Source organism: Muscardinus avellanarius (assembly GCF_963383645.1).
Source record: "Muscardinus avellanarius genome assembly, chromosome: 17".
Taxonomy (NCBI): domain Eukaryota; kingdom Metazoa; phylum Chordata; class Mammalia; order Rodentia; family Gliridae; genus Muscardinus; species Muscardinus avellanarius.
The window spans coordinates 8,609,987-8,682,075 of NC_137803.1; the positions used below are offsets into that span (position 1 = coordinate 8,609,987).

Sequence of the window (72,089 nt, forward strand, 5' to 3'; positions counted from 1 at the left end):
AAAAGTTACCGAAGTAACAGATTCCCCCTTTTGTAAGCAGGTTTCAAGAAGACTTCAAAATACATTTTGGAAACACACAAAAAGATGCACAGTTAATTAATCCACACCCTTACATTTTTCCACTCATAGCTATTGCAGCATTTTCCACAAATTTAGGCCACCATCAAGATGCGCAGGTACGCTCACTGTAATAAGTAAAAAGACGTGCCACCAATCAACCCCTAAGCCTATGTGAGGGCCGCTCCCCTTCCTCCCTCGAGGGAAGCCCGCACTCTGTGAGGTTCACCTTCCCGGAAGTGCCCCCGCCTGTGGCCTCACCGGAAGGACACCCCGCGCCGGGTTCCCACGCTCCGGGGAGGCAGCGGCGCGCAGTGGAACCCAGAGAACGCGACTGCGCGTGCGCCGCAGTCTCGCGCATGCGCCGGCTTCTTGCGCATGCTCAGTGCCAGAGGCCGGCGGGCCCAGGGATGGTACCGGAGGCCGGCCCGCCCCGCCCCCTGGCCTCTGCACCCAGCTTCCTTTCCGCTCCGCTTCCCTTTCCCCGCACGCAGGCGGCGGCCGCGGTTCTTCTGGGTCTCTCGCATCGCCTGGAGCGCCGCAGCCCGCCATGGCGAGCGTGGCCCGCCGGAGGAGCCGGGCGGCCCTCGGGCTGTGCGCCGCAGGTAACTCGTGCGCGGAGGCGATGCCGGGCGGGGCCGGGCTGGGGGCCGGGGCGGGGTCCTCGGCGACCCTCTGAACCCAGGCCGCCTCGGGGTGCTTCTGCCCAGCAGATCTGCGGTGATCGGACAGAGCTGAAGCCTCCAGGAGCTTCCCCCGCCCGGCTGTGCTGGAGGCTCGGGCCAGGCGTGCATAAGATGCGGATGCCGGGTCTGATTTTTCTTGAACTGGGGCAGGAAGTTTCAGTAGCGCCAACTCCATGGATAGGCGACCAGGATGTCACTTTTCTAGCTCGTGGCCAGCTTTTGCCTGGCCTTGAGGTGCTGAGTCTTGTCACGTTTGAAGGATTTTTATCACCCGCACTAAAAGGGGTGAGTGGTCAAGGACACACCATGGTCCCGTTGCCTGGATTTTGCGATGTGAAAAGTGGCCTCGATGTCTTGGGTCTGTTTCAGTCTCTGGAAGGGTGCCCAGGTTCTCCTGATGGTTTGCTCTGTAACTCAACCACCATGTCGTAGAATCTAAGGTGTGCCAGGTACTGCAAAAACGAAAAAGAAGAAAAGTGTAGCTTAACTTTGTTTTTTTTTTTTTTCCGTTTTTCCTTTTGAAAATTAAATGATACTGTTTTGTTAGCATTTGGAGTTTTTGTTGAAGATGTAATTGCCAACAGAAAACCCAGAAATTTTTTTTTTTATCTCTACTCAAAAAGTAGAATAGTAAAAAATAAAATGATAAAAGTGACGCTCTGGAGGAAAAGGAACTGTGTTTTAGGTGAGTTAGCTTACAGTAGCACTTGCCAGTTGCAGTGTGTTTACATGAAGAGTAAATGTTTCCTAAGTCAACGGTGGCTACTTAGGCTTCTGCCTGACTCAAACCTTGGGATTGATCAATGGTACTTTTTTGGTAGATTTTAAAGAAAAAGCAAAACATAAACCAAATGACAAATCACCATTTATTTTCTGCATTTTGTCTCTTTTCTTTCCCCCAGTTATTTTGCTCGATATGGCTTTCTGTAAAGGATTTGTAGAAGATTTAGATGAAACGTGAGTATCTGTTTATTTGAAATATGATTTTAACTTTGTCCAACTCAGATCATATGTAAGTATTTGCATGTTTATCTGGTCTCTTAATAACTGGGATGCTAAAGGCCAGTGCTTATATATCGCCACTTTAGTGAGTTATCAATACTGTATGTACACAATATTGAGTATGCCTTGTTTTTACTAATAGCCGTAAAAACAACTGGCAAACTTTTCCATATTTTGTTTTATCTTTTTTTTCCCTTTTTTCTTTACTCATCCGGAGTGGGTGCTGGAATTCAGTATTTCTGTTCATAGTATCACAGCAGTAATCACAAGACCTTGTTTACAGTAGGTGAGGAGTCTTGTTCCAGATCCAAATCCTCGGTGAGATCGTTCAGGCTTGACTGTAAGCAATAACAGTGCTTTTCCTGGCAAGCCACTTGGGGAAAGGTCCCTCCCTAACCCTCCCAGCCTCACCATGTGTATGTGCAAATACGCATAGCTGCACTCCTGGCCTTTGTCTGGAAATCTCTGAATTGGAAACCTCCCCTAAGGCATTTCCCAGGCACTTATGGGGAAACCCTTATCAGTTGCCTCAGCGAGGCCCTTTCCCACTCATAGAGACAGAAGCCTTCTCCTCAGTGCCCCTCCCTGTTTGTGCCTCATCTGCTCCCCACTAGTGCTGTTTGATGGGGAGCAGTGGAACACAGGGCTATTACTCTCTTGTGTCTCTTGGCCTGCACTATCACACAAGTGGATAAAGGCTGGTAGTTACTTCCCATTTCGCTGCTTGTCCTAGACCCAGTCGCCTGATTGCATGACAGAATTGGTGTAGTGTACAAGCGGATCAGTTGAATATAGTGCTATTCTGAAAAAGCAATATGCCTGGAAGCTCCCTGTTCCCGTCACATTAACGGATCTTGGGTAGTTCTCACAGAGTGTGTACAGAAACTTTTTGGTTAAGGGGAAAGTCAGAACACACCTTTTTTTTCAGTGTGTCCTGACAGTGCTGACTCTCGGAGGAGGAGAAAGGACTTTTGCTTTCTGCTCCTACTAATCATTTTGTAACCTATTAGGATCCTCACCAGAAAGGCCCTTAGGCTACGGAATATTACCAAGACTGAACCATGCTTGTCAGCTAAATGTGGAAACTGAATTCTTCTTTGTGGACCAGCAAGCAGATGTTCCATTAGTTTCTCCTGGATCCCAAAGACAATGGCCCTAGAGAAATCAGACACAATTGTGTACTGAACATGTAGTACTGCTGTTGTGAAAAGGTACCAAAACAGCATCAGAACGATGTCCCACTTCTCACATGCCAAGGCCAAGGCCCAGGGACAGATTCTTCAAGCTCATGGGCCAGGATTATCTCACCAGATAGAACACACTGGACCACTCATCCCATACGTGACTACAGTTGATGCTTCTCTGGGTTTGGCTTAGCTGTCCCCATGCGTTCTGCTGGCTCAAGCCACACTTTCTAGGCCCTACATGGCCATAATTGCTTCTGTTTGGGTTCTTTAAAAAATACTGCATATGATGATGTCCCTAAGTTTATTGTGCAACCTACACAGAAGTAAACTGAGTCATGAGCATACAGTGCACTCTCCATGCTCTGTATCATGCTAATCTCCATTGTCACTTGAGCATTTCAGGGGACAAAGGACAAGTCGAACCAACTGATGATAGGGTGCAAATTTACCTCAGCTTCTTCTGTACATCATCTCAGACCAGTGATCTCAGTAATATAATACCCAATTGAGTGCATTTTCGCAAACATGAAAATGGCCATCTTTACCTGGAAGTGATGGGAACCCAAAATCCATGTTCCTGGATACCATCAAAGGACAAGTATTATAAGCAGGCTTTTTGAAGCATAATTACCTTAGGACTGTTACATTAATTTTCTTGCACAGCTGTTAAATGGAATAGAAGGGTAAAGACCTTAGGCATATATAATTATCCCTTGTTATTCATCAGGATTATTTTCAGGGCTCCCTGCAGCAAACAGAATCAAGTACCATACTTAAATGGTATAGAATTTGCATGTATCTTATGCACATCCTCCTATATAGTTTAAATCATCTCTAGATTACTTATAAAACCTAACGTAAGGGCTATATACATAGTAGTTGTGCTATATTGATTAGGGAATAATAACAAGAAAAGAAAACCTTAATTCTCCCTTTTTTTTGGTTGAATTCTTCTAATTACTTCTTCATTGGTTCTCTAATTTTATTGAGCTGTTTAATGAATAAAATATAGAGGTGACTGTATAAAAATTTTACGTAAAAGTATGTTTTTATGTTTCTTTCTTCATCAGTATATTGTCCCTACCTGTACTATACCTTTGTAAAGTTGACATGCAAAATCAGAGACATCTTCTTGTTTTTAGGTTTAAAGATAATCGTAAAGATGACATTTGGCTTGTAGATGTGAGTATGTCAATTTTATATTTTAATTACCCACCCTTCCCTCTTAGAGTACCTTAAACATTCTTTTCTATTCAGAGAAGACAATGTAGTTAGTACTTATGTGTCTATTCAGCTTGTTTTCTCAGTTACTATTATTTGAGATCCTATTTTACAAAAGAACCAGTGCACCTCAGAGCTGTTAGCTTTCTTGCAACATAACCTATTTTTTGTGGCATTCTAAAAGTAGGTGTAGTTAGAAGGGAAGCTGTAACTATCTTTTAATGGGATGAATCTGTGGATTATGTCTTCTGAAGTTATAGTATAATTTTATCATCGATTTTACTTTAGTTTCTTTATATTTGCCATGAGATTGAGTATATTAATATTGATATCACTTAGTGATAGTCATGCTTTCATTTTAATAGTAAACAAAATTACATTTTCAACTTTCTTCACTTTTAAGTGTGGGATATATTTGAACTTCAGAATACTTGAACTTTGTTTGAAAACAAATTTGAGTAGCAAAAGAAATGGAACAGGAGTTGCAGTGTTGGTGAATATTTATAGAACATGGACACATTCACTTGAAACAAAGATTTTTTTTATTGTAAATCAAAAGTGTATTTTAAGTAGCAGTTAGGAATCATGTAAAATGAATTTAATATAACATTTTTATGTATAAAAAACCTCTTTAGATTTAAGCATATTTTTTACTTTTGAGTTGCTATACAATCACTTAAGAAACTATATTTAAACTTTTGTCTAAACGGGATAACTTGCAGATTATTTAATCAGAGAGTTTCTTTAAATGTTAAGATTAATGTTCACAGTAGTACAGCATTTTAGTGATTTTCTTTTTCTTTTGGATAGTTTTATGCACCATGGTGTGGCCATTGTAAAAAACTAGAACCAATTTGGAATGAAGTCGGTGTTGAGATGAAGAGCATAGGTTCTCCAGTTAAAGTTGGGAAGATGGATGCTACTTCCTATTCTAGTAAGCCTTGTTCACTATTTTACTGTTCTCATGAAGAAAGTGCTCTAGTTATATTCAGTAGTATTCAAGGTGGAAAGATGAAATTATTTTTGTGTGTTTAAAATTATCTGAATAAGACTATATTTTATGAATTAAGTGGATTATTAGCCTTTGAATGTTTAATATACATTGTGTGCTTATCGTAGGCCTAACATAGGCATATAACCATCATTTGTTCCTGCTTGAGCCTACCTTAGAAAATCAATCTCCATGAGGCAACTACAGAAAGTATATTATTAAACTTGATGTTAATAGTGATGTGAGTTAAATGAATGGGTCTCTTGTCCGTTTGAATGGATTAAGATGGCATGGTAGAGGAATAAACAGGAATGTAAGGATGAAGTGAGTTTGGATAAGTGTGAGATTCAAGAAGGTATTCACATTGAAAAGAATACTAGAGCAACAATCAGTTGAAAAAGAGGTTAATGAGTTTGTATAGAGAACAGAATCAAGCAAGCTTCGGCCCATAGTCTACACTGTTGTCCTGCCTCCTTTGTGAATGCAAAGATCAGAACATAGTGGCACTCAGTTGTTTACTATTGTTTAGGCTGTTTTTGTGAGCATGTGTGAAGCTTGAACAGTTGTGACTGAAACCACAAATCCCCCAAACCCTACAATATGTTATCTGACCCATTAATGAAAAAGTTTACCAACAGCTCTCCTAAAGGATTTTAAGTTTAGAGAAGTAGAAAATAACATAGAAATTTGGAAAGAGCGTAGGTTCAGAAAGTAGGACCTGTTGTGCCTGCTTCTTTGTATTTCCAACATTGGGAAGGTTTCTGAAGGCCCTTAAGCTTTGGTTTTATATTAGTAAATATTTAATTGCAGTGTTTCTGTTGTTAATTTGGAGTTTGATTGATGGAGAGCATTGTACAATTCTTTGTATCTAATAAAGATAGATTCCTTTTTCTTTCTGTTAATAAAGTAGCAGTTTGTAATATATATTTTTTTCGGGGAAGTCATCTATAGAACCTGAAATATTTTGGATCAAGAGAGACCTACCTGTGTTTTAATCTCAGATTTCATGTCCTACTTTTATGGCTTTTGTAAAATATTTAAATCTCTCTCAATTTTAGTTTTCTTCCCTGTAAGGAAGTGTGATAATCTTCAAGGTTTTGAATATGATATTAACATTTTATATTCAAAACCCACTGCCACGTCAAAATTTTTTGTATTTTATAAGTTGTAAAATAAAAGGGAGATAATATACATTTTTGAGAAGGAAATTACTTGATGAGAATGTTTTTGGCAACAACTTATAGAATGAAAGAGGAGAGCAGGTAGAGACAGGAAAACCCTTCAAGTGAACATCTGTATGTGTCCTGGTGTAGTGTTCTGGGAACTCAGGCTTGGGTGGAAAAACAGAGTGAAGTGAAAAAGTAATCATTACTGTCATTTGTTAGGCTGAAATCATAAGTTCTTGTGTCTAGATACATAATGATTATGTATGCATATACATGTTTATTCCTCGATGCATTCATTTATTCACTAATCATTATTTAGCTATCGCACACTCTTTGTGAATCCTGTACTAGTCTCTTGATTCTTAAGAAAGACTCATACAAGATCTTCCTGACCTGGAAATGCTTGTAACCTAATAGAAATATAAATATGAACCAACCAAGTTCAATAAAGTCTTAAAAATAGCAAATTCTTAAGGTGTCTTGAATCATTCAATGGAATGGTAATGTAGAAAGGAAAGGAAAAGGATTGTATAAAAAGGGTCATTGAAAAAACAGTTCATTTAGATTGGTAAAAATCTTTATGATAACCTGCTCAAGTGATGCCTCATGATAATTAACAATTTACATTGTCAAAATTATTTTAGTATCCAATTCATTAATATCAATATTTATCAAGTGCCCACATATGCTACTATTAACTTGGAATTCTGTTTAGGAGAAAAATAGCCAGTGTAAGGCCTGTGGGGTAGCTGAGTATTTGAGGGCTTTCTTAGCATTCATAAAGTCCAAAAAGGTCAATATATTTTTCTTGTATAGCTTAGATAAGAAGATGTTTTACATACTGTGACTAGAAAGGAATTTTCTCAGTCTTCAGAATTCTTATGTAGGTTTTTTGCGTTTAATTTCATAACTTTTTTTACTTTATGATGGGACTTTCTAACTTCATTTTTCATGAAGTGGTGAGTTTTTTCTCTAATGCCATAATTATTATAGATTTTATCTCTTGTTCACCCAGCATTATATTGCATTATATTTAATTAAAACCAATAACCTCTGTAGAGGCTGCTGACAGAAAGTATTCATGTCTCACAGAAACTGTCTAGATTTGGGGAAAGGGAAAGGGGAACTGATGTGTACCAAGGCCCTCCATCTGCCATGCATTGGGATGGCTACTTTGTATAATGTACTTCTTGGATATAGAATAATAAAAGTCATCCCTCCTCCCCAACTTGAACCTCTACTTGCATACCAATGTGTTCTTGTGAATCGTTTTTGCTACTTGAATAATTAAACCATGGTTTATTAAAAAAAATTCTTTGTAGAAAACTTGTAGAATCAGAATTCATTCATTTAGCAGATATTACCTACTATACTATAGACAAAAATACTACTATATTCATCATATTTAATAAAAGAAATTGATAAGCACTTGAAACCACTATCTAGATTTTATCTAGATTTTAAATTGAGTTTTGGCTTATACTGGTTTCTTTAAATGCTTTGAGGCAAGCCAGGCGTGTTCGCACACGCTTGTAATCCCAGTACTTGGAAGGCTGAGACAGGAGGATCACACAGGTTTGAAGTCAGCCTCAGCTACTTAGTGAGGCTCTTAGCAGCTTAGTGGGACCCTGTTTCCAATCAAAATAGAAAATAGGTCTGGAAGTGTAGCCTGGAGGTAGAAAGCCTCTGGGTTCCATCCTCAGCACCACACACACCAAAAATAATGCTTCAGGGCAGCTCAAATATAGGTATTTTAGTGGAATTTGGACTTAAATAGACAGAAAAATTGAATTATTTTTCAACTTGTCAGTTCTGTCCTTTGTCGTCTTTGTAGAGTACTCAAGATTGGCTGTTTGCATTGGTATCTCTTGCATCCCCATAGGCTACTTCTGTTTCTCACTGTGTAGTCTGTAGATGGACTACCTGCATTAATACACCAACTGGTACTCATTGTCAGTCCAGAGTCCAGTGGTCCACACCAGCCCTACCAACTGAAAAGCTTTCAGATTGGTCAAGAGAGTGCATTTTTAACATGCATTTCAGATGAGTTTGCTGTACATTTAAGTTGGAGAACCATAAAGTAAAGTGTTATTTTGATGGATAAATAGTCACAGGATTTGGGTTTAGAAAGGTGTAGGATTATCCAGTGTCCTCAAGGGCAAAAATAGTCTCTAAGATTCTTTGATGTTAGCTTGATTCTTATTCATGTAATTGTAGTGGTTGAAAGCAAATGCCATTATACTCAATCCAACAAATCTCTGTATAGCACTGTAACACCAAAGAAATTTGAACTATTTAATTTATTCTTCTCTGCATATTTGGAATTGTATGAGAAATTTCCTGATGCACAATTTAACTCTTAATACTTAAATAACATAAATTTGTATACTGTCCACTGTTTTATTCTTGCTCTGTATATATGGCCCTTCAAGAGTAAGTACTAAAAGTGTTTCTCATTCAGCAATTAAGTTTTGCTATAATGCCTCCTGTCCTGGTATGCTGAATTCTGTTAGGGAACCACTGGAATTCTGTTTACTCTCCAACCTAAGCGCAATACTGTTTTATGATAAAGATCATATTTTATTTTGCTTTGGTACATAAACTTGCAGTGGCATTTGACCAATCATACTTTTATTCTCACTTCCCATTTACAGATATTTGCAAATTAATTTTACTTTCTAGAGTATAAGCTTTTAAATGGGTAACTATATTTTAAAGATTCTCTGCCTTAGCACTGTCAACATTTTTGGTCAAGTAATTCTGGAGTCCTTCCAGGGTATGGATGATTGTTTTCTGTGTATACTAGGATTGGTTGCAACATCTCTGGGCTCTACCCACTGGCTGCCAGCAGTGCTACCTCCTCTCTTGTCCTTCCCACACCCACATTGTGCAAGTGAAACATTTCTCCACTTGACTGAGAACCACTATGTTTTCTACCTTTTTCATGTTGCAAACATATTGGCACTCAGTAAATACTAAGAAAAATAGTCATTTTCAGCTGACAGGGACCTCAGAGATGGAGGCTAACTCCTCACTCCTTTCCCCCCTTCCAGTTATAGATCAAGTAACAGCACCTAGCTGAATGTGACACGACTGTAATATCACAAACCAGAGTTTGAGACAGAACTAGATGTACAATCCAAGATCACCATGATTCATACCTTCCCCTATCTCTGCCGTGAAGTCATTACCATTTCATGAAGACCAGAAATGAAATTCATGTTTAACTTCACTCTGTGAACATTTAAAATGACGAGGCTCCAAGGGAAGTTATTCGTGTTAACACACAGGTTCTTTTGTTGTGAAGGAATTATCTCAGGATTTTATATAAGTCATTCTTCTCTAATATGAAAAGTAAATTAGAATCCTTAAAGTCAAGACTGTTTCATTTCCAGCCTTACTACTTCATTGCTGTTTTTCACACAAGTTACCAAGTCTTCCTAAATTTTATTTTGTTCTGAATTTGCACCATTGTTCTAATACAAAATAATTGTTGAGAGGTGCCGTTGATGGATATTAAAAGCAGCTACATAATATTCTATTCTTATGTGTCTATTAGTATTATCTGTACATTGATATATCTATCCAGAGCTAATTCCTTAGCAATGAAATCAAGACCAGAAGTAGGAAGGACCTGGATCTAGCACTTAAGGCTCTTCTGTGTGCTGGACTCTGTTCAGCTTTTTCTACATATTTTTACATTTAAAAATTCTACCTATAGCCCTTCAAGGTGAATGTTATTTTCAGAAGGAGAAGCAGAATCAGAGAAGTTAGACTGCTCCAGAGTTTGATGAAACACCAGAGATCGTAACCTGGGTCACCATGTTTCTGGCGCACAGCCTTTGTGTCCTGCTTTGTATGATGCCATCATTGCTCTCTGGGGAAGCTGAGGCCAATGAGGCTTTAGTTTTTGACAATCGTGATTCTATCAGATGTAAAGTTTCATGGTCAAGGATCCAGGGTGTTATAGGGTGAGGGGTAGTATTTGTATCTTCTAGATATTAAACTGAAGTCAAGGAAACTGACAGCGTTCAGTGTGTAGCTGGGAGTTTTGCCCTGAGGTTTATAAGATCCACCGCATCATGGTGTAAAGTATCACCGCTATATTTGACGTGGATTGCATACTTCATTTCCCTTTTTAAAAAGTTTAAGTTTTGCATATAAATATATTTTAAAATAATTTAAATTGTGCAGAAGAAATAACTAGTGGTATATATAACTTCATCCCCTAATCAGCTCTATCATTCTTGGTTTTTGCAATTTTTAATGAGTTTTAGTTGAAGCTGAGAAGGCTTTGTGATTACTTGTCTTTATGATTTAGAAAGGGGGCATTAAATGCAGGGTTTATTCATATAATTTCCCCCAAGTTAATGACCTTGCTTTGAAGAATGCATTTTAATAATCACAGTCATATTCAGTTAGAATGAACGTGACAATTCAGTTGTAAAGTAGAGATGGATATAAATTAATTTATGTAATTGACTTAAGTTTCCATGAGCATTCACAAACAGGACCTAAATCTTTAGAACTAAAGTTTTTGTTACCACTGCTGTTTGTGGTGCTTCTTATTTAAAAAAAGCATCAATCACTGTCCATACCCTTATAGTCACTCTGTCCATATATCTCCGAGAGAAACTCTGGGCTAAGATGGAGAGATTTAGGGTGTTACTTTGCCCCAGATTTACTTCGTCGGTCTTAAGAATTGGTGAAATGTGATGAGAGACCAGCATTGAATGAAGCGGAAGTGGATGTTAACTAGTCCGGGGGGAGTAGTTTTCTTGTCCTTAACTGCAGCAGAGGGATAGCCTGGAAATTCAGGACATGACAAGGGAGACTTGTTAGCAAACACAGTGTACACTGCTCGGACGCTAGGATAGTCTTGTAACTGTTTTACTTGTAGAATGCCCAGTATCTAAAACCATTTTATTTCTCTTTTCCTGTTCTCATTGTCTGAGTCTCTACAGTAGAATGGTATTAATTTGATAAATGTTTCTGTACTTTAGAAAATTCTAATTCTCTATTGCTTTTTTTTTGTTTCTTATTTGTTTTTATTTTTTTATTCATCTCAAAAGATGCCACTGGAGCAAATACCACTCAGTTACTATGAAGATTTCAGAATAATCTGAGAAAATCTGAATTACTCTAGGTTATTATGAAAGCAGAAAATTATAAAATCAAATTGTTTCTCAATCATGTATTTACTAAAAAAATTAAATAATTTTGCAAATATAGTTTATGCTTCTAATATTAAAATACACTTCAGTTCTCTGACAACTTGGGAAACAATAAAGGAAGAGATGGGCCTTTTGAAGAGAAATGAATAAAATCTAAGAAGAAATACTTTTTCTGGAAATGGAGTCAAATGAAAAGTACTTTATGTAATGGTATTTATTTTTTTGCCAAAATAATTTTTATAGGAGTACTCAACAGATAAATTTTTAACTACCTGGCATTTGTTTTTTTATTTTGTCAAAGTATTTTGTGCAGGCCATAGGTTGGATTATTAAGTAATTATTTTGAAGGAAAATGTCTTGATTTTTAAATTTTTCTATGTTTGTTTTCCTTTTTAAACTTAAGAAGAACATATCTGCAAGGGTTTGTATAAGTATATTTATACTTTTTTTAAGTAAAAGGCTCTCATTTGTTACCTAGTTTCTCATTTTAAAAAATTTAGAATTATTTATTCTTTTTCTTATCAAGGCATTGCTTCAGAGTTTGGAGTTCGAGGTTATCCAACAATTAAGCTGTAAGTTGAGTGTTGTATGTTTATATGTGTATTTTTATTAGTTCACTCTGCTTACATTTAATTACATTTATTTCTAGTAATTTTCCTAGAGGGTTGAAGAATTGGGTTCAGCCATTTTTTTTAGGGAAGGTACGTGCTCACAGGAGAGGGACTGCACCTGTGTCCATCTCCATCTCAGTTAGTTAGGGCTGACTCAGCAGACGAGTTGTGAGTGCGCACTGTGCTGTGCAGGTCGACAGGGTTCACAGTCGCAGATCACAGAGGCTCTTCAGGAGCATGAGCGTGTGTTCTGCTTTGTCACTGTAAACCCTATGCCCTAACGCATTTAACTTCTGCCTAAAAAGAACACATTTTATTAGAGATAAAAGAAATGAAAAGAACTGAAAGTGATGGGTATTAAATCTAATCCAGCTATTGTTCAAGTCTAATAAGAGTGTACAAATTGGAAAAAATGCTGTAATGATTCTAAAGGACTTGTTTTATAATTGTTAAAAATGTAACTTTATTGAATTGTCTCGTATTCATTACCCTTATTTTGGTAATGTGGGGAAATGAAGAGTTCTGTAAATTCTTTTTATAATAAAGTCTTATCTTCAATATTTTAAAATTTCAAATATCAAAATTTAAGTAATTTAAATGTATTATTTTGAGAGTTTTGTTTTGACCTCCTTCCTTCCTCTGCTTTTTTAAAAATAAACATTTTTATGTTAAGTAAAATTTGTTTTCTGTTTAGTTATAGATGTTCTTTTATTCTTCCTAATTTTTCTTTCTTATAATTTCAATTCATTAGGAACAATTCTTTGGCAGGTTTTTAAAAGATTATCTAAGATATTTTTTGTGTTATGATGGATGATGATGTATTGCTTAACATTTGTTTTGCCTTTATAAAATACTCTCAATTTTTCATCCTTTTATTTACCTTTTGGCAGAAAATATTGTGAGAATTATAGTACTTCAAAGCTCTTGACCATGACGGGTAGATTATTCACTTCTCAGAAGGCACAGACACATTGCAACTATCAAATACAGAATAAAATATTTTAATTTAATTTCATGGAATACAGTCGTTTTAAATATATACTGAGTTGCTGGTCCTTAGAAGCCAATTGCTTATAATTTATAGGATACTATTACTTCTAAAACTCTTCTGCATTTACTATTTTGTGTGAAAGAAGTTTATACTACAGTAGAAAGTAATTAATATTAAGTATTAAACCAGTTAATTTAATTCATGTGTTATCCTTTTCTTTTTAAGATTAAAGGGGGACTTGGCATATAATTACAGAGGACCACGAACTAAAGATGATATTATTGAGTTTGCTCACAGAGTGTCTGGGTAAGTTCTTCCTGGAATAAGGCTTTACTATGTGATACTAATATTTGAAAATCAGATCTATTTTAATAGAAAATATTGAACACATATTTTAGGGCTTTAACTACATGAAACATATTTGAATTATCTTGTATTCTTATTTGTTTATGAGAAAAGATAAGGTGGTGAAGCATATATAAAGAGATGATTTAAGGGAACAGTGGAAGTCAGGCGTGGTGGCGCTTGCCTGTAATCCCCTGGAAGACAGAGACAGGAGGATCCCAGATGTGAGGATAGCCTCAGAAACTTAGCAAGACCCTCTATGTCTACACAAGTCTTTTGTCCCATTAAGATGTATGACTACAATGCACCAATAAAATAATTTAAAAAGAAAAAGATAAAATAAGGCTGGCTGCGTAGCTCAGAGGTAGAACACCCCTGGGTTCCATCCCCAGGGCTACAAAAAAGAAAAGAAACAATTTTGACATTGGCTTACATTCTATTCTTGCTAAGCTCACACTTACGGTTTTCTTGTATATAGAAGAAATTGTGTCTATTTTCAAAAATTTGATAATGTCTGCATCAGTCCCCACTTATTCATGGGTGATAGACACCAAGACCGTGGGTGGATGCTTGAACTGTAGATTGTACCAAATCCTCTATATCCTGTTATTTCCTATTCATACATTCCTATAATAAAGCATTTATAAATTAGCCACAATATTAGATTAACAACTAGTAAATAAAATAACTAATAATAATGTAGAGCAGTTATAACAGTATATTTTTTTCCTCAAAATACAACATTGTACTTTCACCGTCTCACTGAAAGGAAACACTTGAAGGCTTCTCTTTGGTATCCACTTATCCTGCATCATTACTCTTATACTTTGGAGCCATTGGCTAGTAAAATTAGGGTTACTTGAGCATGGAAACTAATACCTGAGAGTCCACCTGCTTTGAGAGGCCACTAAGTGACTCCCGGGCAGGTAGGCTGTGTCACGTGCATATGCAGCACCAGGGTATGATTCTCATCTCTGAGCAGGATGGATTGGGACTGTATGAGGAGGACCACTCAGCTTGGTCCACTATTTAAAACTTACAAGTTGTTTATTGGGAATTTCTCACTTAACATTTTTGGACCATGGTGGACACAGCTGAGAAAAACCTATGGATAAGAAGACTCCTCTCTAGCAACTTTGTGAATCTTGGTTTTTATTTTTATAATATTGCTTCTCTTGTGCCTGACTTGTCTTTATTTATTTATTTATTTATTTTTGCTTGTTACCTAATTTTAGAGTTTTAAGAGAGGCTCTAGGATATTATTTTTCTGATAGACTTTGAGTCTCATTTCTAGCTGGGATGCTGGAAAATGCTTTATAGATACAGCCAGAATACTTCCCTTTATTTGCATAAATTTCTTTATGCTACCTATGAGGTTTTCTTGAATTTTTTGCTAAAAAAGCGGGCATAATTAAAATCCAAGAATGTATATGAATACAGATTTTTGAGGTTTTAACTGATGAGGAAGCAAATTCTTTCAAAAAGTTATTTTTGCTTTGAATGTAACTTTTTAAAAAAATATGTCTTGAGGTATAAAGAAAATCATTACTTATTTAATGTGATTATGTGGAACTTCTAGGAGAACATTTATTAAGTTAATCTATATTGACATTAGAATATAGGTGCTGTCTTTGGAGCTTGACAGGATGCTGATATTTTTATTAAAATGGTGAATTTATATGGTATGATATTGTCACAAATTATTTGAGAAAATTTATAGAACTAGAAATAATCTTTAGAGTTTGAGATGCTTACTAATGCAGTTTTACTGTATTTTCTTATTGCCTGCATGTGGTTTTTTCTTTTTTTCTTTGTGATTAAATAAAATTTTGAGAAAACTCTATTCAAGGAGTTCTTGTAGAGCAGACCTTACTCCTTCATGGTTGATATCAGTCTTTGTGGTGTGACAGCTTTGCATGCATTTGGTTTAAGCATACGGTGTTCTCCTGATGTAACTTGGGGTGGCTTTATTGCAAACGCATTTCAAGAGGCAGTCCTGGAGTTGCATCACTTGCTGGGTAATTGCTGAGCCTTGGACCAGAGGCTGTGGAGACTGACGCAAGGCACTTAGCAGCCCTGCACTGTGCAGTGTGTGCCTTTCTCAGCTGCCGTGTTACATCGACAAGTCCTGTGTGGTGAAAATCTGATGACATGCACCACACTTAAAAGAAGACAGCCTCTTTTTTTCGATATTTAATGGTATTTTATTAGTGGTGTTTTATAGTAACCTTTCATGGAATTCATTCCTCTATTTTCTTTTGAAAAATGCTTGTATAATAACATTCTTTATAGATTCTATTTTCTCTTCATGAGGTTCCGTTTGTAGAGTTCTGTTTTCCATTTGTAGAGGTTCGTATTCACTACTGTGACTCATTTTTATATTATTTTTATGAATATTTATAACATATTTTGAAACTTTTGGTTTTGGCCTCCATGGGTTCCTTAGAAACTATGTAAGACTTAAATTTTAAGCATTGTACACTCCAGGGACTGTATTTCACAGTGTGTTTTGTGAATGTTCTTTTGAAAAAGGAAAACAAATTCTCATGTGAATTGTTTTGTTTTTAGCTGAGGGCCTTACTAATGGATGATATTTCTGTACCTGCCAAAATATTGGCAATGAGAATACTCTCTGAAGGGATTTACTTGAAATTTACTTTGGAACTGATAGATTAAATTGTAGATACTACGCAAATTGTTAGTATACAGATATAACAGTATCATAGCTGGAGTTTTATTGGGTTAATGTGGAGCTGGTGATAGAACTTAAAATGCAGTGCACGTATTATTAAGATTTTATAATTCCGTATATGATCAAACAGCATATAAATGGGAGGAAATTATGTTCTATCTTTAGTTCACATTCACTTGTTTTGTTTTCAAACAGGGCTCTGATTCGGCCACTTCCAAGTCAGCAAATGTTTGAACATGTACAGAAGAGACATCGTGTATTTTTTGTTTATATAGGTGGAGAATCGCCTTTGAAAGTATGAAAATATTTTTTAATTCTTAAAATCAGACATGCTATTGTAGTTTAGTTAGCTATATAGTAAAAATTTAGCCAGGACCTCAAAACGTACTCTATTTTTTTTGGGGGGGGAAATATTTTAATTCAAAAAATACTTTATAAAGTATTTTATATACACCTTATATGGTATTGTATAAAGATATAGTATATCAAGTTACATAAACACCTAACTTGGTATCTGCTTTTCTAAAGCAGAAATTAACAAAAATATAGGTAGATGTTGCCTTTGTTAGTGTTTATTACTGACCTAGTTATTTAAATTTTATATTTAATGTTTTAAGTCTTGGAGACTGTAAACCTGCAGTGTGCCTGTCAATATTTTAGAGGCAAAATGACATTTTATGTGTATGTGTGTATATGTCTATTTCCCCTATAATCATCACCATCATTATTCATCATTGTTAATCTTACTTAAATTAATAAAAACGACCAACTTTATTTGGATGTGGATTTAAGCCCTTAGTTATATTGAACTTTTGTCTTAGAGGCACTTGTTTTTTGTTTTTGTTTTTTGTTTTTTGTTTTTTGTTCTTTTTGCTTGTATTTTATTTTTCCCCCATTACTTTTCCACCAAAAGAATGTTTGGAAGCATACCGTGTTGGTACTAATTATTACAAAAAAATAGTTCTGTTTAATAAGGAATGAATTTCAGTCTTTGATTCATATTTTAAAATGGCCTTTTTTGTTTATATCATCATAGGAAAAATACATAGATGCTGCCTCAGAATTGATTGTATATACATACTTCTATTCTGCCTCGGAAGAAGTGGTTCCTGAGGTAATGTATCCCGTTGGAATTCAATGGCACGGTTTTGTTATTTAAATTATTACTTGATTTTCATTTATCACTTTTTATTGTGATGATAGAACAAAGTTGTTAACTTTGTGATTTTCTTTTCTCATTACACTACTAATACTGGTGACAAATGATAGCCTCAGACTCTTTGTTTTTTATAAGTAGTAGGGGTGTGTGTGTGTGTTGTAGATGAGGTCTACTCTTGTGTCCTCTGACTGTGATCATGGTTCTCAGTAAACAAATCCATAAATAGGATCTCTTTAATGCTATAAAAAAATAAAGGTGCAGTGTGACAGTTGACATGCACAGGAGGGGATGGCTGTAACTAGACTTGTTGATTAAGAAATGTCTTTCTGAGCTGGGCATGGTGTTGCACACTTGTAATCCCAGTACTTGGGAGGCTGAGACAGAGGATCGCTGGTTCAAAGATAGCCTTAACAACCTAGCAAGACCTAGCAAACTATGGAGATTTTGTTTTGAAACAAAAGGGGCTGAGAGTATAAGAAAGTAGGTGATCTGGGACTTAAGGTCGGAAAGAGCTCTTCAAAGGTCAGTGGACAGAGTATGTCAGAAACAGGAAATAGATATGCAAATGCTGAGACAACAACACACTGGGCATGTTTGCGGTGCGGAACCAGCAGGCCAGTGTGGCTGCACAGAGAGGGGAAGTAGGTCTCCTGATCAGCACGTGCGGAGACGACCTTGACACCCAGGAAGAACGTTGTCTAATGTTTAGGGCATCGCTGTGTGTGGAGTGGGTAGACCAGAAAGTAGATCCAGGGAGACTGACGTTTTGCAGAAATCTCTGTGGAGTCTGGCCATGGCAGTTAGTAAGAGAACTGGAAGAAGTGAAAGGGTTGTTGTATTGAGGCGACAGAATTGTCAGAGATCGATGATGTGGAAGAAAAGGAGTGAATTGAGGATGACTTCTGAGGCTTCGGTTTGAATACCTGGACAGATAGTGGTGTTATTTATGGGCTTGGGGGATGTTGTGAAGGAACGGGATGGAAGTGGAGGAGACAGCAAGAGCTTTCAGCTCATTTGGTGCAGCTTACGGTGCATCCAAGTGCAGCCTTCACCTAAGCAGTTGCACATAGAGGCCTAGTGTTGACTCATGGCTGCATGAATACACTTTTTAGACATGGGATGCAGTTTTTTAAAGGAAATAAGTAGTCCCAGGATTTGAAGTCAGCAAAGGAAAATGAGAAACAGCCAGTAAAGTAGGAAAACAAAATGAGTGGGGAGCAGAGATAGAACAGTGTTTCAAAGGAGAAACGGCCAGTCATGTCAAGTGATCGTGAAGTAATCAAGGAAAGAAAAGTAACCATGATGTTTGTCCAGGTGGAAGTGGCTGCTGTTGACAGGATACCTCCTGGCACCACCCGAGAAGTCAGCGGTAAATAAAGTGGAGACAAGTGTAGACCAAGCTTCAGGAAAGTTTTACTGAGCAGGGGACCTGAGAAACTTGACAATAACTCAAGAGAGACGTGAAGAAAATTCCTTTTTCAAAAAATATAGTATGAGCCGGGCGTGGTGGCACACTCTTGTAATCCCCGCGCTTGGGAGGCAGAGACAGGAGGATGGCGCAGGTTCGAAGCCAGCCATGTGCGCTGGCTTAGGAGACCCTGTTTCCAAATAAAAATGTAAAAATAGGTCTGGGAGTGTAGCCCGGAGGTAGAAGGGCTTCCAGGAACCCCAGTACCACACACACACACACACACACACACACACACACACACAAAAAAAAAAAATATATATATATATATATATATGAATAGAAGGTATAAAAAAGGTCAAGTATTTTTATTTCACAAAGTTACATTATAGTTCTCATTATTTTAAGTGTTTTCATGTTTAAGTGTTTTGTTTTAGAATAAAAAATAGGGCTGGGGTGTAGGTTAGAGGCAGAATTCCCCTGTTTTCTATCCCCAGTACTGGAAAAAAAAAAAATATATATATATATAAATGTTTTAGTTTAAGATTATAGACTTATCTAGAATATAGGTTTAATTTCTCCTGAGATACATTTGTAGATATTTATCTAACTCACATTGAGAATTCTAAGGAAAAGGGCAAAGTTTATAATTTTTTGGTTCATCTCTTTTTTGAATATTAGTGTTTTGCCATTTAGATTTTCATTACCTTTATAACTAAGATTTGCAAAAACTCCATAAGGCCCAATAAGAAGAGGACACAGGAGTGAACTATGAGATTTGCTGGCTTCAGAGACTACTGGTGGGTCTCGGTGTCCTTGTCTCATGGAGAAGGAAGCCGATTCCCATAGGTATCATCTTTGGCTTGTTTTCACACAGGCTGTGAGTGGTGGGTAGGGATTAGCCCAGCAGGCCGATGGACTCTGTGGCCCCTCCTCTTCTGCTACATACTAGGTATGTTTAGGCCTGTTTTCAGCTCTAAGAATACCGTGGCTTTTACCATAGCCAACAGGACACTGCTGGGATTGTATAAAACATTCAGACCCAATCCTTGGATGAACATGAGATTGACTAGTAATGTTAACTGTTTGGAAGTTTGTTTTTCTTTTTATATACTTTTACTAAAAAATACGTAGGTATGTTGTAGTTTAACATTATAATGTACTTCAAAGTGATATGGACTACATTTACACAGCACTTGGTGAACTTTTGTTCTTGGGGTGTGTGTGTGTGTGTGTGTGTGTGTGTGTGTGTGTGTGTGTGTGTGTGTGTGTTTTCTCCGGTATCTTTCAGTACTTTCAAGTCATAACTACCAATAAAAACATTTTTACTTGATAAAAGTTACATTTCTGATGTTTTACAGTATGTGACACTGAAAGAAATGCCCGCTGTGCTTGTTTTCAAAGATGAAACTTACTTTGTGTATGATGGTGAGTGACAAAGTTTTATCTCATACAGAAGATTTTTAAGTTGAATGCCGTGTCTGATACAGGAGGCCTGATAAAAGAGTGTAAATGCTACTTACGGTTGCTGCATAGAGTTCTCGTAAGTTTAAAGACTCAGGTGGATTTTGTCCTTTATCTTTTTTTTGTCAGTTATTTGCCTTTTTGAGAAGTAAGCTATATACAAATTCTATAAATACTTTAACATGATCAGAGCTAATTTTAAAAAGATATTTAATTTTTATACACGCAAAAAGATAAATAAGACCTCTTCAATAGTGTAAAGTCTTATGTCTCTCTTGCTATATTTTTCCTTATCAAAGAATCACCTCATTTAAACACACACTTTATCTGTTTAAAATTTATTTCGATATCAAATCTACATTACAAAGTGAATGACACCGTTTGGTTAACAGTTACCGGGATTTGGCCCCATTTGCTTCAGCTCTTAGCATTGTGAAGCAAACCCCACTGGTGTTCTGGCACTGTGTGTTTCTTCATGTAACTCTTTATAAATGTGGGCTTTATGTGCTGGATAACCTCATGCTGTTACAGCGTCTAAGATAATTAGTAATTACCTGATAGTATCAAATGCCCACTCTCATGATTTCCAAACTGTTCTGAGGTATTCCAGGGCACTACATTACTCTTTGAGCCTGCCTGAGAATGTGCCCCTTCTCGTGTCTCCATGTTTCAGGTGTGTCACCTGTGCTTGCGACAGGAGTTATATGTAGTCTCTACAGGCAGTAGGAGCACCGAGCTTCCCAGGATGGAATAGACAATGCTGAGAGCCCGCCTGAAGCTTTCAAATAGACCCAGGACTTTGCTTTGAAAGTTTATTTGAGTAATTGTTGCTAATAAGTTTGGAAGCACTGGAATAAGGGCTCAGGAGGACAGTTTATTTTCTAATGAGTTTCAAGTTTATCACTTGAAAACTTTAGTAAGTTTCTTTGATATGGAGTGAAGATTGTGGCCCAGTAATCAACATCTAGTTATAGGTTTACTTATAATTTTTAAGCTCAAATACGTAAAAACATTCAGATTTGCATTATATTACTTATTTTATAGGTTTGGTAACTTGAAAATGTTTTGTTTAGCAATGCAAGTGACAGAAAAAGCACAACTTTCAAGAGATCAGTATAATCCAGTCTTCAGCCAGACATATTGGTAGGCTTCTAAAGACATTTACTTTACATTGGCTTCTTTTTTATGCAACTATATTTCAAAATTACTTCAGAATTATAATCTAATCAGGATATAATATTTTTCTTAGATATTATCTTTTTTCACTTAGAGAAAGTATTCTCTACTTTCTGTACTTTTGTTGAAAAAGCTAACATAGTATGGTTTTATATGTGTGTTTAAGTTGTACATATGAGAAATATTTGTGTAAAAAGAGAAAGTCATAAAATAGAAAAGAGCAAAGAAATTGTTGCAAAAATTTCCCACAGTGTCATCATGCAGATAAAACCATCTGTCCAAGATAGTCCTTAGGAGAATATGCCTTCGTTTTATTGTTCTCTGACTTATCTTTTTATACTTTATTGTTTACATTATTACAGTGATACTATCATGTTGATTTTTATCACACTATTATGATTTTTTTTAATTTAGAAATCATCTTTTTCAACATGTACCAAAATCTATTTTTTATTTAGGACATTTCAGTTATTTTCTTTATTTTTAATTATTCTTTGATATTTTTAATGCTGTTATAGTGAAGAAATGTTTTTTTCCCAAATCAATTTATTTTTGGTGCAAGGCATTTCACTTTCTTCATTTCTAATTTTATTTTTTCTATTTTAATAATGCTATGCTGAAGAATTGCTTTGTGAGTCAATACCTTTGCACAGCTGATTGCTTACCTAGAATAAATTCCTAAAAATAAAATGGATGGCTTGAAGATTATAATTCTATGTCAGGATTTATATATATATATTTCTAGATGCAAACATTATAACCATCTTAAACTTAAGTTTGCCCAATAATTTATTCTCTTTGTTTTGTTTTTAAGAGTATGAAGATGGTGATCTGTCAGCATGGATCAACAGGGAGCGGTTTCAGAATTATCTTACCATGGATGGCTTTCTCCTGTATGAACTTGGAGACACGGGTAACAAGCAAGAATACAACTCCCCGTTACTCTACAGACTTTTCTTTTAATTGATTACTTAAGTCTGCTTCTATAGGAAATGGATCTTAAGTTCTATTTCATATTTAAGGTAGACATGAATGCTAGTTCTGCTTAATGTGACTGGAGACTTATTACCAAAGAACATAACCTTTGTATGTGGGTGAAGGGTTAGCCAAAGAGAGGCTTCCAAAAGAGCTGCTGGTGACAGGGACGAAAAGGAGCCGGCATAATAAGGGATCTGAGGAAGTGCCCTACCGAGAGGCTACACACCCCAGGCTGGTCTTGTAATAGGAGTTGAGGTAATGCTGACCACAAGCCTGTAAGGCCCACTCTCATTTGTGAAGGGGGAAGAATGCATCACATCGATAGTTTTTTTTTTTTTTAAATGATTGAAAATTATAGGCAGCCAGGTGCAGTCATGCATGTTTATAATCCCATACTTGGGAAGCTGAGACAGGAGGATTGCAGGTTCCAAACCAGGCTTAGTAATACAGTGACAACCTCAGCTACTTAGCAAGACCCTGTTTCAGAATAAACAATAAAATATGGCTGGGGGTGTGACTCAGAGGTAGAAAGCCCCACGGTTCAATCCCTAGTAAGAAAGAAAGGAGGAAGAGAAAGAAGAAAGTGACAGATATAAAGATGAATATAAAAGGAAATATAAATATGAATATAAAATATAAGCGGTAAAAATTAAACTACATATTTTTCATATGTACAAGGTACGTAAGTTACAAGAAGCTAAGTTTAGGGAGAAGTGTGTTGTGAATTTACAGTAAGTTATAAAGGAGAAATCGTGGTTATTGTTGTCATTTGTTTCATTTACAACTTTAAGGAGAGTGGAGGTGTAGTTTTAGAGTGAGAGGAGGTGAGAACTCTCCAGGCTGTGGTTTTGGTACGTGCAGTCCTGGACATAGGGTTTCCCCTTCAGATGAATCTGGTAGGGAGTGAACTTAGGAAGGTTCTTTCTGTCTCGGTGGCATTTGTTCACTTCCTGGGCCTGCTTCTTGTCTAGTGACTTGATTGAGCTGCCTGGTGGACGTTGCCAGGGGTGCTGTCAGTGATTGTGGATTTACTTTCTAATTTTTTTCAAAGAGGAAAATGCATGAATATACTAGATTTTTGTTTGTTTGTTTTTAATACAGTCATCATAGGAGATAGCATAACCTCAAGGTAATTGAAGTAGGCAGCTTTGCCAATCACACAGTTAGTTTTCCCAGATTAACGTGAACCCAGAAGTTAGCTGGTGGCGGAGCTCCTTGTGTGTCCAACCTAATTGCCCATTTAGTAGTGGGCTGTGCCTGCCTTGCTCCTCGGCCTCCTGTGTGCCCACGCTGGCCCCTCAGTGGCCTCCATACTCTGCCCTCACACAGAGTAACTTCCCAGCAGATTTGTGGCAGCAGATCCTTGCATGCTCTGCCGCCTGCCTGCATCTCCAGCCCCATTTCTCTCTAGACCCTCCTCACACTCTCTTCTGCAGCTACCCTGCCTTCTAGCTCCTTAATGTGATTCCACTTCCGCCAGCACACCTCTTCACTTTTGTTTTTCTTTGCCTAAAAATGTGTAGTCAGTTCATTTTCATCTTTGGAACTCAGACCAAGTATTTATTGCTTAGGAAACCATACTGAGCCCTTCAGAGAACGTTTCTCTGTATTCTGCTATAGCAGCGATTCCTTTGCTTCAGATTGCTTCTAGTTTGAACGGGAGGCAGGTGCGTCTGACAGGAGCGTCTCTCCCCTCCCAGCCTGTGCTTCCACAGTGCAGAGTTGTCGGCTTCTGCTCATCCCTGTCTTCTGCAGCCCAGGATACTGCATGTTGGTTGGCACTCACTATTAAATTAATATGAGAAAAGTTGCCTGTATTTCTTGGGATTCTCTTCAACCATGAGAAGATGTTCTTATTGTAGGCATTCTAGAAAAATGACAATTTGTGGTGCATTTGAAAATTACAGAAGCACAATATAAAAACCAAACACATAATAAATTAATATTTTAAGAAGGGAAATAATGATTGCAAACAAATATTCTCAGCAGAGTTAAGGTAGCAGGAATTGTGTTGTTTGGAGATGTGTTTAAATAGGAGGAAGGAGAGGAAGAAGCATTACAGGGTGGGTAGGGTCGTACTGAGAGATTACTGACTTAAACGTATTTTTACATACCTGCTCTGAGCCAGATAGTTTACCGGTATTTTTCTGTGTATAATCCTAATTATCCCCCAAACTATGGAATTGGTATTAATTTTTCCAGGTAAAGTTTCTGAGGTTCAGTTACACAGCTCCTAGAGGTGGGGCTTCACTGTCCTCCTAGAGCTTGGCACAGGGCCCGGAGCGCACCTACGGTCTGGCTTTCTGACCCCAGCTCCACTGTCCCGGGTGTGTGTCATGCTGCCTTCCTAGTGTGTTCAGAGATGTATTTGATTTATGTTTTATTCAGGGTTCAGGAAATGTGAGTCAGCTTAATCCTGTATATAATTCCTGGCACATAGGCCACGTAAACATCATCTTCTTATTTTATATATTTTTCTATAGCTACAACAATTCTAAGTAAACTCCTATTAATTTATTTCTTTTGGTTTTGCCTTAGTGAATTTGTGGGTTGTGTGACAAAAACAATTGAGTATATAAATTATCATAGATGATTTATTATTATTTGCATTGTGGGGGAGGAGGTAGACAATAACATATCACTTACAGGTGGCTAATTCACTGATTTACACTCTGATTCAAATGCATATTGTATTATAATGTGTTAATTTAATTAAGCAGAGCATGTAGGATAATTGGAATTAAATCCTAGAAACATTTTTTTTTTTTGCTATAATTCCCTGTTCACAATGAAAGAGATAGCTGAAAAGCTCGTATAATAAGGGTTATTGAATTTAGATATGTCATTCTTAATTTCAGGAAAGCTTGTGGCTATTGCAGTTATTGATGAGAAAAATACATCAATTGAACATACCAGGTATAGTTGAATTGAAATAGTTTTAAGCTTCAAATGTCATCCAACTCAGACTATACATGGCTCTAGATAAACTTGACATACTGGTATCTTGCTTTTTCTGCAGTACTTAGATAAGGCAGCAGATATGATATAACTGAAAAATTATAATGTATTTTCCAAGTGAAGAACTGAAATATTTATGTTTGTTCTTCTACAGATTGAAGTCAATTATCCAGGAAGTTGCTAGAGATTACAGAGACCATTTTCACAGGTACATGCAATGCATTATGGGAGACTGCCTTTTCTTTGTTATGTGTTATAGTATGGTAAAGCAAAAGTAGTCATACAGGTTGAGCATTGCTAATCTGAAAATTAAAAAACCAGAAATATTTCAAAATTTGAACTTCTTGAGTTCTGACATGACACTACAAATGGAACAATCCATACCTACCCCATGTGATATGTAGCAGTCAAAAGCCAGGTGCATTTTAAAGTGCTGCATGGAATTACCTTCAGGTTGTGTGTATAAGGAAAATCTAAAACATCTTTTTAATAAATAAGATTTTAATAAATAAGATTGAAATCTTATTTCAAGTAATTTATTGTGTATATACAAATGTTCCAAATATTTTTAGGAAAAATCTGAAACACCCATCCCAAACATTTCAGATCAGAGATGCTCATTCTGGGTTTTCAGGCTTTCAGAGGTGAATTGAGGTCTGCCGTATGTTAGTATGATAGTATGTTGCATTCAGAATGAATTATCTGGATCTTGAAATTATTTGATGGGATGTTCTACAACTGAGGGGGAAAAAGCTCACTGTTTGATTTATATAATTTGTATTATACCTGCTTCCTGATAAGATTTCAAGATAAATCTCATGGAAATGAAATAATATACATGTATTCCTAAATTTTGGAGCATATTAAATGATCAATCAGAAGTCAGACATGATTGGAATCTCAAATAATAGCTGTGAATATAAGAATGGCATTAAAAATAAATATTTGCTGGGTACTAGATCTTTCTGTATGTTGCAGTTATATAAGACAGTAGTATAAATGTATCATATGATTTTTATCATCTTATTCCAAATCTTTTAATGAAGGTCATTGTAGTTCTCATGATACATTGTAGGCAACATCTTCTGAGTAGCTCTGTTTTAGTGTAATTGTTTTAATTTTTAAATATTTTAAACATATTCCTATTAGACAACCATTTATTTTATGCATTTTAAACATATATATAAATGAAATAGAAATTTCTTAGGAATTAAGGCTACTCATGTATATTTGTACCTTAAAAGCCATTATAATTTGCATACATAAATATGCGATTTTTGTGTTAAATATTTACATTTTATATACTCTTTGAGCCGTGAAGTTCAATTTGTTATATGGTCTGTTTATTTTTTTAAACATTTTGATATGTAACAATTTCATTGTTAGGGATTTTCAGTTTGGCCACATGGATGGAAATGACTATATAAATACCTTGCTGATGGAGTAAGTGTTCTTTGCTTTGCTTTCAGATCTTAACAATTTTTAATTTGTATTTGAGAGGTGAGAAAAGCAAACTGTTGATACTCGGATGCAGACATTCACCTATTTAATCTTTTACTTTAGTTTCTAAATTCTGTATTTGAAACTTTCTGAGTTTTCATATGCTGTTCTAAAAGAAATTATTCCCAATTTGTTGTTATAATTTATTCTGAAAATACATTATTCAGAATCTTGCACATTTTGTAGTTTTAGCTTACTATAACATAAGAAATTCAGTTTTAATATGTGTTATTTCAACAAAATAGAACATTTTTAGCATTTATGAACTAACTGCTATTCTAGAGTAATAGATCTTAACTAATATAACTAATATAGGGAAATATGTAGGTTTAAAATAATTTGGTTTGTTACATTTATGATGTAAAGATTGATCTTACCCCCCTGATTCTAATATGGAGAGCATTTTCCAAAAGATACATAGAGTACTAGATCTAGTGTACAGTAAAGTGAAGACATAGGAAGATCAGAGCAGCTGTATAATTATAGATCTGATCCTTGATTTTTAATACTCAGTTTGGAAAAACAGTCATTTATGCTTTTCCGATTACCCCTGGATAGCTGTTGCTTATAGGAGAGAGAGAGTTTACCGCCTCTAAATCTAGGAGAAATTGGTATTCGACATAATCTCAAAAAGGGTACATTGTAATAAAAGGACATTTTTAATACGTTTTTATAGTGTATATGCAGGGATCTTGACACATTTCTTATGTCCTTCACAGAATAGGGATGTGGTAAAATAGCAGCTACAACATCCAAAGCCGTTGGCCCAGAACCAGAGTGCGTCTCCTTTATCCTGATGGTACTCAGAAGTTCAGAGATAGGCCAGTGTTTTCTTATGAGGGCGGTTATAATCTAACCTCATTTGTGAGAGAGTAGAAAATTTGACCCAAGATTAGAGTAAGAGAACATACTGCATTTAAATTTAAATTTGAGTGGATTTTTATATCCTGGGATATGATCCGTCTCAGACTTCCAAGTATACTAGAAAATATATGTACTCTGCTATTGTCAGATAATGTCCTGCACAGTATGGCAGGGACTCTAGAGAATTTGCAGTAGTGTTTACTGAACATGTATTCTGTATACGGTGCTATGCTGAATGGTTAGCTTAAATTTTCTCATGCAACGTGTAGCAAGATAAGTACCACCCCACTTTGAAAATGAAAACTGTCGTGTGTATGTGTCTACCTTACTTACCTAACGTCCTGCAACTGTAAAAGAAAGTCCCAGATTTAAATGTAAGACATGAAAGTCTAGGTACCATGGTGTTACTTGTCTAATTAGATGAGTACCACGTAGCTGAGGTGGGGTCGTACATGATGAACAGTGATGGTATTTGTGCTAGATTTGCGATGAGGACTAATCTAGCCAGGAAATTGATACTTTATACATTGTAATTTTTGTCCTTAATTTTAATGATGATTACCCAACTATATAGTGTATATTAGAATGTGTTTCTCATAACTTTAACTTAGTTTTCAAATCAATGCAAAATTTGAATTTTTTTTCTTTTTGTAGGCAAAGGAAGGCAAGTTTAGTAATATAGTTCCTTTTTTCTACAATCATAGAGATAAAAATTATTGTCAGAATATTTGTTACTTGTGTTGTCTAATGTATAGTTTGATTTGTTTTTCCATTCTCAGTGAGTTGACAGTTCCAACTGTAGTTGTACTGAATACATCAAACCAACAATACTTTTTGCTAGATAGAGAGATTACAGATGCCGAAGACATGGTCCAGTTCATTAATAACATTTTGGATGGCACTGTAGAAGTAAGTAGTTGAGTTCCTTTTCAGAGGGATAATGGGAAAGAGACAGAGGGGAACCTAGTTGTTTTCTTACCTCTGATTTTGAAAGAAATAGTAGGCTGCCGCCCAGAGGGTAGGAGGGAACGGGCTTCCACACTCTCCTTTTCTCCTATCATAGGCAGAGTCATGTTCTTTCAGACAGTGAAGGTTCCTCTATGGCGAAGCTTGCTCAGAGGTGGAAATGTACCTTTACAGATTTTTTGGAGGGCATTTTTGATTGTCACAGTGATGGGTGAGGTAGTAGTGGTACTTGAGTTTAGCCTGGAGCTAAGAGGCCTCCATCATGAGATGATTGAACTTTTCTGGCTCTTAATACTTTTCTTGATCTAAAAGGACAATTGAATTAAGTTATTAGGATGATGATCCAAGAAAATCTTCTAAGACAACCATGATAAGCAAGTGCATTGAAAATCAGAGTCCCCAGTAAGTAGTTTTAATATACTGTAAAACACTTCTCAGAAATAAGTGACTAGATAGTCTTATTGTTTTTCTATGAATCTTACTGCATTGTTTTGCAAAGTGAGTTGCAACCCATACAAAGAAGTCATGCTGTTCCCCTCAGGAAGGACATGATCAAGGATTGTAAGTAGCACATAATTCAGTAGACTACAAGAAAATAACAGACTTCCTGATACTTTTAGAAGGCTTAGTTACTCTTTTGTGGTACTTTTGCTTCCAGCTTTACCCAAACTTTATTTAAAAAGACTGACAAACATGTCTACTTTGGATCAAAGTCAAGAAGTTAGAAATGTACTCGTAATCATATAGTGAGAGTTTCATATTTGCAAAAACAGTGATTTTATTCAATTAAAGCATCTGTCTGAGTAAGAGCACCTCTCTGTAAGTTAGTGAGAGCTGGCTAAGCTGCTCAATAGCCACAAGATTGGACAAGTCCCCACAGCTGGGCATTCAGAGTGAACCAGACTTCAGGGATGGATGGGGCTGGGTTAATCGCCATCAGGAGTTCTCTCTCTGCCTCCCTCACTTCTTGCTGAGCTTCATCCTCGTTGAGACTCCCAAAACCACAGCAAAGGCCTCCTGCAGCAGCTCTGCTGTAGGAGTCCCAGCTCAGTTCAGAGTCAGGCGGGCCTGGACTCGGGGTGGGTCGGCTGCAACTCAGCCACATGTGTCGTGAATAGGAGAGAACGAATTCCTCGAGGAAGACTCAGGGTGGGTGGACAGAAGGCAGAAGGAATGTGAACAGGGAAAAAATATCTGGGTGTTTAACACATGACTGTTTCATGTAATTAAAATTTTGTAGTCAACTACTATAACATGAAAAAATGAAAGTCATACTTGAAATATTTAAATAACAACATTGTTCTCTTCTTGAACTGAAGGCCCAAGGAGGTGACAGCATTTTTCAGAGATTGAAAAGAATAGTCTTTGATGCCAAGTCTACGATTGTGGTAAGTAAAAGGGAGAGGTTCTGTATGTTTACAAAGGTAAAGTCCAGAATTTCAAAGGAGTAGGTCACCTGAATCTTGATTTTGTGGGGAATGAACTAGTCAGTATTTAAATTAAGAAAACATTTACTAGGCAAAAATTAAATTTCTCTGTTTCTGTATGATTTGTAAATCACTGAAATTGAGTCAAGTAACTTGATAGTATGACTTAAATAGTTTTTAACCTGCCTTATAAAATTTTAGATCTTAAAGTAAAATGTTAGATCATAGTGTTTTAAGCATTCCTATGACTTCTCTACTTTCCCCGTGGGTAAGTAGTTAGGACCATTTATAGACATTCTTACATTTTTTTTCCTCCTTCCCCAGCTGCTTCTTTCGTTTCTTGTGTTCTCTCCTTCTTTCTTTACAAAGCAGACTTTACATGTAGAATTAAAATGTGATGACTTTACATGTAGGATTAAAATGTGATGGTCAGATTTGTTCCAACAGTGTTTTATTTGTTCATTCAAATGTTTATTCATAGTTGTTATATGTATGATAGCAAAAATAATTTGTCGCATATGTCCCATTATACTTTCTCTTTTATATTGTACTTACTAAATGTTTTCTTAGCTGCTGTGATAATTACTTCCCCCCCTTGTCCCCATTTCTCTAGTTCTTCAGTGTTCTCAGTGTCTTCTTTTTCCTCTCTCATTTATTGGATCTGAACTGTCTTGCTCAGAACTATAGTCTAAGAACTCATCCCCCTCCTGCCACCCCGCTCAGCTCTGAATCACCTTGACAGCAGAGGCTGTTTTTACATCTCTTTGAGCACTAAAGATAGTCCTGTTGCCACCAGCATGGATTAGACTGTCATCGCATTATTCCACCTGCTAGTCTCCCCACTCCCTCTTGCCTTTTCTCCAGTCCATTCTATGCACCATGCTAACTGATGTGACCAGAGTAATCCGTTTGATTGCTTTCCTTCTCTTTTCAGTGATGTACATACTCTGCCCATCTAGAATATTCTCCTCATTGGTTTTTGAATAATGCATAAGGTTTTCTGGAGCTGGTGTCTGATGCTCCTGCTATACCTTGTGCAGTCTCTTCCTTACTCAATTCTTAGAATGAATTAAGAACCTATTCTGATTTTGTAAAATCTTCTGTTTCTTCACCAAAAATTATCTTTCTCTGTTCTGACCTTGTCTATATTATTCTAAAGGTTTACAAACATCTAATAAAATACATTGTATAAAACTTATTCAGTAATTTTTTTTATTTTACCATAAAGAGAGTAGTATGTACATATTCTCTTCGCATGGCATTTTTAACATTTCTAACTAATATGTTTAGTAGCAGTAAAGTCTCAGTAACTTATTAATTTCTTGTACTTTATATGGTATCTCATTTCCCAGAAAAGTAAAAGTAATCTGCCAGTAGCTGCAGAAACACACACACACACAAACACACACACACACACACACACACACACACACACACACACACGTGATATAAAATCATATCTCATACAGTATTTTTAAGATGGTATTTAATACTCAAGTATTGACATTTGTTCATTGGAACTAAAAACATTGAATAGCAACAAGAATAAATCTGGGTTTTTTAATGTTTTTCATGGTTTTTATATCAGAATCACATTTGAGGCAACTGATTCTTACTTATCCTCCCACAGTCCATATTCAAGAGCTCACCACTTATGGGCTGCTTTCTCTTTGGGCTGCCACTGGGTGTCATCAGCATCATGTGCTATGGGATCTACACCGCTGACGCTGACGGAGGGTATATAGAAGAGCGATATGAAGTGTCCAAAAGTGAAGTGGAAAGCCAGGAGCAGAGAGAAGACGGCAGAGAGCCGCAGGAGCCGAATGGAGGAGCCTCTCCAGCACCTGCCATGCAAGAGCCCAAGGATGTACTAGAAAAGAAGAAAGACTGAGCCGTCACAAGTATAAAGTATTTGATAGGATTTCAAATTATTAAAAAGTTTATTTATTGAATTTAGAGACTTAATCATGATCTTTACAGAAAAGAACATGTTATCTGTATTTTGCTAATATCAACTGCATGGATTAAAGTAGTCCTTCCATAAATGGGGAGATGTTTGGTGCAAAGAGAGGAAAAGATCGTCCAACACAGAAAATCAAAGCACTCCATCAACGTTTACCTTGTAGATGTTGTTCTGACAGATTAATTCGATTTGCCTGTTTTTCTACCTGAATATTCTTTGACCAAGCTAGGATTCTTGGGCAGAATATTTAAATTGGTTAGTCAGGTAGAAGATACATGTTTGATATGGAAAAATAATACTTCACCTACTACTACCATTCTCCTTATATATTTTCCATAAGATTTATATGGACAAAATTTAAGTCTTTAAAAGTTAGGCACTTTAAGGAAAATAAAATTTTTTCCATGTATCAAATTAAGATTAAGAGGTTAAAAATAATGTGGTTTTATATATAGCATAGTGATTTTATTTTATTAATTATTTTTAAAGGAGAGGAAATGTTACTTTTTAACTTTATACTCAGTTGCATTATTATAAATTTTTCATATGAGCCTATATAGTGGGGGGAGGGAAACATTTTTTGATTGACCTTTGCAAAATAACCAGGATGTACTGGGGGCAGTCGCTTCAGCCCCTTTTCTGGAATGCTCTTGATCTGGCATCCTCTCGGTCATTGCAGGAAGGAAGGGGCCTGTGTTGATCCTACCTGGCTTTAGCCAAAGCAACCTAGTATTTGTGTTTTCTTTCATTTTTATTCTGTATTGATAGTTCTTCTAAATTTTTGAAAAGTAATATGGATCATATTTCTGTTTATGGTATATAAACTTCATAGTAACTTGGAGTCCACAATGTATGTGTGAGTGGATAAACATATGTGCAGGTGAAATGCACTGTCACGCACCTGTGATGTGCGGCCACGGGCTGTCTGTTCCTGATGGGTGGTGATGACGTCAGGAGCACGTGTCACGCAGCCAAGACCCCTCGGTGAGGAGGAGAGTATGTCCTGCTGCGCCTTCTCCTTTCAGCTCCGTCGTCCTCTGCAGTGGTGTCAATCTCCTTTTGTCCAAGATAAATAATACAAGAGTTCTGTCCCAAAATGAGTAATACAAGAATACCAATCTCTGAAGCTTGGGATTTTGTAGGGCCAGTTTCATATGCTGCTTTTGGATTAGCTTGTTACTTTGGAGACCTTTGTTTTAGCTAAATTCAGAGGTTTTGTTAGAGAACTATAATTCCTTAAGTACTTCAGTTACCCATTGTAAAGATTATATTGAGCATTTTAAAATGTTTCATCATTTTTAAAATGTGTAATTTATGGTTCTGACACTGAAGTTACCGAGGGCTTTAGTCATCAAGGGCAGCTTTTGGTTGTTTCTGATGCTGAGCTCATCAGGACTGGACTGAGACTCTTATATCTTGAGTGGTAAGAATTACTAGTAAATCTTTGTATGTTTGTCCATGTGTTCTTTTAGTATTTAGTAATTAAATACCGTACTTAATGTCACTCCCCCATTATTAACTTTTTAAGTAATGAAACAGATACGGTATCAGAAAGTTTCAGGAGAGACTAAAATAACACTAGCATACTGCTAGTCTTGCAAGAGTGAGAAGTTTTGATGATTCCGGTGCCTCACTTAAGACTTGAGTGAGGAAGAGGCTTGAAGAAACAGGCACAGTGTTGATGTTTCCCTTCATGATTATCACCATCAAATGAGTTTCTTTCTGTGCTTTTGTATCATCAGTAAATAAGGCTTCTGTAGGGAAAAAAATAAAAGAGTGAAGCTCAGTGTGTATCAGGAAACGAGAGTCCAGCGATCATCCTGTGTATTCTGTGACACTGTTCTTTACAGAGGCATGCCTTCATGCTCTGTCGTCCTTCCCATGACTATACTGCTTCCACATGCTCCGTTTGTACTTTTAAAGCGTGTAAGTGCAAAATTTATTTTTTAGTTTGTAAAATTTATTATTTAGTTTGTAAGTGCAAAATTTATTTTTTCTCCTTTTTGTATTAAAATTTTGCTTTATACTTAATTCTATTTAGGGATATTTTTATCTATATTGCCAGATTGCTCACAAACAGATTTTAAAATTGGTTCACTAGTATACTTTTCAGAGTGGTATCAGAGCTTTACTCTGAATACTGTTTTTATTTCAGGAAAAATTACTTCACACCAAAGGCACATCTCAATAATTTAGTCTTGTAGAAGAACATTGATATGATTCCAGTTTAGTGATCACTCACTGATTATATATCAGTCTTTCATGAAATTAGAATTTCACCTCTCTCAGAGGTGAAATTACAACTTTGTTGTAACAAAGTTCTGTTTCTGATTTCTGAAATTCAAAATTCGAGATCGTTACTGTTGCTTAATCTGGTGCTCAGACAATATTTAAAGGAGAGGAATGCGTGTTTTTGTCATTACCCTACACACCACAGTAGCTCACAGTCTCTTGTGTGTTTCATTATATGCATCAATATTTTTATTGATACCGTTTAAAACTTGTTTGAAGTGTGACTTTTTTTCTTCCTCAAACAGTGCTTCCTGGTATCTGATTTAGAAATAACGTTAAGATGCCAAATATTTAGCAGTTGAAGGAAGAGTCTATGCGTGTTTAGAAAAATTAGGTGTTTAGTGGATTTTATTAATGATATTTTTGTGTTTTGATTTGGGGGCTTTATTTGGTTTGAGTTTTGCCAAAGGCAGTTTAAATAGTTGCATCATGAGCCGGATGTGGTGGTGCACACCTGTAATTCCAATACTTGGGAAGCTGAGTCAGGAGGATTGCAGGTTCAGTGATAGCCTCAGCAAATGTAGCAAGACTCTCTGCAACCTAGCAAAGACCCTGTTTCCAGAGCAAAGTATAAAAAAAGTCAGTGGGTGGAACTTGGAGGTAGAATGTCCCTTAGTTCAATTTCCAGTCATACACACACACACACACACACACACACACACACACACACACAAAATAAATAAATAAATAAATAAATAAATAAATAAATAAATAGTTTCATCATTGTTTCATATGACCTGGAGGTTGGCCAGGTAAAAAAATCACTCAGCTATTCTTATTAAGCAGAAATTGTTCAAATAAACCAGTATGGGATATTATCAATTAGTTGGTGAGGACATTTTGCCATTTTATTTTTATAAATATATATTTTTTCTGGATGTGTCTGAGTCCAAGTGTGGGCAAAAAATAATTTTCTACTTTGGACTAATCTATGAAGGTATTTGAAAGTCTGTATTACTAACTCATTGAGTTCATGATAGGCCCTGCCTTAAGGCACTAATTGTAAACTTTTTTTTCTAAAATAAAGTATTTGGAAAAAATTGTTACTTTGGCTTTGTATTTTTTGGTGGTTTGACCTATGAATAATTTTTGTAGAAACAAAGAGAGCAGCTCAGCTATATCTGATCTTTCACAAAGTGTTAACTTTTTAAAGTTACAAGATACAATTATAGAAATAGATTTTTAAGTAGATTAGAAAGATCCATTTATAAAATAATTCCCTGATGATTAAGAATCTGAATTTCATAAGTTTGGTATGTTTTGTATTTGGTAACAAGTGCTAATTTTTCCAAAACTATGCCTCAACTTCCTTTTAAAGTCAGGTTTAAAGTTAGAGGAACTGGAGTTGGATCCTTTAATCAGCTACTGAATTATAATCCGGATGCAGCTCAGCCTTAACCCAACACTGTTGTCAAAGTAGGAATGTAAAGCCTAGGGAGCCTTCCTTTCTGTTTTTTTAAAATGACTTCAAGTGAGAAGCGTATAAAGTAACACAGAGCTTTATGTAGGTGTTAATATTTAAGTCTTAATTCTGGAATTCCTGTTTATTATGGTAATATATGCATATCCATATTTATAACAACACAGTTCCAATAGCTTAATTATGGAACCAACCTCGGTGTCCATCAATAGATGATTGGATTATACAACTACGGGATTTACACACAATGGCATTCTCAGCCATAACAAAATCATGTCACTTGCAGGAAAGTGCATGCAGCTGGAGAATATTACATTAAGTGATCTTGGCCAGTCACAGAAAGTGAAGGGTCATATATTTTCTCTCATATGCAGAAGCTAAGGAGTAAATCAGAATACCAGAAAGAAATGAGATCATGGAGGAGAAACTCGTGGAGCAAGAGAGGTAATCTCAGGGAAGGAGAATTAGTGAAGAAAACACTTCCACTGACATTATTGTAAACCGGTGAGAAAACCAATGCCAATCTCAATGTCTTACATGGGGAAGAAGGGAGTGGGGAGGGACCCGGGGGAAAACTCACCAAGTGCAGTGTGAGCTACATTGTGATGTGAGGCTAAAGTACCAATAGAAGTGTACAAATATAAAGGGCTTGTGTTTTAATGGGTAAGAATAACAGCTCCCCAAAACAAACCCACAGACTTAAGAACTTTGACTAGTCGGTTAGTATAAGCCTCTTTGGGTAGAGTGATAGAGCATGGGTTGTTCGAGAATTCTAGGAAAGTAGCATGGAGGCTCCTGCCTGAGGATGGCCTTTCTGTACTGTGTGGAGTCTCTGCTGTCCTACCACCTAGGTCAACTTTTGCTTGGCCACTTACTATGTGAGTCAGCTAATCCACTCAACCTCTCTGCTCCTGAGTTACATAGCATTTGAGGCCAACAACACCTTTCTCAGTGGATTGTGAAAAGTACACGAGGCATACTTTGAACAGTGACTGACTGGCATATAGTCACTGTTTTAAGACTTAATTTAGAATGTACACATTTTTTACCACAGAGAAAAGCCAAGGCATTGAGAATATGAAGTCTTAATATGTTCAAATTTGCTTGGCTACTTTCTGCTCTTTAAGTTCTCATATTCTGGACAAAAATAAGAAAAAATTTTCTTTAGCATTGAAATTAATTTCAAATATTTAGGTTTAGATATCACTGAAAGATCTGGTTTTTGTGATTTGCTTTTAGTGAGAATGAATAAGCTTAAAGTATTAAGAATGAAGGATTATCAACAGATTTTTACCAGTGAAGATTTTTTATTTTAAAAAACTCAAGTGACGTGTACATACATGAACGCGTGACTTTGATTCTCACGGATGTATAATTGCAATGCACCAATAAAAGTATATAGAATTAGTTTAAAATAATCAAAACACTGGGCATGGTGGTGCACGCTTGTAATCCCCGCGCTTGGGAGGCAGAGACAGGAGGATCGCGCAAGTTCGAAGCCAACCACACTGGCTTAAGAGACCCTGTTTCCAAATAAAAAAGTATAAAAATAGTTCTGGGAGTGAAGCCCAGATATAGAAGCGTTTCCAGGAACCCCAGTACCACCAAAATAAATAAAATAAAAGTATACATTTTATTCAAATTGAAGATTTTAAATGCATGTTTCAAAAGCATCTAGAATTGATTGTACAATAAGAAAGAATAGTAATTATGAGTTATAAAGTTTAAAATGTTTACTTACTTTTGGTACTTAGTATTGAACCCAGAGGCATTCAGTCTCAGAGCTATACTCTCAGCCCTTTTTATTTTTATGATTATTAGTTTTTTAAATTTCCAAACAGGGTGTATCAGATTTGGTTAAGGTTGGCCTTAAACTTGAGATCCTCGTGACTTATTTCCCAAGTGCTGGGTTTACAGGCCTGCACCACCATATTGGGCTAAAATATTTTGTATTGATGTAAAAGACCCTAGTTAGCTTAGAATCTAAAATCTGAAAGAGTATAGTCATTGAAAATAATAGGTTTGATCTCAGGTACTCTGGATCATTTACATAACCAAATAAGCTTCCATCACATCAATAGTCTAAAAAAATTATCTCTTTTGCAAATGCCTCTCTAAAATTTAAGCCTTTGTGGTAATAATTACAATATTTAAGTCAGGGATTCTTAAAACAGTGGTGCTTATCAGAAGAATTACATGAACATTGCCTTAAATGATTTATAAAAATGTGTATAAACGTTAGGAAACCTATTTGCTTGATCTTGAATGAACTTTTGCTTGAAGCCAAAATAGAGAAATACTTTCCCTCTTTGACTTTGATGTCAGCTCCAAGTTGTGAGCAAGAGGCTTCAGTGATCATTGGGGGAGGTAAAGGGTCGGTGCCTTGGAGAGAAGTTGTGTTTTTTGTGATTTCCTTTGGAACATGCTGAGGTCAAGTGCAGGACAAGAATGGTCCACACTTCAACAGCCCCATCAAGACACTTTGACTTACATGGCTGCATAAAGCTGCCCGCTCTGCAGCGGGCTTCAGGAGGGTCACTTTTTACTCCTGCAAACAAGAAACTTGGCTGTGTCCAGCTGAGATGCGTCAATCCTCTTCCTTTTCCAGTCCTTTCTCTAGTAGGAGTGACAACTCAGCTGGCTTCAATGAGCTGCTGGAGGCCAGGCAGGCGGGGAGCCCTTGGGAGGTGTCTCCTTCAGAATTTCACATCCTCTACCCTCATTGTCACAAGTCATCCCAGTGTGTTTTTTCTTCTACAACATCAAAGGTAGATCACATTTTTACATGATTCCTGCCAGGTCCTAAAAGATAAGTTGGAATTTTGTGATCAAAGTCAGTTCTTCCTAGTATAACTTTAGATTGTAGAAAAAGGGAAGCACTAGAATTCTCATCCTTCATAGGGAGATATCTGTTGGAAAGGGAGAGGGGAGGGCACCATGGCTTTGATCATCAGTTGTCCTGCTTAGTCCACAGTAGTTCCTTGGTGCCCTTAGGAATTGTTTCCAGTATGGCTATGGATAATAAATCCATAGGTGTTCAAAGTCTCTTATATGATGTGTCATAGTATATCCCTAAAATCTCATATCCTCCTATGGACTTTAAGTCTTCTCTAGATTACTTACATATGTTACCTAGGAATATGTAAATGCTAGGCACGTAGTTGTTATACTATATTCTTTAGGGAGTAATGTCAAGGAGAAAAATCTGTACATGTTCAGAATGCATGCAATTTTTTCTACTCAAGCTTGGTGGAATTCACAGATCAGACCCTTGGCAATACAGAGGCCAACTTAGTCTAAAAGAACACATCTCATAAAGGCTATTGTGCATGTGTAGAGTGTCAGGCAAAGAAATTGTGGCTATATGTTTACAATATCTATGACCCCTTTATAATTCCTATGTACTTTCTCCTAGAATAACCAATCACTTTTCTTGCAATTTTTATTTAGGGTGAAGACATTTCAAAATGAATGAATGTTCAGGGGGAAAAAGGTCAATAGTCTTTTTCACTTTGGCAGTCTTGATTTTTTTAAATTTCTAATATGATGGAAAAATACATGTTTCTGTCGATAAAATATACTATGTCAGCATGGTGCATGGAATTATAAAATGTATTTCTCAAATAACTTGGATGATAAAAGGATTTATGTGAGATGGGATCCTTGATATCAAAAATGCATATGAAGAGTTTGAACAAAATCAACCATGAATACTTTAAAGTCTTTTGCTATTAATAATGAATAAATCATATTCAGAGACATGAGCATAGACTTAAAATGTCATTTCTTTCATCCAACTTGGAAAATAATAAATACAGAAGTAAGCTGTTTGTTATAATTTTTAAGAAAGTAATATATGTTGACTATTGCTTAGTGTATATCAGTGCATTATAAGCCTTGAAAAACCCAAATGACTTCATAATTCAGCACCTCTCTGAAGTACTTACTGACTTCCAGAGGTGCTAATTGTCCCCTATATCTTGGCTTTGCAAGACATCACGTAAACATAAGATTGATGCTGAATGTACAAAATTGAACTATTGATTAATTCTATCGACTTATTTATGTATTTATTATAAATCAAATGACATTCTTAAGAGTTGAAATTGTGTTGCCTGGGTCCAATGTCCAATAAGAGTCTGAATGTAAGAATGAATCAATCAGTTAAATAAATAGATGGGTTATAATTTTCAAAAACTCAAGACAGGAAGATTAGAAGTAAACAAATTATATTTCCTCCAAAATAACACTCAGATAGTGGCTCTTATAATTATTGGTAATTTCTTAGGAATAATCGAATGGATGTATACATAACTAAAATAATATTTTTCCATATGTTAATTATAACAAGGTTATATTTAAACTACACATTTCCATATTTGGAGAGAGGACGTATCTTAGTCAGCATTGTCACAGCTATAATCCTAAGAACTGAGCATACAATCTAGAGGAAGAAAGATTTACTTGCTCATGGTTTTCCTTGGAGATTTTGGGGTTCAGTCCATGTGAGGCTCAGAACCATGGATCTCAGGGCATTGCAGTCGGAAATGGAGAGAGGAAGAAGGCAAGGCTTTGTTCCTCAAATCATGGTGGCCAGAAGTAAAAAGGAACAAGGGGAGAGGGAACAATATATAATCCCTAGGGCCGAAGCCCCTGGGACCAAACTTCTCTAGCCATACCCTACCATCCCAGGCCACCATCCAGATAATTTCATTAAAATAGATTTATCCTGAGATTACAACTTTCATGACAACTTTATGAATCTTGAGATTAATAAATGATCTCTTTGGGGACATTCTATATCTAACTATAACATTCCACCCCTGGCTCCTGAAGAGCTCTTGCCCGTCCAGAACTCAACGTGCATTTAGTCCTCTCCAAGAGTTTCCAAAGTCTTAACAGTTCTAGTGTCACTCCAAAGTCCCAAAAGTCTCCTCTGAGACTCATGGTGAGCTCATTGCTTTAAATCCCCATAAAAGAAAATAAAAATATAGTTACATGAATCCAATGTGCAAGTGCAAAGAGTCGACTTGCATTCCAAAAGGGAAAAATAGGCCATAAAGAGAACAGGTCCAAAATGATAGCAAAACCCAGCAGAACAAGCATTTCATCCTGCAGCTCAATTTCTGACCTTCAGGGCACTAGGCTGTGAAAAGTGATCTCCAGGGACCTTTGTAGCCCTGCCCTGTGGCCAGGCTGATTGTAATGAATAACTTACCTTCCTCCAGCCTGGCTCCATGACTCACAACTTGTAGCCTTTCCTTACTGTTGTTCCATATGTCTGGCATTTCTATTTTTTTTTTTTTTTTCGGGTCTGGGGGTGGAACCCAGGGGGATTTGACCTCCGAGCTACACCTCCTGCCCTATTTTTTTTTTTTTATTCTTTATTTTGAAACCGGGTCTCACTGAGTTGTAGAGGGCCTCACTAAGTAGCTGAGGCTGTCCGTGAACCGCGATCCTCTGGTCTCAGCCTCCCGAATGCTGGGATTACAAGCGTGCACCACCACGCCCGGCTTTGTCTGGCATTTCTAAATCTCAGGTTTTTTTCTTACAACCTGGATTGACTCTCAGTTTCACAAATTGCCTTACTTGGGTTTGTTGCAGGGACTCCAATCCTGCCACATATTTTCTAGCTTCCCAGACCTTCTTTTGAAATTTGGAGGGAAGCCTCCATGATCCCTTTTTTTCAGCAAAGCCAACAATACATGAGCACCAAGATCAACCACCAGCTGGAATGATAGTCAAACCCTCTTTAATCACTGCCACTGAGCTGCAGGTGGGCCCATATTCATCTGGGTAACCTCTGACCCCACCTCTTTCATGACCATTACTGGTCCAGTCTCCATCCTGGCCACCATTTACTCCTCCCTTTTACCCAGCTTATTTTCTTCCACAGCATCATCTCTCTGCGCCCCAGGTTTGCATATGCCTTTTTGGCAAAACTGCACATCTATTTCCACTCCTGAGATTTGGTGTGCAGTTCCCTGAATGTTTGACCTCAATATCCATAATGCAGTTTGGATATTCTGCTTTTTTGAGATTTCCTCCACCAAGTTAATCAGTCCATCATCTTTAAATTTAGCCTCACACAAAGTTTCAGGACATGGCCAAAATGCCAGTACATTCTTTGCCAAAGTGTAACACACGTGGCCTCTACTCCATTTCCCAATGGAGTCATCTTTGCCCTGAAGAATCTCCTGTGCACAGTCTCTACCAACTGCCTTTCTAGACACAGTCTGACCCCTCCAATTTCCTCTCACAAACCAATTCTAAAGACTCATATTACACATGGTCAGACTTAGATATTGCAGCAACCCTACTCCTGGTACCAATTCCTATCTTACTCAATATTCTGACTGATAAAGTCTAAAGAATTGTCCTTACAATGTAGAAGAAGGCAGAATTATTTGCTCACGGTTTTCCTTGGAGATTCTGGGGTTCAGTCCACATGGGGCTGGGGACCGCAGATATCAGGACATAGAAATGGAAAGCAGAGAGAGGGAGAATGCAAGACTTAACTCTCACATTATTTTTGGCCAGAAATAAGAGAAAACAAGAGAGGCAGAGCCGTAAATAATCCCCAATGCTTCAGCCCCAAAGACTCACCTTCTCCAGCCACACTCTACTAGCCTAGGCCACCAGCCATATAAAGCCATTATAGCAGTAATCTCAGAAGTCTCAACCTTTGCCTCATGACTTAACTATATCCACCCTGAATTTTAGGAAATAGCCTGCGTAGGGGACATTCTATATCTAACCCTAATAAGACCTTTAAAGAGCTAAGTCAAAATGACGTCTTTAGCTGAGTATGATGGTGCATACCTATAATCTCAGTACTTGGGAGAACCTGAAAGAAGGATAACAGGTTCAAGGACAGCCTCCCTCAGCAATTTAGTGAGGACTTCAGCAACTCAATGAAATTCTGTTTCAACATAGAAAATAAAATCAGGTTGTATGTATAGCTCAGAAGTAGAATAGACTTGGGTTCAAATCCCAGTAAAACACACACACACACACACACACACACACACACACACACACACACCTCTCAAACCAAAATGAATAATGTTTTGTTGTTGAATAAATATGGACACAGTCATCTGCAGTGTGAATACTATTCTGAAGATACAGAAGTTGTTATGTTCAAGACAAGGAGAGAGGTCACTCAAGGAACTTACCCTGCCCTCACCTTCATCTCAAATGTGTGTCCTCCAGAATTGTGAGAAAATTAATTTCTGTTGTTTAAGCCACCCAGTATGTGGTCTTTGTTATGGTGGCTCTAGAAAACTGATAGAACCAGCATAATATTGTCAGTTGTGTACATCAGCATGATATCCTGGGAAGAAAAAAATAGGAATAAATATTCTCCTGGTAGATTTTGTTACTGGGATGGAGAATATATAAATTCCTGAAGAAAGATAGTGAAGGTGAATTTCATCATCTTATTCATAACTGACTGGAATGAAACAGTGGTTTAACTTTTTGCTTATATATCCATATTTATTGCTTTTATCCTGAATGAATTCACAAGGTCTTCAAAACAGAATGTATTAGTCACTATTTACTGAAAATAAGTTCATGGTTGCCTTGTGTTCAAATTCTTACCCCTAGGGCAATAAGATGAAAGTTTGATGCCTTCCTGCATCTATGAAATTTGTATTATAGACAAGAAACATACAAAAAAAGCATCCAGGGGCTTAGGTACTTGTTGTCCAGCTCCCTCCCGAAAGAAGTTACAAAATTCTCACTTATTGAGAGGGTCCAGATTTCTCATTCTTAATCTAGAATGTAAACCCTTCCCCGTGGGGGAAAGATACCACCCTTCTTTCTGGATCAGCCACCTCTAGATACATTTAAACCAAGACAATACCTCAGGAAGAAAAACTTTTAGAATTCTTATGTAAACATTCAAAATTGCTTTCCAAGGCTTGTTCTTTATTCAGGTCCCAAGGTTTAGTCCAGTTTGCTTATGAAGTTCTCACAGTATAGAGACATATCATAGAAATATTTTCTCTAAGGCTCCAGACAATAAATAGTATGTTTTGTAAACTGCATGTGGATTGTGCCCATATTCTTTAGTTGTTTGTTTGTTTGTTTGTTTTAACTCTTTAGGAAAAAAAAAAAGTTTCTTAACTCAAGGCTTCTTCAAAAACATGCTGCTCCATGAATTCTGCCTGCAACCTTGCTTGGTGTAGAGATGAAAAGCATTCACCAAATCTAAGAGCCATCCCAGAAACAAGGGGATATTTTAATTCTCTCCAGCAAAGGAACTACATCTGGAAGAGCAGATGCAATTGGAATCACCACCTGATTAAATTTTCAATATCCTGCCTTCATTCTCCAATTTCCATCTGTCTTCTATGCAGGAAAAATAGGTGAAAACAATAAAATCCCTACTCCTGCATTTCTCAAGTCCTCTGAGGTGGTAATACTCTCAATAATTCCTCCAGAAATGTAGTTGTCCAACTCCAGGCAGTTCCTGGGGCTTTAGTTTTGTTTCCTGTCCTGGTCCTCACTCCATGGTCAGGTAAGATGTTCAGCAGGATGATGTATGTCCACTCGAATTATCCATTCTGGAACCAAGAAAATAACTGCAGACAGGGAAGGCCAAAATGTGATGGGCTGGAGCCAAGACACCATCTACCCTATGACTTCTATAATTGTCTGGTACCACCAATTTAGGGCCAATATCTATATATGCTCCAAATATTTGATTATGTTTCCTGACCCCAATCTGTTACCATGGTAGATAGCCATGAGACTTTGTATGTGAGTGCAACAGGGATTATTCACAAGCATAAATGATTTGTGTTTTGATGTGTGGTGGTATCATTCTCAGTGGGACCGGGTCCTTTCACTTGGCTCCTGCTACCCCAGGATCCCATTATCCCAGATCATTAGAATCTACTGTGCTGCTTTGAAATTTCTGACTTATGGAGGAGAGAGAGACCATGGATCTTCAAAAATACAAAAACTTGCTTTATTAATTTGTTTCTCAGAGTGGTGATAAAAGATGTGTCTTCTAGGCCTTGCCAGAACAGGTCTCACAAAATAGAAAACACACTAACATCCTAAAATTCCAATGTTTCTAAATCTTTTTTATCAGATTTATCGACAGAATTATATGCCATGGGGTTTCATCTTTTTATTGTACGATTCAGTCTTGTTGATATATGTGGCTTCATTTATGCATCCCTTATCAATAATTTGAGGATATTTTCAGCAGAACAAAAGAACCTTTTATCCAGTAGCATTACTCCTCATCCTTCCCTCCTCACACCACCACCTCTGGGCAACCACTAAACTACCTTTAAATAAAGATTTCAATTTTTTTAAATCATTGCTAATACTAGTTAATATTTGACTCTTTTATCTTGGCCATCCTAGATGTTTATGCTGTGGTATCTCATTTTCTTAGGGACAAATACAAAATATTTCTTCATGTGGTTACTGACTCCTTGTATAGTTTTAGTGTGTAGTTTCTGAATATATATTTTATATAGATCTTATATATGAAATATGTATTCAGATCCTTTGTCCACATTAAAAATTAGGTTAAATGTCTTTTAATTATTGGATATATATATATATATATATATATATATATATATATATATATATATTTGGTGATACTGAGGATAAAACCCTTCTACCTCTGGGCTACACTCCCAGACCTATTTTTTATATTTTATTTGGAAACAGTCTCTTAAGCCAGCAAAGCTGGTTTCGAACCTTCCCAATCCTGTGTCCACCTCCCAAGCACAGGGATTACAAGCATGTGCCACCACGCCTTGCATTGTTTGTATATTTTGATACATGCTGAAACGAACTTGCTCAGTCCTGGGGGGCAAATCTGGCACTGAGTCTGTTTGGGACCGAGATCCTCAGAAAGATGGACAAGGGCTTCGGTTGCAGTTCTGCAGCCACTTATCTGCAGCGAATTTTCCCTTTTATGAAATAAACTCTTTAAGTTCCTGTTCACGGTGCTAAAGGTGGAGATTCCTCTCTGGGGAAAAAATCTGAAAAAATAATTGACATGGACACCCGCCTTCTGTGCGACTGACCAAATTTTAATTTCCATCACCAGTATTTATACCCTATACCCCATGTGTGCACTAAAGGACAATAGTGAGGCATTAAGTGTAAACAAGATAAACAGGATAAAAGAAGATCCATGGCGTCACAGTTTAAGGTTCGTCTGGGACTAGGTGATTAAAGTCACTCCCCTTGGTCTTTGTCATTGGAATCAGGTTTCTGGCCTTGGGTGAGCCTTAGGGGGCAAGGTCTGGAGTCCGGAAAGGCATCCAGAACAGGCAAGCATCTGTAAAGGTAGGGGTTCACACCCAAAGTCCGTTTTGGGGAAATTCAGTCTTCTAGGATCTCCTTTGATCCTTCCAGAGTTTTTTTGTCTCTAGGGCTTAGTCCAGGCCCTCTTTTATCAAGATCTATGGGCTGCGTTACAGATTTGTCCGGTCCTGTGTACTCTGCCATCCCCTATGAGGCAATATTTATATTACAGTTAGTAAAATAGGGCAAAAACATTATAACACAGGTGATTGGATTTCTATAATTGTTCTTTAATGCATGATTTGGGGGCAGACTTTTGAGTATTTTACTGTCCTGCTGCTGAGTCCTAAGGATAGGCTTGGTAAGGCCAGATAAGAGCTTAATAGCATCTCTTAAGAGGAAAAAAAAAATGGCCCAGGTTCCAGAGACAGTTTTACATCTCTTTGGGAAATGGGGCAAGAGGTGGGTTTTGCAGCTTCCCCTGCTGGCAGAGAGGTGCTGGGAGCTAATCTTTAGATCAAAGGACCGGCCTGCGGGGGGGGGGGGGGGATACCGAAAGGAATTTTGCAGCCCCTGAATTCTGGCTGCCCTTTACTAGAAAATTTATCTTTCATGGACTCAATTTCTTCCACATTCCTAATTCTTGGGATCCTGTTTTACATCATTGGAGCTTTTTAGTGTAGAAATCTAAGAGAAGGGAGTATTTCTGCCAGAGATGATGCCTCTTTCCTCGGGGCATGGCCTCCTTGGACCTTGCCGAGTGATACAAACATTCTTCACGCTCATATGTGCCGAGGGGGGCCGTGACAGATACAAATCTTTCGATTTCAGTTAGTATAAGTTGGTGATATAATACTATTTTTTCAGTGGGTATTGTTCCTTTTCATGGGTTACGTTTAGTTTCTCCCCATTAGGTGCCTGTTGACCATTACAGGCCCTTTGGGGAGAGGAAAATCAACTTTCTCACAAAGCTAGAAGAGCTGATGTTATAGGCAAAGAGGCTCACTGGAATTTTGGTATTTGAAGTACTTTGTTTAATCAAAGTCTGTCCATATGGTCTGATGCCACTGGTCAGAATTTTATTCACTCCCAATTCCTATCTCAACTTTAGCAAAAGAGACTCTTCAAGCCTGAGAATTCATTTTGTGTTGTAATCCTACCATGTACACGATAAAATTTTAAATTGATCCTTAAAATCTCAGTTCTTCCCAGGCATGGTGGCACAAGCTTGTAATCCTCCTGCTTGGGAGGCGGAGACAGGAAGATCGCGCAGGTTCGAAGCCAGCCTTGCTGGCTTAAGAGACCCTGTTTCCAAATAAAATATAAAATAGGTCTGGGAGTGTAGCCCGGAGGTATAAAGGTTCCATCCCCAGTACCACAAAAATAAATAAATAAATAAATAAATATATAAATATCTCAGTTCTTCGGATTACAGGAGACAAGGATTTCATAAGCTTTCTGGTCCTTTACGCAGACATTGAACTGGGAATTTAAGGCCCTGAGGTCATCATTTTCTTTTCCCACATTCTCCAACACTTTTGGAAACAATAAACCAATCCCATTAACTTATTATTTTTACTACAATATATTAAGACAGTAAATACTGGGGTCATCCAGAGCCATCCGTTATAGGCATTTAATTACAAGAATCTAAATAGTTCTGCTACCACATGACACTGGCTCCCAATGCACCATTTCCATTAGAAATCAGGTCACTTGGGCTTTTTAATCTAATTAGATCTGGCATCTAATTCTAGAGAACCCAAAGCTGATGTATATAACATATGCTTCAAGATTCTATTCCTCTTGTGTCACTCTTGGTACCAAATTCTGCATCACCATGGTTCAATCAGAATAATAAAACCAGTAGCAAATATATACATGTGTATTTATATAGTGTATTAATATATAAATATGACATTAATTATAATTAATATATAACTATGTATAATTATATAAGCATTAAATACAAATATTTTATATTTGATACATATATATTAATATGCGGTTTATATTTAATTTATACTTAGTATAATTAACATCTTCATGTAGATTTATAAGTATGCATTTTAAAATGCAATCGTTAAATGTTATTCTTAGAAAAACCCTATTGTGGTAGAAATCACTGATATTCTAATGTAATTAGCTAGTCAGCTCAGTAAACTATGTTGCATGCATTGCTTTCCGCATGTTGTTTTTCTTAATCCAAATATTAGGAAACAAAAAGCCTTATTGTAAAGATGAAATTTCAAGTTATCTATTTCTGTGTAATATACCACCTCAAATTGTGGTGACTTGTAATATGTACAGGGAAGGAGGAGAAAGCAGAGGAATGCAGAGGAAAATGTATCAAGAGTTGTGTGTATGTATGTTTGAAATTGCACTGAACCTCATTGTGATGTTTAATTGCAATACACTAATAAAAGTATATAAAATCAAAAAATAAAAAATAAATAAATAAAATGCAATCGTGTACATAGCATTTGTTACAGGGATTTGCTGCAGCTGGCCAGGCAGTTAAGCTCTTAACTGCTTGCTTGTTGTCTTCCTCCCTGAGGCTGCTGATGCCAGAATTGGGAGCCCCTGAGCTCACAGAGCAGGCAGCTTGGAAGGAGACATGGCTACAAGTGCTGGAGCCTTCAGGTGCTGGGTGAAGCTTGCAAAGACTGATAGGCACCTACATCAGCTGTTGGTATGCTGACCTTCTGATGTGATTGTCATGCAAAAGCCATCACCATTTATATACTTATTTTTTCTTTTTAATATTTTTTTATTGGTGCATTGTAGTCATACATCTAAAGGGGATAAAAGATGGTGGAGACATCCATGCACACATCACCCAATTAGCCCTTACCCGATCTCCACCCCATTCCCTCCCCATCCCTCCTTCCCATCCTTGGCTTAATGATTGACTTTGATATGTTTGTTTAAGTACAGGATGATGTGCTTTAGAGAGTTTTCCTCATTCCCCCTCCCATCCCCTCAGTTAGGTCGCCTTATTTCGTCCTCTATAGAGGAACTGATAAAGCAGGCTTATCCCAGAAATAGCAGACAACTCCCAGGTCTGACTCCTGCCTCATGCCAACCAGGCAAGTCAGCAGATCAGTAACTCAGCTGTGAGGTATAAATGTCTACTATCTTGTTTCTACCCCTGGATGGATCACATGGTCCATTCTAATGGTAAACAAACAGGAAAGGGAGTTGCTTTTCAACCTAGCTAAGCAGACGCATGATAAAACCACCTTCTGTGGTTATATATTTATTTAAACTTTCTAGACAGAAAACCAGACACATTTAATGAGTGTGAATGTATGCACCTGTGAGACCTAACCATGATCAAAGCAATGAGCATGTCTGTCACTTCCAAAAGAGTGTGTGTGTGTGTGTTAGCAGCACTTACAAGACATGAGTAACAATCAGAGCCAAGAAGGGCCTAAGGAAATACGGCAACTAAGTGTAATGTGGTATCCTACATAGGACCCTGGAATATAGAAAAGACAGGTGAAAACTAAGAACACCTGCATAAATTATGAACTGTAAGTAATAATAATTTAACACTGGATCACTGATTATAACCGATACTCCACACTAATATGTTAATAACATGAAAACTAGGTGCATTGTCTATGGAAACTCTTAACTAGCTGTAATATTTTTGTAAATCTCAAACCATTCTAAATCAAAACATTTTAAAAAGCTTATATATATATATATATATATATATATATATATATATATATATATATATCTGGATGCCAGAGTGTATGCCTATAATCCCAGCATTGGGAGGAGAAGGCATGGAAGTGACTTAGTGAGACCCTGTTTCAAATAATTAAATAAATAAAAAGAGTGAGAGATGTTGTTCTTTATTAGAATAAACCTTGTTCAATCCCCACTTCTGTAAAATAAAGCAAAACAACAGGTATCTGTGGTTGTTTTTATGTGTCTGCTTTGTTCTTTTTTTTCCATTATAATTTCTATTTATTTTAAAATCACCTTAATTAGAATATAATTTAATTATCTTTGACAGTCTTTAAGTATCTTATAATTATTATTTGAGGCCTATTTTTTACACCATAATTGTTACTGAGTTCTAGTTTAGATTCTCCTTGTTTTTGTTCTGGGTCATCACTTCAGTTACTGTGTCTACAAATTTTCTTTGTAGTTCTTTATTTCTTTGTGTATTTAATTTTTTTTTACTGTGCTCTTCTTATATTTGAAAATTTGTCCTTCATTGACTTTTGTATTCCTAGGCTGTAGAAATGTGTTTATAAAAAAGTCTTTAGCTCCGTTTTTATAAGGTTCTAATGAGTTCATGTGTAGAGAAGTGTTTTTAAATTAATTTCAAGGCTTATGATTTCCACATTCTGTCAGTAAATATCCTTAATTGCCAACAACTGAGACCTACTGTGTCTAATTTAAGTAAAACCAATTCATTAAAGGACATTGGTATGCTTATAGAGTACCAGGGAAAACTGGATAACTAGATTTGAGTGCAACAGCACCACACAGAGTCCGCATCATTCGGTACAACTGGTTCCATGAAGACCAGACAATTTCACTTCAGCCTCTAAGACATGATGCTGGACGTTGGATGCTGATAGACTTCTGATAATTTCTGGCTAAGGAAAGTAAATTTACATTGATTCCACTACAATCCTTGCTTGAGGGGACTTTATACATCATCCAAATCTCTGATTAAATCTTTAGTGAAATTTAGGAGAAATTTATTCTTTGAGGAGCTACGTCCTCTGGTTTCCTGAGGAATGAATGTACAGAGGAAGAGATAGAGAATTGAATCAGAACCTTCTTTATAGTAAGAGATCTTTGTCATGTTCCCTATCTATCATGTTGTGTTGGTTAGGATGGAAATTTTCATCTTGGGCACCCCAAAAGAGTAACAAATGTCCAGGACACACACCATGGGGCAGTACAGGTGTCTTGGAATTTCAAGTGTGTCCACCATGGGACAGTACAGGTGTCTTGGAATTTCAATTTTCACAGAAAAGGTTTTTCCTTTCTTCCAGAGTATGATATGCTTATAACATGTAGTTGAGTATATTTGTTTGGAGAAAAGGGGAACCAAGAGTCAAATCAAAGTAATATGTTTCTGGAAAATGGTCAGAGTAGTAGTTTTACCTTAGCACTATGCAATATTCAATTACGCTTCTTTCTGACCTGAACTACTAGTGAAGGATGTGACAGGTATTTTAAAACTTGGGAACTTTGCCCAAAGTTTCAATATAGTTCTAAGCTCTAATCTTTATATACTCTCAAAACTTAGCTGGTGCTTCTGTGTGTTAGACAGATTTTACATCACTGTGACCAAAATCCTTGAAAAGAACAACTTAGATGAGAAAATGCATGTTGCCTTATGGTCTTAGAGGTTCAGTTCATTATTTAGCTGGCTCTGAGGTGGACTCATAGTGGCTACAGGGTGCAGCAGAGTAGACTTGCTCCACTCAAGCAGCCAGAAAGCATAGAGATGAGAAGAAGACAAGGGACAGACATATGTGTCCCCAAGGCCACATCCCCAGTGAACCACTTTCTTCAGCTATGCCCCACGCACCTACAGTTAGCACCCAATAAATCTATTCAAATTATTATTCCACCAACAAATTAATCTACCAATGAATTTAGATCCTTCATTAAATTATTTCACCTCTGAACATCATTGCATTGCCTAACACACTAGCCCTTCCAGGGACATTTTTGATCCAAGCCAAGACATACTGGCAGAGTCTCTTAGGAAAAATGTGACTACCATTCTGGCTCTGGAGGCTGACCATGACATTCTCTTCACTGCTGACCAGCTGTGTGAACCCACACAAAGTTTTTTATCTTTCTGTTGGTTTTACAGATACAATTGCATTATTTGCAAACTATAGACATTGCGAGAATAAGTGAAACTATGTACATTATGCATATATTCCCAATAACTTGCAAAAATAATGCATTTTGGAAAGCATCTGTTAGTTAAGGCATCAACAAAAGAATTATATCAACAGATTCTGCAAGATGCACCAAGTGTCATTTGAATGTATATTTCTATTACTCTATACCTCAATATAATGTGTAATTACAAGGCACCAATAAAAGTGTGAAGAACTTCATATTTTATTGGAGTGAGTCTTGTTGAATCACTTCCTAAGTGATTAACCTTGGGAAACTGCTTTGCCTTGCTAATTCTGTTTTCCTCTCTGTAAAATGGAGGCAAAGCGTAGTATGGATTTGAGGATTAAATGACATAATGTGGTATTTAACATTTAGTGGGCACATATAACAACTATAACTATGTATTGGCTGTAGATATCAACATCAGCATCATTAAAATTTCAGTAACTTCTGTCTCCTAGACTTAGTTTCAACTTAATACATTACAAAATTTTCCTACATTGCCTAATGTACATGTTATACATTCACAAACATATCAAAGTCAGTGACTAAGCCAAACATGAGGAGGAGGGAGAGGGAGGGAATGGGATGGGAATTGGGGAAGGGCTTAATGAGTGATGTGTGCATGGATGCCTTTACCATCTTCTACTCTATTAAGTCTGACTACAATGCACCAATAAAAACATTTCAAAAAAATTCCTACAAAATTTAAGTGAAAATATAAAAATGGTAATTTGACATGTGTTGCCTGTCTTTGATATTTAATATGAAAATTTAATGTAATTTACATTTTTCCCATTAATAATTAATTCTTATCTTAATTAATCTTATCTTGCTTTCTATCTTTCAGCCAGTTTACCTCATTTGACTTGACTTATTTTATAGTTAAGTACTGCCTGAAAATAAAAGTAACACACTGAAGTAGAACTGCATTTTTTGTATGTCAAGTAGCGGTATTTATTTTTCATCACACCTTGTAAGGAAAAAAGAAAAGGACTAAAGATTTAATGATCTTTTTCAATAAATAATTAGAATTGCAGTGTGGTAAGTAAAACTGTGTGCATAATCTTTTCTTTTTTCTTTTTCTTTTGTGGTACAGGGATTGAACCCAGGGGCATTCTACCTCTGAGCTACACCCCCAGGCCTATATTTTATTTTTTATTTTTAAAGAAGGTCTCACTAGCCGGGCATGGTGGCGCACGCTTGTAATTCCTGCTCTTGGGAGGCGGAGACAGGAGGGTCGCGCTGGTTCAGAGCCAGTCTCGCTGGCTTGAGACCCTGTTTCCAAATAAAAGTTATAAAAAAAAATAGGTCTGGGAGTGTAGCCAGGAGGTAGAAGGGCTTCCAGGAACCCCAGTACCAAAAAAAAAAAAAAAAGAGGGTCTCACTAAATTGTGGAAAGCATCCCTAAGTAGCTGAGTCTGGTCCAAGAACCATGATCCTCCTGTCTCAGCCTCCAAAGTACTGGGATTACAAGAATGAACCACCATGCCTGGCAATATGTATAATCTTAAAGTTGATAAATTCCACTACTAAAACCATAAGAGTAGTTTGATAGTTTCATCCTAGGTAAATTTCTGTTGATTACATTTTCCATACCTCTAGGAAGAAGACGACAGCTGTTCTGTACTTACATGTGTGAAAAATTGGAATTTAATTAATGTTCATTTCTTTGTTGCTTAACATGGCTATTATATTTGCAGAGATAAAAATGAAAAGTAAAAGCCTTGTAAATTAAAGAAAGACACAAAATAGAAGGACCCATAAACCCAAGGATTGAATCACTCTAAAATCAAAGTTACTTAGATTATGATTTCATTTAATTAATCCCTATAACTTCATTAACTCTCACTTGTGCAAATATGGGAGGCATAGAAGCAATAAATGTTTAGCTGATTTTTTACTTATAACAAGGGCATTAGAACCAATGAGTGCTGGTGTTGGGAGCTTGTTGATAGAATTGCAAGATTCGGGGAAAGCAGAGTAGAATGCCCGAATTTCAAATCAGCAAATATTTTAGTGGATGTCATATCCAATATTTGAACACATTATGAACATAAAAAGTTGCATTTCACTTGACTACAGAGGTATATAAAATGAACCTCCCCAGACTAAAATGAGTGGACATGCTAGGCACACAATTATATTAAAATAGTGTTTCTCTCTTGTATGCCATGCACAGTTGATTGGACCACCTGTGCCTTTCCTGGCATATGATTGTATGGAAAGTTATAAGAATACTAGTAAGCAAATGTGGACATGATCCAGAAGGCGGAACAGGCCAAGAAAAGATACAGTTATCAGGCACACAGCCAGGTGTGGTGGTGCATGCTTGTAATCCCAGCGCTTGGGTGTCTGAGACAGGAAGGGGACAGGTTCAAGACCAGCCTTAGCAATTTAGAGAGACTTTCAGCCAGAAACCTAGTGAGATTCTGTTTCCAAACCAAAAATTAAAAAAAGAAACACCTTATGTGTATAACTTTGGGTTCAATCTCCAGTACCACCCTCAAAAACTAAACAAGCCATCAAGCACAGCAGGAGAGTGAGGCTTAATTCTGCAGTGAAACTCTGGGAAATTACCTAAAATGCATAGGTTAGAAGCATCTCACTGAAGGAATAAAGAGGTTGGGACAGTAACACAGCAGCTCCTGAATGAGGCAACTCGATGGCTACTTAGCCTTGGGAATTGTTGATTCCTTCCAGCCTGGTATGGCTTTCTGTCCATCCAGAAATTAAGCCACAGTCAGAAATTGGTGGAAATAGTGGAGAATTGTGGTACACACTTGTAATCTTCGTACCTGGGAGGCTGAGATAGGAGGATATCAGCTTTTGTAATGGGGCTGAGAGTATAGCTTGGAAGTAGAATATTCATGGGTTCAATCCCTAGTACAAAAGAGAAGAGAAGAGAAGAGAAGAGAAGAGAAGAGAAGAGAAGAGAAGAGAAGAGAAGAGAGAGAGAGAACAGAAAGGGAGGAGGAAGAGGAAGAGGAAAGGAAGGAAGGAAGGAAGAAAGGAAGGAAGGAAGGGAGGGAAGGAAAGAAGGAAGGAATTCATGAAATAAAGCACATGAAAAGTTTGAGAAAACTACTTTGGAAGGATCTTGAGGTACAAATGATTAAAGTTTATTTCCTCTCAGAGAACCAAATGGTGTAACATAAAAAGAGTAAAATTTGAAAAATTTGATTTCAGACTCCACTGCTTCATGTAAACACATTTATTACTAACCTAGTCACTGTGTTCTTTTCGTCCTGTGCAAAATGAGAACAGTAGTCAGGTTTATATATTGGGTTTATCAGAAGCTAAACCTCCTGATATATGTATGATGTGCTCCACACATGTCCAATAGTCCAGCTACCCCTGAGTTCCCCTTAGCCATCTCAAAGCCAGCCACACCTTCTGCTTAACTGTCAACCCACAACTGGGTTCTAGCTAATGGAATGAAAGAAAGGTGACTTGGGACATTTATAGTGCTGAGTGTATATTCTAGCAGTGTGACAGACAGATAATGCTCAGTGGAAACTAGGAAATGGAAGACAGCAGCATCTATTTTTGTTCTGGGTTCAGAAATGACAGCTTGAAGTGAGGCCACGCTGTTGACACTGGACGAGGAGTGCCTTCAGGCAAGAAAGAAATAAGCTTCACTTTGTTACTTTAACATTGTGCTTCTGGGAGCTAATTGTCAGAGTAGCTTGCATTAACCTTAATCAACAATATTCGCTATTTTGAAGTTTATAACCAGAGGCAGCATTCTTCTGCCAAACTCTTGAGCATTTTATTTATGGGTTACTAAGCTACAATATATTAGGTTACAGAAAATGTTAATTGCATATCTACTCTGTATTTACTTGAGATGAAGGTGTTCATAGGTGATCATTCAAATAAAGGCTTTTATCTTTTAGTGTAGGAACCCAAACAAAACAGAATACATGCACCAAATGTGGTGGTGCGCACCTGTAATTCCAATACTTGAGAGGCTGAGGCAGAAGAATCTCAGCTTCCAGGCTATACCCAGCACCTTATTAAGACCAGAGATACTCTGTTTCATAGTAAAAGAAAGGTCTGAAGGTAGAACTAGGAGGTAGCATGCCCTCCCAAGTACAAGAAAAAGAACAAATACATAAGATTAGTGACATTTAATAAAGAACAAATAAGTGATACATTTTAACTGCTTATTATAATTAGCAATTTTGCTTCAGAAACTGCAGAATATCTTTCTAGGAAAAGACATTGGTTGATTCTGAAGCCTACTTTCTTCACATGTATCCTTCATCCAGCCATGGAAAACTCCTTTCCCTTGCAAGTAATTGAGTTAGAAGTGGGCAAGGGGTGCCTTTTCTGTCCTGAATACACTTACCCTCAGAACAAAAAACAGATAGGAAGATATTCCATGGCTTTCTGATAACTTTTCTGAGGTGTGTATGTGATGGCGGAGACTCCTGAGGTGGGCATGTGATGGCTGGGACTCTGGCATCCCTCTGGAGACCATGAGACACTAAGCTGAGGGCCAGGGATGAGTGGTTAAGACATTACCCTTTGCAGGCTAAGGTAGAGGCAATCACTGTTGTGTTGAACAAATGAGATACTCATCTCTGTATTCATGGGTATGTTTCTGCTTTATGATCCTCCATAATGAACTGACAAGCCTAAAATTCTTGACAACTCAGTCAAAGCTAGCAATCCTCTTAATTTGCATGTGAATACTGCAAAAAAGTTTTCAGGGGGAAAAACCCAGTATCTTACCTGCTTACCAAATACCTGTTCTTTTCTAGTAAATCTTTGCAACGCTTGCTTTTAATCCAATCAGCTCTTGCTTAGGTCTCGGTGTGGGCCAGAAACAGAAACCCTAATGCGTGCATGCGTGCGTGCATGCATGCGTGCGTGTGTGCGTGTGTGCGTGCATGCATGCATGCGTGTGTGCGTGTGTGCATGTGTGTGTGAACAAACTTCTCCTTGCTGTCAATATTCTATTAGTTGATTATCCTTATTTTGAATACATAGAGATAGATAATCTAAATCATACAAGATACAGTTTTCTAAAAGTTCTACAGTATTCTAACATGATATAAAATATATTGCTGTTATATTTTAATACGGTTTATGGGTGCCTTATAGTCTTACATCATAATGTAAATCATGTTGACAGTGACATACATGCACACAGCTCTTGGTAGACCCCCTTTCCACTCCCCCCTTCCCAATACAGAGTACTAGGTTTGACATTCGTATGTTCACATGAGTACACATAGTTGATGGCAGTAATTATTAAGAATGCCATTCTTCCCCCTTCTCTTCTCTTAGACCACCTTCCTGGCTCCACTGAGGTTTCCCATCCATTATCTGGAGTCTCTGCAGCAGTCCAATTACTCCCTAGCTTGTGCATGTTAGAGAAAACACACGACCTTCACTTTCTGTGACTGGCTACTGTCACTTAACATAATGTTCTCCAGGTCCTTCCATTTCCTTGAAAATGACATGACTCTGTTCTTCTTTATGGCTGAGTAGAATTCCACTATGGGTATATCCCATAATTTTGTAATCAGTTGATCTGTTGATGGACACCTAGGCTGGCTTCATAATTTGGCTATTGTGAATTATGCTGCTATGAACATGGGTACGCATATATTGTAGTTCTCTTTATTTGCCCCTTTGGAAAGATAGCTAGGAACTTGGATAGCTGGATCATATGATGGATTCATCCCAGTTTTCTGAGGAATATCTACACTAATCTCCATATTGGCTGGGCTAATTTGTAATCCCACCAACAGTGTAGAAGAATTTCTATTTTCCCACATTTATTTTTATTTGAATTCTTGATGATTGCTATTCTTATTGGGCTATTTTAATACTATGAAAAGAGTGTCTTTTGAAAATTAGAATTAAGCTTGGAAGGATATTGAATTAGTTTAATTTTTTTGAGAAAATAGGTCAGCACCATCTGAGTACATATTTGCCACAGTTTGGTTTATGCCAAGGAAGTCAGCAGGATCTGTATTGCTGTGCTCCTTTGAGTTAAATAAAGACAAGATACAGCTAAAAACAGAAATAAGAGGAATTGTCACACAGTGGAGTCAGGTGAGGGTGGGTATGGATATAAATAACTAGCAAACGAATTTCAAATGTCTGCAAGGAGAAATACGTTCAGGTGAAAACAAGGCTGAATACAAGAGGGTTAAGGAACTCAGTTTCATGCTCACTGGCCCAAAGCAGCAGGATTCTGCAGAACCCTAAAAAGCCAACAGCAATGTGGCCTTGATTCCTGTATCTATCTCAGAAGCAGCTGAGATCTCTCAGCTCAATTAGTTTAGCAATTGTCCTAACGATCACTAAAAATATCCATTATATGAGCCTCTAATGGATGCGCTGATAGTCAACAGATGGACAGATTGTGAAATTACGGGATATGCACACAATGGAATTCTACTCAACCATAAAGAAGAACAAAATTATGTCATTTGCAGGGAAGTGGATAGAGCTAGAGAATATTAGACTAACTGAGATCAGCCAGTCACACACACACACACACACACACACACACACACACACACACACACGAAGGGTTGTATGTTTTTCCTCCTATGTGGAAGCCAGAGAGAAACTGAGATACAAAAGGGACTTGAAACAAAGGAGAAGAAATTCCAGGGAATTAATGGAGAGGGTCTAGGGGAAAGAGGTGGGTAGAGAAAGAGGTTTGATGAAGAAAATACTTCAGTTGACACCATGTACATATACAAAATTACCCTTGCCAATCTTAATATTGTATATGGGGAAAGGGCAGGCGGGACAGAAGGAGGGTTTTTTTTGGAACATGTGAGTGAGATTGTTGACTGAGATACTGTCTTACAAATTATCAGTAGCATCTCCCATTGTCACCATAAGGAATGAGAGTCCCTGGGGTCTGCATCCTTTGCAGGACACCCTGTTGCCAGCATTCTAGATTCTACCTTCTGATGGGTGAGAAGCAGTATCTTAGTTGTCACTGTTTTAATTTTCAATTCCTGGATGATATATTTTATGAAGTATTTTTTCACATGCTTACTTAATCTCTTTATCTTCTTTGGTGAGGTATGTGTTCATTTGTTTTGACCGTGTTGTCATTGCTTTCTTTTTAATCTTCTTATTGTTGGTATTTAGAGATCTTTATTTATCTTGGATACAAAGATACCATATTTATGGTTTATAAATATTTATCCCAGTCTACAGCTTCTTGTACCAATCTATTGACAATGTCATCAGCATTTTAATGTATTCAAAATAATCAATTTTTCTTCATGTGTCATTCCTCTTGTGTGCTTTAGTATTTCATGTTTTTGTGGTTTTTATGGTGGTACTGGGGTTTTTGGAATCCCTTCTACCTCTAGGCTACACTCCCAGACATCTGTTTTTTATATTTTTATTTGGAAACAGGCTCTCTTAAGCCAGCGCTGCTGGCTTCAAACCTGCGCAATCCTCCTGTCTCTGCCTCCCAAGCAAGGGGATTACAAGCGTGCGCCACCAGGCCCAGCAGTTAGTATTTCATCTTAAAAGTCATTGCCAAACTCAAGGTCATTGAAAATTTCTTCTATTTTATTTTTAGGAGTTTGATAATTTTGAACTTTATACTTAGGTCTAAGACCTGTTTTAAGTCAATCTTCGTGAAGGGTCTAACCTAAAAAAGTTTTACAAAGATCTTAAAAATGTTATTACATGGAATTTTTACAAATCACTGTGTGGGTCATTTAGAACTAGGAAACTTTTTTTATTTTAGAAGATATGCTGCTATATAAATGGGAGAAAAAAGTTTCATTTTCACTTAATCATGAAAAAAAAAGTCAGAATCCTGAACATCTACTTAAATTATGTCAGCTTATTTTCTCCTCCATATAGGTCATCCTGAATCACTTTTGCCACAACAATTTGATACTTAAGTTTTAGGAATTTGTCAAAGTTAGAGAATGAATATCTGAGTCCTTGATTTTAAATTTTTCCTTCATTCTGGGGATTGAATGCAAAAGCATTCTACCTCTGAACGAAACTAATAGCCTATTTTAATTTTTGAAACACAGTCTTACTAATAGGAATAAAAATAAGGAAAAATAAGGAATAAAAAATAGAACTGGGGGTGTAGCTCAGCAATAGAATTCCCCGGGGCTCAATCCCCAGTTCTGCATATATATATATTCATATTCATGGGACACCTATTATGCAAACATAATACTGACTCAAGTATATGATCTACGTTGTACTGCTCAGGACACCAAGAAAAGAGAAAAGAATTAATGCAGATGAAGAATCCCTGTCCTACAGAAGAGAGTTGGCCTGTAGTTGGCTGAGCTTAGAGCTGAGAACGATGGTGGCTAACATAGTGTTTTGTTGTACAAACACCAGTCACTTACTGGTTGTTGATTTTCCATTTCAGTTTGTAATAACATACCCTTTACTGCTTTGGAATTTCTGAGATATTTCGATATATATCCTGGGTGTATATGTAAGCAAATGATGCTAAAAAATGCTAAACGTATTGTGATTCATAAATCATGTAGTTCTGAAACAATGTATTTCTAGAGAGCCCTGCTGTGTCTAATGCACTCAGTCTCTCTGGGCTTTTGTTCTTTAGTTGAAGATGAAACATGGTTAACTCAAGAGACCCAGCATCCACAACGTGATATAGAATGATATAAAAGAAAAATCAAAGCCATAGAGAGCCCCAAAAGACGTCAGTGGATCAGTGATGTGCTGACAAGTCTGATTTGTCAGAAAATTAGCTTCAGAAATCGCGTACTCTGGAGATGGAGTAGCCACCTCACATGAGGGATGATAAATCTAAATTACAGAAAAGCAATAGTGATTTAATTCACAGAATGCTCCTTATTCCAAAGTTTCCCACTTGGTTGGAATATTATCACTCTTAATGGAACTCTTGAACTAATATAGCACAAGGACATCCACGCTTCTCTGTTTTTCCTCCTTAGTGATGTACAGAAGCAACCCAAATACATTCGGAATATAGATGCTATTCAAAAGTATGAAAGCCAAAGGAATAAAATTATTATGAAGTGCTTAGCAAATTTAAAATGATGTAGGAATGCTAAACAATGGACAAAGCTTACCAGGTGAGTGGCATGCAGTCTGTGTATAAGGAGTTAGGTGATTCAGAATGCATTTCATTCTTTAAGGGAGAACCAATTAGTTTTCAATAGGATAATTCAAGGGGAACAGAGTGACAAAAGGAAGTGCTGTGTGTGTGTGTGCGTGTGTGTGTGTGTGTGTGTGTGTGTAGTGATCAGAAAGATAAAAGACAATATCATTTATTTTGCTTTAAAAGTCTGGATCATTTTCTGGGTGTGGTGGCGCACGCTTGTAATCCCAGCATTCAGGAGGCTGAGGCCAGAGGATCGTGGTTTACGGCCAGCCTCAGCTACTTAGTGAGACCCTCTGCAATTTAGTGAGACCCTGTTTTAAAATAAAGAATAAAGAATAGGGCTGGAGGTGTAGCTTGGAGGTAGAATGCCCCTGGGTTCTATCCCCAGTACTGAAAAAAATAAGTCTGGATCATGGAAGATGGGTAGTTGAAATTGAATTCTATTTACTTAGGGTTTGTATATCATTATTATATAATAAATATTATGTTTAGTAATCAGAATAAAAGACTATTTAGACATCAGTATTTAGGGTAAGGGCAGACAAATTCATAAATGAGAAAATTACAATGAAATATGGTTAAGTTTTCTTGTGCTGCCATAACAAAATAATTGACATTGAGTGACTCAAACAGAATGCTATTTTCTGGAGGCTGCAAAGTGTATGATCTAGAGGTACTCTCTGGTAAAGGCCTTATTATGTCCTTCCATTGCATAATGGTAAAGAAAAGGAGAAAGGCAGGTAGGAAGGGATAGAGGGTAAGCCAGCAAACTTTAATATTTTATTTTGTTTTTATACTTTTATTGGTGCATTATGGTTTCACACCATAATGTGCTTCCTGGTTGATAGGAACATACCTGCACACAGCACTTGTCCTTTTATAGCAAACATACCTTCATGATAACGGCATCAATGTGTTCACAAGGATAAGGGCCCTCAGAGCCTAATTGACTCTTCTGAGTTCTCACCTCTCACCGCTGCTGCGTTGAGGGTGTAGTTTCTAACACTTGCCTTCGAGGGACATGTTGAAGCAACAGCAGACCATAAGTGCTGCAGTGGATGTAAACATCAGAGGGGCTTCCCTTAGCCCTACCTGCACCCACTCTCGGAGAGAAGTTAGATGCTATTTTAGTGCCCACCACAATTCTTAAGATATCTCTAGTTGAGAACCCTAAAATTGTACCTTAGAGATCATTTTTAAAGATTTAAAGGGGAAAAAAAACTTGGCACAAATGCTAGACAAAATTATGAGAAGCCACCAGTTAAAAACCATGTATCCTGCACCAAGAAAACCAAGAATGGAAATTTGTTAGTATTCTGATTGTCTGAATTAGAGTAGACAGCTTAGCAGAACTCAACATGAAGAAAACAGTACTTCTTATATACTGTTTTGTATGTATTTTGGAGGTATTTTTCTGTGTTGTGTAATATTTTTTTCCAGTTACACCTTCTGTAAACTGGTACATTCATGCGTTGGACAGCTTTTTCTTATTCTGGCTTATAGAAATAGCATAAGTAGAAATTCCTCAGAAAGGAAACTCTTCAAGATAAATCAAAAAAATTCTTCTGTATCCTAATAACTAAATTTTGAGCTTGCCATATGCCTTCTATATATCTTTGATCCTGATTTTATCTTTCAATAAGACTGATGTTATTTTATAGCCTGATTAATAAATATGCCATTTAATCTTATTCTTTTTTCATTAATAATGATCGATAATTGTTACCCTGGCACTGGCCTTAACCCACAAAGAAACTCCTTCTAATAATCGTCTTCTCTTACTGTGTGCAATTATTTCAGTCTTATCCTTTGCCATTCACTTTGATCCTACTTGAAATTTTACCATCAACTCTTGGCATCTGATTAATTAAAAAACCGGAGACAGAGCTTATGTGATTTTCAAGAGGAAAGAAACTCTCCGGTGTGCTAAAATTTTTTTCTCCTGCTGTTTACATTTATTTTTAAAAATGGAATCCTGGCAGCAAGCCATACCACAATCTGTAAGTAATAACCTCGTGGGATGACAGGAGGGCCCGGGAATCGAGGACGGCAACTATAATCAATAGCGTGGGAGTCAGTAATGTTACATGAATTATTTAGTTTTATAGTTCTTCCTGAAGGAAAAAAAAAAAAAAGGTCCAGCGGTTGAGCAAACAAATGTTCTCATTACATCCTGTCACTCATCTCTAACCGCACATTATTGGGTGGTTATTTAGAGAGAGATTATATCTGGAGGAACAAGTGCAAACTCTGAGCCTCTCCAGAAAAACAGCACAAAACTTTTAAGAGCAGGTTTCCAGGGACAAACGAGCCCCCGGGAAAGTGTATTATCTATAAGCCCCGCTGAGCAGCACTTCATAAGTAAAATGGGAGCTCCGCAAAGACCCTCCGGAGAGAGTGGGCAGCAGCAGAGGGAAGCTATTAAGTCACAGCGGTGACGGCGGACGGAGCCCATCACGGAAAGTCAAGGGTCCTGTGATTTCTCTCCTATGTGGAAGCTAGAGAGAAAATAGAAAAGCAAAGGACTTCAGGTAAAGGAGGAGATAAAGCAGTAGGATAGAGGAAGGGGGTCGGCAGATGTAGAGCTGGAGAGGGAAATAAGGAGAACTGAAGAAGAAAACAGTTCACACGACATTACATCCATATGTGAATGTATCATACCAATCTCACGAATGTATACAGGGACAGCAGAGTGGGATCTGTTGGGAAACACACCGAGTGCTGTGTGCCAGGATGTGTGTGTCACTTTGAACCTCACGATGATGTATCATTATAATCCACCAATGGAAGTGTAAACACAAAGTTTAGGATTCATTCTGAGTAAGGAGCATGACCCAGATAGCTCCTTCAGCCCTTCCTCCCTGGCACACCTACCAGATCAGGGCATTTTGTTGAAAACAGAAAGGGAACATGAAAAGCAAATGAGAAAGAGAGCTCCTTTCTTCTGCCTTCTTCTGATACGACTTCATTCTCCGCTACTCTTTCTGGGGATTAAAACGCAAGGCAAACCAAGTGTGGGGTCACCAGCGGAGAAATGGCTGGCCAAGAGGGAAGGATCTTAAGGTCTTCAGGGTTTGACACATATGAGTTTTTCTATTGATTTCTGCATCATTATGAAAGAACGCTTGGAAAACACAATTGGAGAAGGAGTTGGGAACCCAAGAATCCAGCAGGGTTAGCTGGATTCAGCTCTGGGCTTTGCACACGGTGAATGCATGGGAGGATGAGGGTCTAATGGGAGGATGGTTGGCTTACAATTATGCACTGAGCTTCAAGTCAAAATGGAAACAATATCTGACACTATGAATTAAAGAAGAAAGACAAATTGCTTTTTAAATGGTTCCCCCAAAGGGATGAAGGTACGTATACCCCACCAGGAGTAAATTTCTACTTCAGTAGCACCCTCAAATACATGTGTTGTTATGAAAATAAAAGTCCAGGCGAATGTCTTAACTCTTCTGTCTCTCTGACCCATTTCTCCCACCGAATTATGTCCCCAGATCCCCTCCATAACACAAATTCTGGAGTCACTAGTGATCCAAATTAGAAATCATACTTAATAATGAAAGGATGGTATCCAGTGCTGGCTGCATAGGATAGGCAGTGAAATGTATCTCAAACTTACAAGATCAAGACATGACTGAAGAGCTGGGTGTGGTGGCGCATGCTTGTAATCCCAGTATTCGGGAGGCTGAGACTGGAGGATCACGGTTCGTGGACAGTCTCAGCTACTTAGCGAGGCCCTCTGCAACTTAGTGAAACCCTGTTTTAAAATAACGAATAAAAAATAGGACAGGGGGTGTAGCTTGGAGGTCAAATGCCTCTGGGTTCCATCCCCAGACCCCCCCCCCCCGGCCAAAAAAAAAAGAGACAGGACTCAGTGGTTTGATTTTGAGCACGTAATGTAAGTGGCACAAACTCAAAAGTTGCAGGTTTGGCCAGAAAACACACTGTGGGTGTTTTCTTTTCCCATGTGTTATAAAGTGTGAGTTGGTGAAGCGAAAACTAAGGAACTCGTATAAAGATAAAGGTTACCAAGAAGCAACCCGCGGGATGTTCACAGGAGGAAAGACGAGTAGCCTGTCTGTTTCATGTCGGGACTGCAGTGGTGTAGTTATTGAGTTGAGTGTGCAGGGTCAAGGTATGTCCTAGTGAGGAGAAACTGCCAGTAAATTGCAAAACCCTGAGTCATGCTGGATAGCACACCTCTCCCCAGCACCCTCACTAAACTGTCATCCAAGCATCCCAAGAAGAGGTGGAGGTATCAGCGTGGCCCACTGAATCCCTGTCAACTCTATCTGAAGAAATGAGACACACTGACTGAAGTTTAGGGAAGAGACAAGGTGGACAACTAAGGTTTTCTGAATTTATATCTTTCCAGAACAGCTTTTATCTAAAGACCCCTTACTCTCAAGTCCAAGATCTGCATGAGGTTTACTCCTACAATTATTTTAATTTTTTTATTGGTGCATTGTAGTCGTACATTTTAATGGGGTACAAGATGGTTAGGCATACATGCACACAGCACTCACTTAGCCCTTTCCCATTTCCCACCCCATTCCTTTCCTAAAGTATCACCGGTTTCCAATTCACATTTAAGTCTCTTATCCATTAGTCTTTAGACAAAGTGGAAAATCGAGGTAGGATTTATTTTGTTATTGTTTGAGAGATGGATGTCCACTTGCACCAGCATCTCTTGTTGTAAAAATGAAACCACCTCTGTAGGATTGTTTCTGCATCTTTGGCAAATGCCAGCTGGACACACTTACGTGGATCTATTTCTCAATCCTCTGTTCCACATATGTTTCACATATGTTTGGATCTTTACATTTGCCAATACTATCCTGTCTTGATTACTGTTATTGTAAACTGTAATGGTTGATATATTGGGCTCTCTTCTCCAGTCTCCCATTTTAAGATGGTTTTATCTATTCCAGAGTTTGTGCCTGTCCACGTTAATTTTAGAGTATTCTTGTCTGTTTCTATAAAATTGAATAGGCTATTTTTACTTATACCCTATATTTTGTGGGTTGAGGGGTACATTTTTAAATTTCTATGTAGCTTCATTGACTAAAATTACTGAGTTTCGTGGGGGTTAGAATATTTTCTTATATTGCTTGTTTACTTTTATCTCTTTTTTTGTAATTCGCTTTTTATGGAAGGCTAATTTAGCTATAATTAGGATGTAAAGGTTAACTTCTGTATTATACCTTCCTCACTATGAATGTTATGGTCAGTTTAATTTTCATTTTCTCCTTTTAATTTTTTACACAATTAATCTCATGTATTCTTTCTGTATCTTCCTGAGGCCATTTAAAAAGGATTAAGTGAGTAAAGAACATAACACTAATGATAATAAACCACAAACTCCTGTGTGTGTGTGTGTGTGTATGTGTTAGGGGTACTTGGGATTGAACCCAGAGGTATTCTGCCACTAAACTACACTACCAGTTCTATTTTATCTTTTATTTAGAAACCAGATCTGGATAAATAGCTGAGATCCTAAGTCACTGAGGCTGGCCTAGAAACTGTTTCCATCTCCCAAGAACCTGTCTCAGTCCCAAGTACTGGGATTACAGGCATGTACCACCACACCTGGCTAAACCAGACTTTTAAAAGAGCTCTACAGGCATTGATACAGTTGAATTATTTGTTAAATATTTACTCAATAATCTTATGAAGTATATGCTATTATTATTATAAATATGCAACTATTTAATTACCTCAATATTCAAATATTTTATAATCTAAATATTATTATCTCTGTTGTCTCTAGCAAATTAAGTAATGCACACTTGTTTTAACTCACAGAGTTTATCAGGAACAGGGAAATCTGACACACACAACCACACAGCAGTTCCTACTACTGAAGCCTCTGCTATTCTATGCTTAGGCTTCTCTGGATGCCAAAGACACATTCATAGCGGTTGGAAGGACCAGCTATATGGGACACTGCATTTTAGGGGTAAATAAAATAATCTAATTACAACGCAAAATTAGAGGAGAAATGGTATGGATGAGTTGCTGGAGGTCTCTCTGCTCTATCTTACAGTTTTGGGAATGGGTTTTACTAAGGCTAGGTAATTTCTGAGTCCACTTAACTGGTATTTTAGGTACTGGGACTTGAAGGCATGAATATATAATAGGGTTTTGAAACAATACAGTAGGAGAATTTTTATTTCTTTAGTGGTACTGGGGTTGGAACCCTTCTACCTCCGGGCTACACTCCCAGACCTATTTTTTATATTTTATTTGGAAACAGGGTCTCTTAAACCAGCGAGGCTGGCTTCAAACCTGCCTGATCCTCCTGTCTCCGCCTTCCAAGCGCAGGGATTACAAGCGTGCCCACCACGCCTGGCTACAGTAGGAGAATTTTTAAGAATGTGATTCCTATTGAACATATGGATATATTGAGGCTTTCATATGTTTGAGACAGAGGCATGAGAACAAAAGTGTTCTTACTCCAGAATGAGGCTGTCACAGCAACATGATAGCTGCCCATGTTTTTAAAGTTGCTTCCCATATTTTTAAAATGAAATAAAAGCATTTTCAGGGCAGGGTGTGGTGGTGCACACTTGTATTCCCAGCATTTGGGAGGCTGAGACAGGAGGATTGTGGTTCGAGGACAGCCTCAGCTAAAGTCCTTTGCAACTTAGTGAGGCCCTAAGCCTCAGCTTAGGCCCTTTGCAACTCAGTGAAACCCTGTTTCAAAATAAAGAATAAAATTAAAGCATATTCTTTGACTCACCTGTAGAACACAGCTTGGCACATTTAATGTTTCTTTGTAGTAATTTTAATATCAGGATCAATTTAAGGACAAAGCCTTAGATTGTAGTTAATAAAATTTAATAAAATTTAGGATCTCATGTAATAAACTTAAGGGTATTCATTTATTTATCTGTCATCTATCTACCTATCACCTATATATTATCTATCTATCTATCTATCTATCTATCATCATCATCATCATCATCATCTATCTAGTAATGTTAGGGATGGAGTACAAGGGACAATTGCTATATCAATGAGCTATAACCCCAGACCAATTTAAGATTAACTTAGTTAGGCATGCTGGAACACACCTGTGATCCCAGTACTTGAGAGGCAAAAACAGGAGGATGCAGGATCGAGACCATCTTCAACAATTTAGAAAAGCCTTCAGCAACTTAGTGAGACCCTGTTTCAAAATAAAAAGTTGGATTTGGCTGGGCATATAGCTCAGATGTAGACTATTCCAGTGGGCCCCCACACACACACACTATTCTTAATATAATGTAGCCAAACTAGAGTCATAACTCCTTTTGGAAATAATATTTCTCCCAACATATATTTCATATATATCAAATATATTAATATATTCGATATATTAACATATCCAATGTATTTTTGTGACCACTGGAGAAGCCAGGGACAGTATACCTCCACGCTACACCCCTAGTCCTATTTTTATTCTTTATTTTAAAATAGGGTCTCACTAAGTAGCTGAGTCTGGCTGAGAACCTGCAATCCTCTTGTCTCAGGCTCCCAAGTACTGGGATTACAAGCATGTGCCACCACGCCCAACAACATGCCTAATATAAATTAATGTCCAATAACAATATTATAGCTCATTAACTCATGTCTTCAATTTCTTTATTCAGCAAATATTTAATGTACCCCATTATGTGGCCATCACATTTCTTGGTTCTGGGGACAGAACAGTAAACAAAAAGGAAAGTGCTTCTGTCATCAAATACATTTGCAGGTGGCAGAGACTGGGAATAAATAAGATCAATAAAATATAGGTTATTACTGAAAATAGAGACAGGACAGCTAGAAACAGGAATGAGAAATGCGGATGGGTGTGCGCAGATAGAATTCGCAGTCCTGGGGTAGCTTTCTGCACTCTGGACTGCCTGGTAAAGGAACTAGCATTTCACACTTTTCTCCCCAGCTCAAGGGCAGGAATCGGGGTCTCCCAGAACCAAGATGATGGTAGGCTTATGAACAGCATCCTCCCTCTAGTTAAGATCAAATTCGTGAAGATGATCGCATTCAACAAAACTATGCCGATGTAACAATAGAGGTATTTACTAAACTCCTAGTCTCCAGCAGCAACAGATAAAAATAGTATGCCCAATTAGTTTTATGTTGCAATAATTTTGTTATTGAGTAGTAAAGTTTTGATGTTACAGTGTCGCAGAGGGTCACTGCAAGGGGATGATGATTCATACTCATCATACATATCATATTAGAATCTGGTGACAGTACAAGGTAAAAATCCCCCGTGACAGAGGCAAACGCCGTGGCTTGCATTGTTTTCCCAGAAGTGAAGATATGATTCAGCCATGATTGCCTTTTGATGACAATGGACGGCATGAAAATTAAACAAGTTCCTAGAATCCCTGAGGCTCTCACTTTGCTGTTTGTTTTATGTTTTTATTTGGCATAATGATGCTATTTTTTATTATAAGATAGATATGCACCTCCATATATAATTTTAAATAAGAACTATAAGCCAGGCGTGGTGGTGCACGCTTGTAATCCCCGCGCTCGGAAGGCAGAGACAGGAGGATCGCGCAGGTTCGAAGCCAGCCGCACTGGCTTAAGAGACCCTGTTTCAAAATAAAAAGTATAAAATACGTCTGGGAGTGTAGCCCGGAGGTAGAAGGGCTTCCAGGAACCCTAGTACCACACACACACACACACACACACACACACACCAAAATTAAAATTAAAATAAATAAATAAGAACTATAAAATTATCTTTCTTGAATCTTCATAGGGCTCTGTAGAAAAAGAGTTAAGTCAAATAAATTCAGGATAAGAGATTTTATTTCCTGAGAAATTCCACTCCAGTAAGGAACAAAGATCTTGAATGGCTCTGGAGGAGGTTAAAGTCAACTAATGACTATTAAAATTAGAGAGGTCCACTGACTCCATACCATGAAAAGCGAAGGAAATCAACTCACTTCCACCCACATCCGTTCTCCTAGGCTATTGATTTTATGTGTGTATTTTTAATAAGGTTTGTAATTTTATCTTCTGTTTAGTAACCATAATGCCCAGAGCTGTCAGATAATGGCTTTATATGTAAATCAATGTAACCCGCATCCCCAGCTCTTGCCAGGGATTCCTTGCCTAAGCCTGTCTCATGCTGCCCTGATTTGACTAGCTCACTTTCAAATGCATTTGTCTTTTCAAGAACAACCCATGAGGCCTATGTTTCCTGAGCTATGCATGTTGAAAAGTGAATATTTGCTTCATACTTTTAGATAAAATGAGTGGAAATAACTTTATCTTTTCACATTTTTTATTCCTCAAAACTTTGTTTGGCAGAACGAGTTCTCCTGGCATTGCTGAATGTCTGCATGGATGCATGATACCTCTCCCAGGAAGCCTGTGGTTTAGCTGGTCAGGTGAATATTGGGAGCCCCTGTAGAACCATCTCGGTAGGCTCTTGAGGATTTTTACTGTTTAAAGTAACACTAGGCCGGGCGTGGTGGCGCATGCTTGTAATCCCCGCACTTGGAGGGTTAAAACAGGAGGATCGCACGGGTTCGAAGCCAGACTCAGCTACTTAGTGAGGCTCTCAGCAACTTAGTGAGACCCTGCCTCCAAATAAAATATATATATATATATATGGTCTGGGAGTATAGTCCGGAGGTAGAAGGCCTCTGGGTTCCACCCCCAGTACCACCAAAAATTTAAAAATAAATAAATAAAGTAACATTAGAAGCAAACCTCAAAGTGTGCAAAGGTTCAAAAATGCCAGAAATTGATTAGATTTTCCAACTTTAAGTAAAACCCAGGTGTCTGCATCTTACAGGATGCTCCTCCAAATGGTGATTCAAAGAGGAGAAGGAAAGAGGAAGGCCAACGGAGGGAAATACTCCAAGTGATGTGAGCATGTATGTTCGTGACACTCAGAATCTCAATGTGATGTAAAATTACATTGCATCAATAGAAATATCAAAAGAAAAGAACTCAAGATCCTTCTACCTTGTGGTTCCTGAAGTTGCAGTCTATAGCTTCCAGGGTGTTTGTAGAAATAACACAAGCCATCAGAGGGGGGAAGGCCAAGTGAATCTTGGAGGGGAGGTTTTGTGGGCCAGAACTGGAGGGGCTTCAGCGGGCTTAGATGACAATAGAAATAGAAACACTGCAGCCAATGCACAAAGGACTCAGTACACACTAGTTGCGTGGATAAAGGAGGACCTGTTATGTCCTCACATCTCATGTAAGGTAGTTTGTGCCTCTTCACTGTTACATAATATGCATTACTGCGTGGTGCTTTGCAGTTTATCAAGCAGGTTTTGTTCAATTCCTAGACCCTCTGTAGTAGTCTGGACAGTAGAAATAATTAAGACAATATTTTTCAAAGATAATATTCTCAGTCTTACTCATTTTCTGTGGAATCACATTACTACATGCACAGATATTAATTTACCCAAGTTATTAAATTCTATTTCTTTTTTCCTTTCTTATCTTTCCTTCCTTCCTTCCTTCCTTCCTTCCTTCCTTCCTTCCTTCCTTCCTTCCTTCCCACCTTGATTTCTTTCTCTTCTAATCTCTGAGCTACACCCCACCCCCCAGACTTTGTAAAATTGTTTTCTTCTGAAACATGGCATCATTAGGTTGCTGATGCTGACCTTGGGCTCATGACCTTCCTATCTCAACCTTCCAAGTACTAGAATTACAAGTGCCACCATACCTGGTTAAATTCTATTTTCTAACAACTGATAATGAAACCAGAACTTTTCCCATCATATTTAGGGCCTTGCTGGAGATACAATTTGGTAATAGCTTTCCATCTTTAAATTAGATTACACAAAGTAATAGAGAAAATTGTAATAGTCTTATCTAATATCTATGTGTGTTTTATATTAGATAAGATACATTATCTTCTATGTAAGATAAAAGACTATTATGTTCAAGCCACCTTAGGTAACGTATGGGGAATTATATCAGTGATTTCAACCTCACCAACAAGCATCCTTTTGATCTAGGATGCTCTAGGGACCTGACAAGAGCCTCAGGGTTTCATTCATCTGTCCCCGCCGGAACTGGGTGTCTTTTCCTTGCTGTCAGGAATTATTTTTCTTTTTTAGT

At 37.4% G+C, this 72,089-nt stretch overlaps 1 protein-coding gene across 1 annotated transcript; it reads left to right on the top strand.

Annotated features, from left to right (window-relative positions):
- Positions 1 to 435: 435 nt before the first annotated feature.
- Positions 436 to 31,914, top strand: TMX3 (thioredoxin related transmembrane protein 3; the record flags this gene model as incomplete). Its single annotated transcript, XM_080714482.1, is given in 17 exon segments — positions 436 to 527; positions 529 to 662; positions 1,646 to 1,700; positions 4,075 to 4,114; positions 4,964 to 5,087; positions 12,011 to 12,056; positions 13,312 to 13,392; positions 16,319 to 16,418; positions 17,160 to 17,237; positions 20,052 to 20,118; positions 22,145 to 22,243; positions 25,167 to 25,224; positions 25,421 to 25,474; positions 26,653 to 26,709; positions 28,410 to 28,539; positions 29,916 to 29,984; positions 31,654 to 31,914. Coding segments are annotated over 17 exon segments (1,545 nt in total).
- Between the last annotated feature and the right edge of the window lie 40,175 nt (positions 31,915 to 72,089).